The sequence below is a fragment of the Physella acuta genome, unplaced genomic scaffold (assembly GCF_028476545.2).
Source record: "Physella acuta isolate Inbredline_101_S28 unplaced genomic scaffold, ASM2847654v3 ptg001676l, whole genome shotgun sequence".
NCBI lineage: Eukaryota > Metazoa > Mollusca > Gastropoda > Physidae > Physella > Physella acuta.
This window is the reverse complement of record NW_026733189.1, coordinates 1-72,089: the sequence shown is the minus strand read 5'-3', so window position 1 is coordinate 72,089 and position 72,089 is coordinate 1. Positions and strand designations below refer to the sequence as shown.

Genomic DNA, 72,089 nt, shown 5'->3' with positions numbered 1-72,089 from the left:
TACCGGGGACAAACTTTCAAGTTTTCGATTTGCACCCCCCCCCCCCCCCTCAAGTTTTTCTCTCTATATTTTGCCATTTTTTGCCTTGATGTCACCCCCCTAAATGGTGTCACCCGGTGCGGTCCGCACCCCCCGCCCCCCCCCCCCCCCTCGCTACGCCCCTGCCTCCAATACTACAATTAACAAAGAAGAAGGGAGACTGAGTTTAATACATTACACATTACACTATCTGGCACATTACACATTACACTATCTGGCACATTACACATTACAATATCTGGCACATTACACTATCTGGCACATTACACATTACAATATCTTGCACATTACAATATCTGGCACATTACAATATCTGGCACATTACACATTACAATATCTGGTACATTACAATATCTGGCACATCACACATTACAATATCTGGCACATTACAATATCTGGCACATTACAATATCTGGTACATTACAATATCTGGCACATCACACATTACAATATCTGGCACATTACAATATCTGGCACATTACTCATTACAATATCTGGCACATTACAATATCTGGCACATTACAATATCTGGCACATCACACATTACAATATCTGGCACATCACAATATCTGGCACATTACAATATCTGGCACATCACACATTACAATATCTGGCACATCACACATTACAATATCTGGCACATTACAATATCTGGCACATCACACATTACAATATCTGGCACATTACTCATTACAATATCTGGCACATTACACATTACAATATCTGGCACATTACAATATCTGGCACATCACACATTACAATATCTGGCACATCACACATTACAATATCTGGCACATCACACATTACAATATCTGGCACATTACAATATCTGGCACATCACACATTACAATATCTGGCACATTACAATATCTGGCACATTACAATATCTGGCACATTACAATATCTGGCACATTACAATATCTGGCACATCACACATTAAAATATCTGGCACATTACAATATCTGGCACATTACAATATCTGGCACATTACTATATCTGGCACATTCCAATATCTGGCACATCACACATTAAAATATCTGGCACATTACAATATCTGGCACATCACACATTAAAATATCTGGCACATTACAATATCTGGCACATCACACATTACAATATCTGGTACATTACAATATCTGGCACCGTACGCATTACAATATCTGGCACATTACACATTAAAATATCTGGCACATTACAATATCTGGCACATTACTATATCTGGCACATTACAATATCTGGCACATCACACATTACAATATCTGGCACATCACACATTACAATATCTGGCACATTACAATATCTGGCACATTACAATATCTGGCACATTACTATATCTGGCACATTACAATATCTGGCACATCACACATTAAATATCTGGCACATTACAATATCTGGCACATCACACATTACAATATCTGGTACATTACAATATCTGGCACATTACGCATTACAATATCTGGCACATTACACATTACAATATCTGGCACATTACACATTGCAATATCTGGCTCATTACACATTACAATATCTGGCACATTACAATATCTGGCACATTACACATTACAATATCTGGGCACATTACAATATCTGGCACATCACACATTACAATATCTGGCACATTACACATTACAATATCTGGCATATTACACATTACAATATCTGGTACATTACAATATCTGGCACATTACAATATCTGGCACATTACAATATCTGGCACATTACAATATCTGGCACATTACAATATCTGGTACATTACAATATCTGGCACATTACAATATCTGGTACATTTACAATATCTGGCACATCACACATTACAATATCTGGTACATTACAATATCTGGCACATCACACATTACAATATCTGGTACATTACAATATCTGGCACATTACAATATCTGGCACATTACAATATCTGGCACATTACAATATCTGGTACATTACAATATCTGGCACATTATCTGGTACATTACAATATCTGGCACATTACAATATCTGGTACATTACAATATCTGGCACATCACACATTACAATATCTGGTACATTACAATATCTGGCACATCACACATTACAATATCTGGTACATTACAATATCTGGCACCGTACGCATTACAATATCTGGCACATTACACATTAAAATATCTGGCACATTACAATATCTGGCACATTACTATATCTGGCACATTACAATATCTGGCACATCACACATTACAATATCTGGCACATCACACATTACAATATCTGGCACTTACAATATCTGGCACATTACAATATCTGGCACATTACTATATCTGGCACATTACAATATCTGGCACATCACACATTAAAATATCTGGCACATTACAATATCTGGCACATCACACATTACAATATCTGGTACATTACAATATCTGGCACATTACGCATTACAATATCTGGCACATTACACATTACAATATCTGGCACATTACACATTGCAATATCTGGCTCATTACACATTACAATATCTGGCACATTACAATATCTGGCACATTACACATTACAATATCTGGCACATTACAATATCTGGCACATCACACATTACAATATCTGGCACATTACACATTACAATATCTGGCATATTACACATTACAATATCTGGTACATTACAATATCTGGCACATTACAATATCTGGCACATTACAATATCTGGCACATTACAATATCTGGCACATTACAATAATCTGGTACATTACAATATCTGGCACATTACAATATCTGGTACATTACAATATCTGGCACATCACACATTACAATATCTGGTACATTACAATATCTGGCACATCACACATTACAATATCTGGTACATTACAATATCTGGCACATTACAATATCTGGCACATTACAATATCTGGCACATTACAATATCTGGTACATTACAATATCTGGCACATTATCTGGTACATTACAATATCTGGCACATTACAATATCTGGTACATTACAATATCTGGCACATCACACATTACAATATCTGGTACATTACAATATCTGGCACATCACACATTACAATATCTGGTACATTACAATATCTGGCACATTACAATATCTGGCACATTACAATATCTGGCACATTACAATATCTGGTACATTACAATATCTGGCACATCACACATTACAATATCTGGCACATTACAATATCTGGCACATTACAATATCTGGTACATTACAATATCTGGCACATCACATATTACAATATCTGGCACATTACAATATCTGGTACATTACAATATCTGGTACATTACAATATCTGGCACATTACACATTACAATATCTGGTACATTACAATATCTGGCACATTACACATTACAATATCTGGCACATTACAATATCTGGCACATTACATATTACAATATCTTGCACATTACAATATCTGGCACATTACAATATCTGGCACATTACAATATCTGGCACATTACAATATCTGGCACATTACAATATCTGGCACATTACAATATCTGGTACATTACAATATCTGGTACATTACAATATCTGGTACATTACAATATCTGGCACATCACACATTACAATATCTGGCACATACAATATTTGGCACATTACAATATCTGGTACATTACAATATCTGGCACATTACAATATCTGGCACATTACAATATCTGGTACATTACAATATCTGGTACATTACAATATCTGGTACATTACAATATCTGGCACATCACACATTACAATATCTGGCACATTACACATTACAATATCTGGCACATCACACATTACAATATCTGGCACATTACACATTACAATATCTGGCACGTTACAATATCTGGCACATTACACATTACAATATCTGGCACATCACACATTACAATATCTGGCACATTACACATTACAATATCTGGCACATTACAATATCTGGCACATTACAATATCTGGCACATTACAATATCTGGTACATTACAATATCTGGTACATTACAATATCTGGCACATCACACATTACAATATCTGGCACATTACAATATTTGGCACATTACAATATCTGGTACATTACAATATCTGGTACATTACAATATCTGGCACATCACACATTACAATATCTGGCACATTACAATATTTGGCACATTACAATATCTGGTACATTACAATATCTGGCACATTACAATATCTGGCACATTACAATATCTGGTACATTACAATATCTGGTACATTACAATATCTGGTACATTACAATATCTGGCACATCACACATTACAATATCTGGCAGCATTACACATTACACATTACAATATCTGGCACATCACACATTACAATATCTGGCACATTACACATTACAATATCTGGCACATTACACATTACAATATCTGGCAACATGCAACACATCTCTTTCTAAATACGAACACACGTTTTAGTGCATTTTTAATTCAGTCAAATGGTTCATTTTATTGAACTAAAATATTCACGAAGATTACAGCATTTAAAAAAAAATAATTCTTCTAACTTTGATGTATTGAAAAATAAAATGTCGTAATTTGTTAAGTAAAATTAGTTTCATTGTTACATAAGGGGAATAATCGGGGGGAAAAGCTAGCATGGAAGATAACAAAAATATTTTAAAATAAAACAATGGTATATCTTAGCACAACAAGTGTGTGCAGTGCATAATTATGTACATGTGTGAGTACGAGTGTGTGTATTTGTGTTTGTGTGTGTGTACGTGTGTGTTTGTGTGTGTATACGTGTGTGTTTGTGCGTGTATACGTGTGTGTGTGTGTACGTGTGTGTTTGTGTGTGTATACGTGTGTATTTGTGTGTGTGTACGTGTGTGTTTTTGTGATAGAAATCCATAGTAAAACATTTAATATGTTACAAGCTGTTGGTAATTAGGCTGTTAATTCGCCAAAATGCATATGGGCAGGATATTTTAGAATCTAAAAATATAATGTTTATACCAGAAGGGGATGGGTACCCAGATCGGGTACTTAGGTCGGGTACTCAGGTCGGGTATAGTGGATAAGGTGGGGTGTGATAGCTGTGGGGTATGGTAGTTGAGGGGTGGGGGAGAGTTGAATGGTGTGATGTTAGAGGTGTAGTGAGTGGGATGGGCTAGTGGTGTGTGGTGGGGGGTAGTATTTGGGGAGAGATTGAACTGGGGTGAGGCGGTATTGCGAGGTAGTTGTGTTTAATTCACACATGTATATTCGTATTCGGAAAGGAGGGGGGGATTACTTGAAACTTCCGGGAATTGGGGGGTGGGGTGTAGTAAATATTGGTATATTATTGTTAGTCCTATATTTTTTTATTTCATATGGGAATGAGGAGTTAAGTGTACGCCGGGGGAGGGGGGAGCTGCAGTTTCCCGGATGCTCGAAAGAAACCCTACACAATACCACCATGAGATATGACCCCTAAAACAAAATGTAGATCTACCACAACTTATCCAACCCCCATATGTGTTCTGCTAAAAAAATGACCTCCCCCCACTCTCCTCCCCCAATATCAGTATTATCACACTAATCACACTTTACATGACCCCTAAACCCCGCGTCAAGATCCCGACCCTCACACGTGTGCAGTCCCCCACACGGTGAGCCTAATTACCCCCACATTCTATCTACGCACAAAGTGCACACACAACACACTGCAGCTAGTTGTTTGTGTGACTGTGATTTAATTGCTGCCCACAGCTTTTTCAAACACCTCAAACAACGGAAGTGACGTGTCCAGTCGCGGCCATTATTGGTCACGTGTTCTACTGACCTATCATGCCCCCGGGTCATCGTATACCGTTAAGTAGGTATTAGAACCCCTTGCGACCTCCCCCCCCCACCACACCAACTTTCCGACCCCCCCCCCCCCCCCCAAAGCTTACGTGATGATTTTAGGGCAAGCGTGAAGGGCATAGCGCTGGGGTGGGGGTGTGGTGGGGGGGGGGGTACGGCACGTCGGCGCCACCTAACACAGTCAAACACGAGGGAAGGGGAGGGGGAGGGGGGCGAGAGGGGAAGGTTAGTCTTGTCACTGTGACCCCCAGTTATTGTACTGATAGAGAGAAGGGGTTGGGGGGGGGTTGAGAGTCGACAAGTGTATGATGAGTGTGTGGGAAGGGGGAGGTAGAAAGAGCTGTGGTGTGATGGGGGGGGGGTTCATAGGAAGAAGTTTGACCTTTGAAGTGTGTTGTTTGAATTGACAAAAATGCGTATGTGATTGCGACAATCTATGCATGTTTTTTTTTTTAATTGCGACAAAATTATTGTCGTTAGGACAAATTATGTATTAAATTATGACAAAATGTGTAAATTAGACAAAAATCGTTCTAGTGTGACGTCATAAACCGTATTAAAAAACAAAACAAGCAACAACCTCCAACCCGACAACTGCGTCTGATATCATAATACTGTGCTGTCGGTACTGTTATATAACTTGAGGGTACAATTTCAGAGCAGAACCACCCCACCACCCCCGCCCCCACAGAAACACAATGGCCCTGTATATCTGTAACTGTTTATAGGAAGGTGTTAATATTAGTCTAACTTGTGTGTGTGTGGGGGGGGGGGGCAGCAATTATTCTCAAGGAATGTTGTGACTGGGTTGGCTATTATTAACGTCTTTAATTCTAGTTCAATGGGGATACGAAGGGGCGGAGGGGGGGGGGGTTCGAGGAAAGAGGAATCTCTTCACCACTCCACTTCCAGATTCAACAATCTCTTCCACCACTTCATATCCACCGTCCAACTTTGCCTCCACCATATACTTCCATAATACACCATACACCTCCACCATACACCTCTAACTTTACCTCCACCATACACCATACACCTCCACCATACACCTCCACCATACACCTCCACCATACACCTCCACCATACACCTCCACCATACACCTCCACCATACACCTCCACCATACACCTCCACCATACACCATACACCTCCATCCACACACCTCTACCATACACTTCCACCATACACCTCCACCATACACTTCCACCATACACCTCCACCATACACTTCCACCATACAACTCCACCATACACTTCCACCATACACCTCCACCATACACTTCCACCATACACCTCCACCATACACTTCCACCATACACCTCCACCATACACTTCCACCATACAACTCCACCATACACTTCCACCATACACCTCCACCATACACTTCCATCATACACTTCCACTTTCCACCTTCATAATTCACCCTACACTACTCCACCACCTCCACCATTCACCCCCCCCCCCCCACAACAACCATCCACCATCCACCTCCACCTTCACCACCCCCACCCCTGTCTCCACCACCGACCTCCACTCCACTTGCCTCACCCCACCACTCCCTCCCCACAGCAAACACCACCAACCCACACTGCACGCGGACACCCCCCGACCCCCACCCCTCTACAATAAAACATCTCCACCACACTTATGCACCGAATCACATCCACCTTGCACCACCCGCCCCAACTATAAACCTCTGCACCCCAACCCACCTATTCCCCATCACTACCACCCCTAACGCCCCCCTCCCTATACACGTTTAAAGATGTAGACCTTAGATCCACTACTGGGTAATGGGCTCAAGTTTTTTTTTCCACACAGGTTGTTTTTCATCCCATCACAAGCTCATGGTGATCCACTATATAACAATATATTTCAGTCCTGACTGGCCATTGGTCAGATGTGGTGAGCTTATCTGTTATATGTATATATAACATGGATGGGCCATATATAATATAGGGCTCATTTAACAGTGTAGGCCCGTGTAGTTGGATCTTCAATAACAACGGCCATCTCTAGCTTGGGACCTATGTAACAAGGGCCATCTCTAGCTTGGGACCTATGTAACAAGGGCCATATCTAGCTTGGGACCTATATAACAAGGGCCATCTCTAGCTTGGGACCTATATAACAAGGGCCATCTCTAGCTTGGGACCTATATAACAAGGGCCATCTCTAGCTTGGGACCTATATAACAAGGGCCATCTCTAGCTTGGGACCTATATAACAAGGGCCATCTCTAGCTTGGGACCTATATAACAAGGGCCATCTCTAGCTTGGGACCTATATAACAAGGGCCATCTCTAGCTTGGGACCTATATAACAAGGGCCATCTCTAGCTTGGGACCTATATAACAAGGGCCATCTCTAGCTTGGGACCTATATAAAAAGCGAACAAACCTGAATCCTATGTAACAAACATGAATCTAAACAAACATGAATCTAAACAAACATGAATCTAAACAAACATGAATCTAAACAAACATGAATCTAAACAAACATGAATCTAAACAAACATGAATCTAAACAAACATGAATCTAAACAAACATGAATCTAAACAAACATGAATCTAAACAAACATGAATCTAAACAAACATGAATCTAAACAAACATGAATCTAAACAAACATGAATCTCAACAATCATGAATCTAAACAAACATTAATCTTAACAAACATGAATCCTAAGGAAAAAACAAGAATCAGAAGGAAAAAACATTAATAATATGCCGCGAGTTCACAGAAACAGGTGAACTCTACTTCACCAGCCACGTGGGCCGCCAGGTCCGAAAGGGGAACTACTTTAGTTTTATGTGACAAATTTGTCACATGTAACATTGATTTTATGTAACACGGATTATATGTAATGTAACACGGATTATATATAACAAAAAAAAGAACCATTTTATCTACATAATCTCCACACTACAAAATTCAAAATTTTGGACTGCTTGTCTTGTGAACTCAAGTCCTTTAATGCCTGGCCATGGTTAGTCAAATATTACATAAGAAGTTGACCGCAAGTAGTGAGGTCACATACATTTGCGAGTATGTAACAACACCATCATTAGTTCCGCTTGAAAGCATGCTAATTAATTAACCTCGTATATTGCCACAAAAGTGAAAGTACAAAATGACCGGTGAACATTAAAACTTTATGGTCAAAAGATTTCACGGTTTAAAAATGAGGGCGAATTAAAAATGGTGTAGTTATTTACATTCAGCGAGTGACGTAGTACGCATGTATGTACACGCCCCTTCCACCTTTTTTACCCCTACCCCTGCTGATCTCTCGAGGGTTTTTTTTTCCCCCAGTACACAGACCAACTGTCTGAACGTCCTTCTCGCTGACCTCCCGACTAGCTCATGTCACAGCTGTGTCAGTGGTGTGTAGGGCGTGTGTTGCTGAGTCGTTCACCACTGGCGGGGGGGGGGGGGGGCATTGACAGACAAAATGTAAACAGTTTATTAATTTGTTGTTGTTTTTTTTAGTTGCAGATGTAGGGAGAGATATGGGGAGGGTGTGGTAGGGATTAGTGGGGATTGTTGACATGAGATTTGTGTGGGGGAAGGGGGGAAGGGGCTGGGATAAGGTGCGGGAAGGGTGTGGTGGTGGTAAGGGTTAAGTATGAAATATTTGGTATAGTGGGTGAGGGGATGGTGAGGTGGATTATGAGGGGGTGGGGTTTGATATGGTAGGATCGATGTGGTGTGTATGTGTAAAGAGGAAAGAGGGGTGGGGGAGATGGATAGGGTAGGGATGAGACTTAAAATGGTTGGATGTGTGGGGGTAGGGTTTTGATACGGTAGGGTGGGGGTGGATGGGTCTTAGGGTATGTAAGGTTGGGATAGATTGGTTTAGTTAGGATGGTTTAGTGGGGGTTAGGTGGGATGGTTTAGTGAGGGTTGGTTGTGGGGGTTATGTGGGATGGTTGTGGGGGTTAGGTGGGATGGTTGTGGGGGTTAGGTGGGATGGTTTAGTGAGGGTTGGTTGTGGGGGTAGTGAGGTGGTTGGTTGTGGGGGTTAGGTGGGATGGTTTAGTGAGGTTGGTTGTGGGGGTATGTGGGATGGTTGTGGGGGTTAGGTGGGATGGCTGTGGGGGTTAGGTGGGATGGTTTAGTGAGGGTTGGTTGTGGGGGTATGTGGGATGTTTGGTTGAGGGGGTAGTGAGGTGGTTGGTTGTGGGGGTTAGGTGGGATGTTTTAGTGAGGTTGGTTGTGGGGGTTAGGTGGGATGGTTGTGGGGGTTAGGTGGGATGGTTTAGTGAGGGTTGGTTGTGGGGGGTATGTGGGATATTTGGTTGAGGGGTAGTGTGGTGGTATATTCAAGGTTACTGAGGGATGGTTGGTTGTGTGGGATGGTTTCGTGATGGTAATGAGCCTCAATGATGTGATGGACTGAAAACACAATGGGTTGTGGTAGTATTAAGGACCCTAGTTCGTAGGTGTAGTGGGCTCGGAGTGGCGTTGGTGTGGCAGTTTGTAGGTCAAGTAAAGACGGTCTCATCGGTTAGAATGAGTTGTAGTCGAGAAGCTAATTAACTTTTAATTCTAATCCGTTTAAGAGTGCAACTCGAACTTAGCTCACACACACACACACACACACACACACATGAAAAAAGAACTGACCAGAAGACTAGGAGCCCGCGTGCTAATAATTAATAAAGGGAAAGGGACATAATTTCAAACCACCCCTACTTCTCTCCCCTCGCCATTTATGTTAGTGCGATATCCCGACCGACCTTTCCACCCTACCTCCCCCTGTCTGTGCTTGTGTGAAGAAGTGGGACGGGGGGGGGGGGGTGGAGTCTAGTATACCACACAAGTTGGCTGTGTGGGTTGTTCGGTGTGCCACGTTTGCTGAGGGTGTGTACCGGGGGAGGGGGAGATTAAAGACCCGGATGTGGGATAGGGGTAATTTGGGGGGGGGAGGGGGGAAGGCAGTGTGGTATGATAAAAGTGAGACAAGAGGGGTGGGGGGTGTACTGGTTGATTAGAGGAGCTGTCAATTTAAAAAAGTAACCCCCGATACTGCCAAATTGAAGACTTAAAATAACACAGGGACGACGGGGGGGGGGGGGGGGGAGTATGATGTTGGACCTTCAATGGATTCATAATGTCAAACCCAATGGGCGACCATATGACAACCATAAGAGGAACACCTTCATAAAGCGCCCTGTGGGTTGGGTGCACTGTTGGTCATAGCACATAACCCATGGGATAAAGTACTTATGGCCTCAAATGGATTGATATATTTTATTTTCTATGATATGCGCTGTACGTACACAACATATACATCGTACACAGGGCAACATATACTACACATGTATATGTATATATATATATATATATATATATATATATATATATATATATATATATATATATATATATATACATATATATATATATATATATATATATACATATATATATATATATATATATATATATATATATATATATATATATATATATATATATATATATACATATATATATATATATATATATATATATATATATATATATATGTGTGTGTGTGTGTGTGTGTGACACATGGACTTAAAACACTACACATATCGACTAATCAATTACATACGTAGGGTTTTATACACTATGTACAAATATATATATATATATATACAATACACAGATGGGCAAATACACTTCACACGCTGACATATACACCGCATGTGGACATATATACTACCCATTTATAAACTACACCCGTTGACATATACTCTAGACACACAAAGACATACAAAACACACGTACAACTACACACCATACAGATGAACACACGACATACCGTGGCCCACACCACGACACTCCCTCACTATGAAGTCCGTGCCCCACCCACCCTACAGGCCCAGCGGGTCTCACACTTTACCACTGGGACCCCTCACACACTCCCAAGGGCCTTGCTCCGCCTGTAAACAAATCTTCGCTAAGTTTTACTTTACATTATTTACCTCCCTTTAACCCGCTGTTCACTGCACAACAAGTAAACAAAAGAAAGACAACTCCGAAACACTGGTGATTTAACGTGCGACAACTCCGCTACCGCCGGTTATCTGCCCTTGTTTTGTGAAACGCCGTGATCGGAGAGTTGACACTTGAGGTCGACTAGACGCGTCATGCACCGGGGGAGCGGGTGTTGGGTGTGGGGCGACACTCCGGGCGTCAAGACATGGGGTGACTTGACACCACCTGCTTCTCATCTCATTAGCCGCGCACAAGCCTAATTAGCAGACAATTAATTACAGCTGATTTAGGTTTCAATGGCAAAGGAGATAAAAGGTAAATTAACATAAACGTAAACCTTAAGTAAATTGGCAATGTGATGAAAAGGTAAATTGACATAGGATTAAAATGTAATTCGGGTAATATGTTAAATTTTTAAACGGGAAATTGGCATGTGGTTAAAGGAACATTTTTACCTGGGAATAAAGGTAAATTTCGAGTAACTTTTTACGTGATTACCTTTATACAAGGTAGATCAAAAGGCATACTAAGAAAATGTGATAAATGATGAAAAGGTAAATTGGTATGCGGTAAAAGTGTAGATTACATTTGTGTAGGTAACAAAATGCAACTGTCAAAATGCAAGAGAGAAATAATTTATTTAAAAACCATTTCACAAATTCTTTGACTTGTCATGTTGATTAATCGATATACCCTCGATGCCCCTCAGGTCACCCCCACCCCCACCCCCACCACCCCCCCCCCCCCCTCGTTGTGCATTATCGACTTAGCTGTTCACCTGAGGTTGAATCGACTCGATGAAATTTTAATACCAAGTACAGGGGACTGGAAGGTGCGGGGCTGGGGGTGGAGGGAGGGAGGCGGCAGGTGGAAGAGGGGAGGGGTGTAGTAGTGTGAGAAGGGAGTGTCGAGAGTGTGTGAGGGAGGAGGTTGGGGTAAAAATAAATCAGAAGGGTGGGAGGGGGCTGAGGAGCAGATTGAAGGAGGAGAGTGTGGGAGGGGAGGGGAGGTTGTGGTGACAGATTGAAGGAGGAGGGTGGGGTGGAGGGAGGTTGTGGTGACAGATTGAAGGAGGAGGGTGGGGTGGGGGGAGGTTGTGGTGACAGATTGAATGAGGAGGGTAGGGTGGGGAGGGGAGGATGGGGTGGCAGATTTAATGAGTAGGGTAGGGAGGGGAGGGGAGGATGGGGTGATAGATTGAAAGAGGAGGGTAGAGTGGGGAGGATGGGGTGACAGATTGAAAGAGGAGGGTAGGGTGGGGGAGGGGAGGGGGAGGGGGGGGGGATGGGGTGATCGATTGAAAGAGGAGGGTAAGGTGGGGGAGGGGAGGGGGGAGTGGAGGATAGATTGAATGAGGAGGGTAGGGTGGGGAGGGGAGGATGGGGTGACAGATTGAAAGAGGGGGGTAGGGTGGGGAGGGGTGATATATTTAATGAGTGTGGGGTCGGGCGGAGGAGGTTGGGATAACAATTGAATCAGGAGGGTGTGGTGGGGAGGAGTGGGGAGGAGGCTGATGTAACAGGTTGAATGAAGAGGGTGGGGTGACAGATTGAAGGAGTATCGTGGGGCGGGGGAGGAGTGGGGTGATATATTGGAGGGTAGGGTGGGGCGGGGTAGGCAGAGGGTCGAAGGAGGATGATAGTGGTGGTCGCTAGGTGTTGTTAGAAGATGTGAAACTTCTAACCGGTAGAGGAGAGGGGGTAAGTTGGCGCATTGAGAGGTGATGGGGGGTGATTAGAGGGAGGGAGGTGCAGCGTGGAACAGGAGTAGGTGGGGGGGGGGGGGGGAGAAGCTCACATCATGAAGCAGAACTTGGCCAGGTACGTTTTTTCTGCAACAGGAAAAAAAAATCCTGCCTTGTCAGTTTTTTGTTGTCTTTTTTTCAGATTTAGATCAATATTGTATTTTGTATCAATAATAGAAGGGTGGGTGGAGGGAGAGGGGAGTTAGAGGGAGGTGGGGGTATACAGGGAGGTGGGGAGGGGTGGGGTCTTTGCACGCGCGTGGTTTATGATCCTAATTAATCAACAAAAGTTAGGAAGTGATAGAGTTAGGGGGTGGGGAGCGGGAGAGAGAGAGAGGGAGAGAGATAAAAGTTCAGGTCACCGAGACTTTGAGAGAGAAAAAAAACTTTGGTTATGAGAGTATTGATTGATCTAAAAATAGATTCTCCTGGGCAGGAACAAATTCAGGGTGGGGGTGGGGGAGGGAATGATGAGCGGGTTGGGGAGGTGGTGCGTGTGTGTGTGTGGGGGGGGGGGTGATTTGTTTACTCAGGCGAGCGGTCAATGCGGGTGTGGGGGTATGGGGGAGGGTGGGGTCGTTGTGGATTTGGGTGGGGTGGGTTTTTTTTGTTTTGTTTTGTTTTGTTTACACTTTAAGGCGTAAGGGAGGAAAAGTGGTCGAGCCAGCAGAGCTCAAGCTTTTGACCGATTCATCCACCCGACTGTACTGGTGGTGGGATGTGTCCAAAACACAGATTTCGCAGACGCTCATTAACTCTCTGATCCTAACGGGAAGTAGAGTCCATCTGTTACGTTGAGCTCGGCCTCCGAAGCGACCGCTTGTTTAACTGCCTTTACGATTCGGGTACCCATTAGTGCTGAACGAACTCAGAGACGCACTTATCAATTTTTAAATTGTTTTGTTTGGGCTGGGTGGTGGTCATTAGCTGTGTTAAATAAAAACTTGATTTTACTACCTGGTCCATCTTCCGTCTCGATGTTAAAGGACATTTTGTCTGTTATTACCAGAGTTTCTTCCAGGCATCTCTTCTACCACCCCCCCCCCCTCTCCCCACCGAACAAAATAGAATTTATATAGAAAACACATACTTTTACAAGTGTCCGCCCCCTCTTCCCCCCCCCCCCCCCTCGAAAATTTCAAGTGCCCCCGCCCCCCTTCCCGTAGAAAAAGTCTGGAAGAAACGCTGGTTATTACCCCGTAGTCTGAAGGATAATTTCTACATTTAACACAACCGAATGTTCAAGTTTTTACCCTAAAACACTCACATACACACCGTGCACGAATGTAGGTACACCCGCAAATATCCACACGACCGGCTGATGAGAAATAAATTGAAATAAAACAAGTATAAATAACCGTTATACCAACAAGCTTTTAAATGCACCGAAAATAAGAAAATAAAACTAATCTACTTTCTTTCATAAAAGCTTTGGTCGTTGATGAGATCGTTAACATATTTTTAGCAACCAAACCAAAAATACTAGTTTTATTTTCTACTTTTTAGTGATTCCTAATTTATGACGTCGACACGACAATAAATATTTCCTTTAAAACACCATCAGTAGCTTGCGTGAAAGCAGCCGTCCGTGATCATTTTTTACAGAAGACAGCAAGTTCCAAATCTTTTTACCTCCTCTTAATTTAGAATAGTTTAAAAACTTTATTATCTACCCCTAATTAGCCTTCACTAGATCGAACGGCTCACGATGGCAAACATTCTCGAGAACCACTGCTCAGCAGACTGTTATGGTGATCGCGTCTAGCTAGTTATCTCCCCTTCTGTTATTGAATATAGTAATCTATCGGGTGATTTAATTTGTTTATCTCCCCTTAGTTTCGAAACAGTTTAATTTATTTTTAATAACTAATTAAACATCTAATTAGATTAAAACTGACTTGTATTGTCATCGAAATTGAACATATCTGGAAAGTTTGAACGAAATCGTTGCATTAGAAGTGGGTCAAAATTGAGTTACAAGATTTGCCAGAAACCCACAAACAAACTACAAACAAACAAACGTTGCGAGCTAAATAAAAGCTTGTAAAAACATTGGTTCTGTCAGTGTTACGCTAAGTATGGTAACTTATAATTACGTCCCTTGTATTATATACAGAGTTTCTTCCAGGCATCTCATCGGGGATTAAAGTCTACCCGCTCCCCCCCCCCCCTAACGAAATGGAATTTGTATAAAAGTATATACTTTTTTTACCAATGCCCCCCCCCCCCCCCGGAGAAAAACGTCTGGAAGAAACACTCATTATATATACATGTTAGTGATGTCCCTTGCATGTGGAGCCTCTGTGTAGTGAGTAAGCTGTCACGTGATCATGTGATCAGATGTGTCAACAGAGATTGTTCGCTATAGGTCTAATCACGTGTGGGGTAAACTTGATGGCGGCTTAACTACTGTTGTGTAAGTACTACCAGTAGAGTAACACTGACAGAAATCTGCCAAAAAAATTAACAGTGAGCTGAAATAAAGTTAAAAATTATTGGGTGGAAAACTGTCATATGAAGTCATCAGGAGATGAGATTTTAGTTTTTTCTTATTATCATCGGTGTGGCCTAGCGGTGGAGCGCTAGACTGCTAACCCGATAGTATCGAGTTCGAATCAATGTTCTATTTAGTGGAACGTCCCTGAGTTCACCCAACTCTGATGATAGTGATGGGTACCTAATTCACGTTAGGGAAAGTAAAGGCGGCTGGGCATAGTGCTGACCACATTATCCCTTTATATGCCAAGGTCACAGAAACATATGAACTCCACGTCATCGTTAGGTCTACAGAGGAATCTTTTCTTATTATCATTTAATTTATACACGTCTTTGTGGTGAGGGTTTATTTCAAGTCACCAGTCTTAATTACTTTAAAATGTCTTTTATAAATAACGCTTGCAAGGTTTTTTGGGATTATATTTCAGTGATGGTGCCTCCACAGGGCAGATGAGGATTGTTAACCGGAAACAGGAGGTTGGTGTGGTCGAGTCAGTAAAGCTCATTGATGCTAAACCGAAAAGTCTCGAGTTCGAAGCCTCAGGCAGATGGGGCTCAATAGCTGGGGACAGCAATTCGTTTACAATAGACAACTCCAAAATCAAACAACTACTGCCTTGTAATTTGTTCTTGGTTGGGCAAAGGCTATGGAAGCAAATCCAAAAAGAAAAGCAGGCTGAAATCGGGGGCATTGGCCTATATGATATGGTGCATAACAAGTTGACACGTAACACTTCATTGTGTTGGAGGAAAACCCTTTCAACATTAGAATTAAGAACGAAGAACAAGAAAGACAGCGAAACTACTCACAAAAAGTCACGGAAAGAAAACCAAAATGATTTATTCTATTGTAGTCTCTCATTAAATCTAAAAGTTGATCAAAGCCAAATTTAAAGTACATATATCATCAGATATCTGACTCACGTCTTAACAGAGAGTGTAATATTTTCTACATCATCTAATTTTTGTCTCATTTTTTTAACAGACTGGGTAATATTTACTTCAGTGGAAGATCAATGAACGAAAGTGTCGGATTTAGGGGCGATCACTCCCTGCAACAAAAGCAGACGTTACCATAAAATACCGTCACTAATACAGTAATTAATATAAATAGTCACAATACATAGGGAACCAATTAGTGATGGGCTAAATAAGGCTGTCGACCTTATCTTATGTTTATAATACCGTCACAATACAAAAATGGACCAACAGAGATAGACCCAATAAGGGTGCGGTTCATGTGTCAGATATGTTTTTACCCCAACCAGAGGCTTAGCGACCCTTCCCGGCGCCCGGGGACAAACTTTTCGATTTGCACCCCCTCTCGAGATTTTGATTTCCACCCCCCCCCCCTCAAACTTTCGATTTGCACCCCCCCTTTGAGATTTTGATTTGCACCCCCCTCCCCTCAAACTTTCGATTTGCACCCCCCTCAACCTTTCTATTTACTTTTCCAACCCATTTTGGCGCCCCCTAAGGTCGGCGCCCGGGGACATATGTCCCCCCGCCCCCCCCCGCTACGCTACTGACCCCAACCCTATTGTTGCAGATTGACGCAAAAAAAAAAAATCAGACAAAAAAAAAATTAAAGAAAAATGCATTGTTGCGAAAAAAAATGGTTCAAATTTAATTGAATTCCACCTCATCAATCAACATCACAAATAACCTGCAAGAATGTGACGTCATTAAAACGTTGTCAAAAAAAACAACAGTTTAATCAATTCATATATACGGTTCAAATTAAGATAAATCATTGGCAGCGATATCAAATGTTTTTTAATCATTTTTTCCCGTTCATGCCCAAGACACACGGGGCAGATGAAGTAGAGTTCATCTGTTCAATGACCTCAGCATACAAGTGGATAATGTGGTCGGCACTATGCCCAGACGCCTTTGTTTTCCCTAACATGAATTAGGTGCCCATCAGAGCTTTTCTTTACTTCGGACCATGTCATTCCAGCATCCTTCGTTCCTTTCTCAACTGATCGTTTCCAGATCAATTATAGTCTTCCTTTTTAATAAATTTCTTTCTTTCTGGGTTTTACTCTAATGCCAGTGTTGTGTGGTTTTCTAAGACAGGGTCATCATGTGACAGATACTGGGCCATGTGACAGATACTAGGTCATGTGACAGGGATACTGGGTCATGTGACAGATACTGGGTCATGTGATAGGGATACTGGGTCATGTGACAGATACTGGGTCAATTGACAGATACTGGGTCATGTGACAGATACTGGGTCATGTGATAGGGATACTGGGTCATGTGACAGATACTGTGTCATGTGACAGATACTGGGTCATGTGACAGGGGTACTGGGTCATGTGATAGGGATACTGGGTCATGTGACAGATACTGTGTCATGTGACAGATACTGGGTCATGTGACAGATACTGGGTCATGTGACAGATACTGGGTCATGTGACAGATACTGGGTCATGTGACAGGGGTACTGGGTCATGTGACAGATACTGGGTCATGTGATAGGGATACTGGGTCATGTGACAGGGGTACTGGGTCATGTGACAGGGGTACTGGGTCATGTGACAGGGGTACTGGGTCATGTGACAGGGGTACTGGGTCATGTGACAGGGGTACTGGGTCATGTGACAGGGGTACTGGGTCATGTGACAGATACTGGGTCATGTGACAGATACTGGGTCATGTGACAGATACTGGGTCATGTGACAGATACTGGGTCATGTGACAGATACTGGGTCATGTGACAGATACTGGGTATTGTGACAGGGGTACTGGGTCATGTGACAGATACTGGGTCATGTGACAGATACTGGGTCATGTGACAGATACTGGATCATGTGATAAGGGTACTGGGTCATGTAATACAGAGATACTAGGTCATGTGACAGAGATACTGGGTCATGTGACAGCAATACTAAGTTAGGTGTCAGGGATACTGCATCATGTGACAAGGACTCAGTGCCATGTGACAGTGTCACGTGGCAGGAACACAGGGCCACATGCAGGGATATTGTGTTATTTGAGTGGGACATCCATAAAAGAACCTACCCCCTTCCCGAAAGGTGTCGCTATTGTAAACACATTTGATTTTTTTTAAAAATAGAGAATAGGCCTACATTGTTTATTCTTAAATATAAACTTACGGAGCACGTCATAAAGTAAGATGATGCATATTATTAACGAGAAAAATGGCCCGTTGAGGAAGGATACAACGGGCGCTAGGCTGATAGTGCTGACTCTTTTCTCTAAACTAAAACCACCAGACCCCACCCCCCCCACCCCCCACCCCCAAAAAAACATGTCTACCGTCCCATTCAACGAAATATAATTATATACTTTTTCCAGTGTCCGCCCCCTCCCCGAAAATTCTACCCCCGCCACCGAAAATTTCAAGTACCCCCACCCCTCTCCGGGGAGGAAAAAGTCTAAATTAAAACCACCACCCCCCCCCACTCACCCCCCCCCCCCCCACACACACACCACCCCCCCCCACCCACCCCCCTAAAAAAACATGTCTACCGTCCCATTCAACGAAATATAATTATATACTTTTTCCAGTGTCCGCCCCCTTCTACCCCCGCCACCGAAAATTTCAATTTTCGGGGAGGGGGCGGACACTGGAAAAAGTATATAATTATATTTCGTTGAATGGGACGGTAGACATGTTTTTTTTGGGGGGTGGGGGGGGGGAGTGGTGTGTGTGTGTTGGGGGGGGGTGGTGTGTGAGTGGGGGGGTGGGGTGGTTTTAGTTTAGATAAAAATAGACAGCACTATCAACCTAGCGCCCGGTGTATCCTTCCTCAACGGGCCATTTTTCGCCCCTACCCGAAGAATTGTATGAAAGAAACTCTTCACGCAAACCACTTAGATTAGACAAAGTTGCCTTTTTATTCAATGTTTACTCGATAATCAATGACGTCATATTACTGTGTGCACTCTCCGGCTTGACTCTGTGCTAAATGTGGCGACGTCATACTTCGTTTTTCGAATTACTATGCAGGTTTTTAATTTGCTTGTGTTTTCTCTAGAGCGTTCTTGTCAGATAGTTAGATACACAGACAGCGAATAGATACACAGACAGCGAAACTATTAGTATTAACGAGAAAAATGGCCCGTTGAGGAAGGATACAACGGGCGCTAGGCTGATAGTGCTGTCTCTTTTCTCTAAACTAAAACCACCCCACCTCCCCCACACACACCACCCCCCACCCCCACCTACCCCCCCCCCCCCCCCCCCATGTCTACCGTCCCATTCAACGAAATGTCCGCCCCCTCCCCGAAAATTCTACCCCCGCCCCCGAAAATTTCAAGTACCCCCCACCCCTCTCTGGGGAGGAAAAAGTCTGAAAGAAACACTGGTGTCGCGCTTAGCCACTACCCGAAGAATTGCATTAAAGAAATTGCGAGAAAACCACTTTTTAGATTAGACACATTAATTAGGCGGTAATTTTATTATAGAGTATCGATGAGGAAATTTCTTTTGAGTTGGGGAGGGGGGTGGGCTCAGACGTTCTTACGCGGGGATGGGGCTTCGCCCCTACCCAAAGAATTGTATGAAAGAAACTCTTTCACGCAAACCACTTACATTAGACCAAATTTCCTTTTTATTCAATGTTTACTCGAGAATCAATGACGTCATATTACTGTGTGTGATATTATTTTCTACTCTATGCTAAATGTGACGACGTCATACTTCGTTTTTCGAATTACTATGCATGTTTTTAATTTGCTTGTGTTTTCTCTAGAGCGTTCTTGTCAGATAGATAGATAGACAGCGAAACTATTAGTATTAATTATAGATAAAAAAAACCTATTGTTCCGCTGCTGTTGTATTTTCTATCGCTTTAACGAATCCGTGTATTCCACGATTTTAAAATCCCATCACGATAAACAACGTTGTTTGGGTTTCTTAATGTTAGATAAAAATCACAATGTTGATATTTGGTCTGTGCTTGTAAACATCCTTGTTTTGTGTGTTTCGCCTTTTTAAAGGAGCCTTACGTTTCATGTGTAGATGAGTTCAATGTGGCTTAGTAATCAGCTAACGTGGTTTTAGCAAAACTTTTTGATTATGTGTGTTAATTAGTTTGTTAGAGGCGGGGCATTACATAAGCATATATATATATATATATAAAATTGTGTGTGTGCATGTATGTATGGCTATGTATGTGTAGATTGATGGATGTTTCTATGTGTGTCTATGCACACAAACAGCTACAAAAAAAAATAGAAATATGTGATGTTTTACGTTTGTTGAAAAACAAAACACAAACAATTCTTTGATGTAACCAGATGTTTTAATAGCACACACACTCAGCAACTAGCCAGACATAAATATCTTTTAAAAACGTCATGTCTTCCTCCCAACCAAAGTCTGCATGGATGGGTACAGGAGGGAGGGGATCGCAAGCAGGGGGGGGGGGGGGGGTACCAGGCTCTACTCTTTCAACACCATACGAAAAGTGTACACTCACTTGTGGCCAGATTTCTCACACAGCTGAAGCCAATATTTTGATAAAGAATGAAAGCAGCACGGGTGTTCGACAAGCAACAGTAATGGACTAAATATCCAGAAATCACGTAAAACAGACAACAGTGGCAGGCTAAATAACTAAATCAAACAAAACAACTGGAACACATCCTACAAGTTTTTACAAATAATTTACACATATTTATATTTAAAAAAATAAATTCTAAATATAATTCAGACTAATTCCAAGCAGACTTGTTAGTCACAGCCTGTAGTTGAAGATAACAAAATTGTGACATAAAATCAAACACTACAATAACAAAACATTAAGATTAGCATGGTTACTTCTATCAGGTTAACTTTTTTTAAGCTGAAAAAAATAAAATGAAAGTGCTCGCTCTACACATCAGTTTTAAACTATCAACACAAGTCAACCACAGTACTTTGCTCCTAAGGGATTTCACAAGTAGGATAACTCAACTACAGCACTTTGCTCCTAAGGAACTTCACTCGTTAAGTCAGGAACCACAACTCAACATGACACCACTTCCATCTTTCAACCAGCAAGCTTCAAACATTAATCAAAGAGCCGACATCATATCCTACTCACATAAAAAGGATTTATATTTCATATACATTATAATTAAATGCCTAAATAAATTTCACCTTTTATTATATAAAATCCTTAATATAAGCTCATGTGAAAAATATATTCCTAGTTAGAATTGGTTACTGAATAGACATCACATAAAGTTTAACAGACATTCAGACAATTGTCTGCGGTCCAAGTCTAGATTCCAGCAACTTAGTTATATAATTAAAACACAGAATTTAGACCAGTGGTTCTTAACCTTGTTTTTCCAGACATTTTCAGGGATTCAGCTGAGGTCAAGACACACACCTGACTCATATGATAGTCAACTGAATTTAGTCAGTGCTGACGATAAAATTATGAAGAAGGGTTTGGAGAGTGCGCATATGAAACTGGTGGGGTTTGGTGTTTCCATAAAGGTTAAGAGCCACTGTTATCAAGTGGTGAAATTTTGATTTTCACAGATTTTTTATTATAGTTTTATAAATGCTGATTTTTTTTTACAAAATAACAGGCGAACACAGATTATGTTCTTTAAAAACTGCTTCAAAATTGGTGGGTTAAAGTCAACATGCAATGAAAATAAATTGTGTTTTTGTGAGCGTGGTTTACAATATAATAGATCACCATCTTAGTACTAACAGCTTCTATTTTATACGAAATTTTAGAAGCTGATCAAAAGGCCTTTACATCTAAAGGTTTATATAAAAGCTTTTGAAATTTAAAGTAGTGATAATTTTAAAAATCTGGCCACCTGCGCAGATCTTCAAAACCCCAGCACACAAAAATAGTTCCAGCATTATAACTCTAAACACACACCCATATCTACAGATACAGACAGCCTCGAGCCTTACACAACTAAACCATAACAAATTAACATGCCACAACTAAAATTCAGAAAACAAACCAAAAATTTCTACCTGCATCAAACACCTAGATTTACCTGTTAAGAAAACCTTTAAAAAAAGTAAACAATGGCTTTTCTTTCTAGGCACAACATAAGTATTTATAATTCAGTCAGGTCAGGCTGACATTATACAATAAAAAAAAATTAATTGCCTAGGCATGGATAATAATTTTTTATATTTTCTTTTGTAGCTTGGTTTTGAAAAAAAAATGTTAATAATAACAAAACAAAGTTCTACATTCAAGTTTGAAATAGAGTTGAAATATCTGGTTGAAATCTGTTTTTGAGTGTAGGTGTGTTGTGCAGGTGTGTTGTGTAGTAGGTGTGTGTGTGTTGTATATGTGTGTAGTAGGTGTGTTGTGTAGTAGGTGTGTGTGTTGGGTATGTGTGTAGTAGGTGTGTTGTGTAGGTGTGTTGCTTTGTTGATGTCCAGCACAACACTGGGCCATAGGGTAGCTACACATCTCACTGTCTTGGGCAGCAGAGTTTTTTTCAGGCAAGTTTTTTTTCAGAAAGGGGGGAGCACTGATGCTCAGAGCATGTCTACCTCCCTTCCCTTAGGCTAAATAAACAAAATATATAATTTACACCCCCCCCCCCCCAATTAAGTGCCCTCTGGAGAAAATTGTCTGAAAGAAACCAAGGCTCTTTTTCAAGTTCAATCCCACGCTAGCTATAAGAACTTAGCTAATTTAAATTCACTTCACACCTGATACATATATATATATATATATATATTTATATAAGGAGAATTTCACTTCACCACGTACTCTAGATAGTATTACATAAAAGTACATTGCTCTCTATGGCTACCATCATAACTGTTATGAGTGTAACAAGACTTTTATAAGTGCTGTTAATCTCTCAACACACCCTAAAGGCTTATAAAAACCTAAACCCTTAAGGTTTTTTATAAAACTGAAATCCTAGACAAAACAAAAAAAATTCAAGAAATCAACCTAGTGTCAAACAAATAGCTAAGTATCGGAGAAGCGGCTCCAATGTCTATCTAATTTCTCTAAATGATGCAAGCAAATCCCTACCTCTGGTTCAGAGGCTGTGTCTTAAGGGGAGAGAACTGGAATTATGCAGAAATTCTGGTAGTAGATAAAATAAGTTAAAACTTAACAAAAGATACATGTAAAAAGGTGACTAGCACACATTTAGTTGGTGTAAAATTTAAATAATAAATGCTGGGTCAGGGGTTCTAGTCATTGGGGTTCAGGGGGTCAAGTTTATTTGGATCAGGGGGTCAAGCAAGATTAAGTATTGATGGATATTGATTAAATTATACCATGTGGTAAATTTTAGCCACAAGGAACCATACAGGTCAGATAGCTGAGTACTTTGAGTAGGCCTAATCTTTATTGAGTTCTTTTACAGTTGATAGACACTTAATATAGGCCAACTCAAGACATGCAGTTCAGTGTTTTGTTTAAACTATCAGGGGGGTGGGGGTAGACTTAAAATTTAAAATGTATTTATTTTTATTTTTTTAGGGGGGAGGGGGAAGAGGCCTGAAAGAGGTTCTTGAAAGAAATTCTGATGCATTTACATGTTCCACATGGAACATTTTATAAGTTAACTAGTTATGTGGTAAACATAAGACACAGAACTATAGATCAGCTAGCTTTTCATGGAATCCAATATGTGAATACAGATCCTAGATTTAAAAAATCAGAACTACTGAAACTAAGGGGCAAGTAACTCTAATAACCTTAAGATCAACTGGCTTCTCATGGAATCCAATATGTGACTACAGATCCTAGATAGGATACCTAGACAGTAAGCTGTAACTACTGAAACTAAGGGGCAAGTAACTCTAATAACCTGTGATTCACATGAATGGTCAATGTAAAAATGAATCTACATATCATAAACACAACATATAATCGGATTATCATCAATTTGTTGTTTCTTGAGATCAGCAGACTGTCTATGCTGTTGTCTCCATGTAACAGAAATATTAAAATTAAATAATTAAATACTTTTTAAAATGACAAATCTGTTTCAAATCTTTTTAAACATTGCAATTTCTTGCCCTATTAAAAAAATATATAATCAGTTAACAATTTGATGAAAAGGGAAATTTAAATTCCAAAACTTTTTAAACTTCTATGATAACCTAGAAAACAAAAAGAAATTGATAAAAAAAAATTAATTCTAAAATTAAAAAGGTCTTTACCGTCTTGAACAAAGAAAAATAAACAGGTGGTTTGAATGAAAAGATTTCAATATTTAAAAAAGAAAGAAGAAAAAAAAAACATAAAAAAAAACAAAACATGCACCAAATTGTCACAGGCAAACCAGACACATTCCTCACATTATATGATCTGTATGTTCTTTACCAGTGATTCAACATACACGCATACAAAATGTTAAAGCAAAATTAATCCAACCCAAAAGATACAGAACTAAAGATTTATAAATTATGGATGAGATTTAACAATGAATTGATACATGAATAAAACAAATATCAAACTAATGATTCACATGCTGGTCTGTTTACCTTTTTTTTAAAATCTACAATTTCCTACTCGATTAAAATTTTGAATTACTTATACACATGAAAGAAAACAGGCCCACCTGTTGAATAAAAATATCTTTAAAATATTATAATCACTTCATTGCAACTACAAGCTTCATTGAAAAAAAAATAAAGAAAAAAGAACTATCAAAATTCTTATTGAGATCTACTTTTTAGTTAATTTAACAAAACATAGACACTTTTTGTAATTGTTTATAAATTAAAAAACTGATGAGCTATTTGTTTAGTAAATTAACTTTGTGGATAGATTATGACCTCATTAATTGATTGTGACCTAAGGTTGAAATCAACTGATTAAATTAAATAATACCTGATGAACATAACAAAATTTTCTTCTATTCAAGTTTTTCAAAATCAATATTTTGTCTATGCAAACTTTAATTAATTAGCAATTAATAATGAGAATGAAATTATCTGTTGAATTATTAATGTAGTAACAGATTTATATTTATATTAGATTTATATTGTAATAGAGAACAAAGCACTACTGACCAATCATGACACAGCTTATTATAATAATGCCTAAACAAAACATTTAGTTGAAAGGTTGAGCACACATTTTAAGTTATGAGCTATACAAGGTTGTGATCAGCAACACATTAGAAGTCTTAGATGCAATGTTACAAAAACCTTAATGAGTTAATAACATTATAAGACAGATTTTTACACTGTTGTAAAATTTACAACCTTAGATAAAAACACAAAGACAGACTTAGATTACTACAAAGTTGGTAGTACATAACAATCAATTTAAGAAAACAATGAGGTTTTAAAAAAGTGTAAATGCATCACTAACTTTTAATGGAACAAAATATTTTAACATGAGTTTAACACCTTAATTGGGATCAAGAACAATATCAACTTACAGCTTGAATTTTTAAAAGTATTTTATTTTTTAATTCCCTTTTTTTAGTTTGCTATAGATTTTTTTACTGAAACTTTGATTTTTTAAAAGTTTTTTCAATTCTCACATTTTGATAATATTAACAACTTTTTTTTAAATACATGACAGATTCCAAAATTAATTTGTTTAGAAGTAGGCATAGTATAATAATTTTTGTAACACTTCATCAAGAACTTGCTTACAATATGAAAACTTGAGGTAGAGCCAAGAGTTTTCTAATTGTCGCACTCAAACAAACCAAAATAAAGTTACACAGACAATTTTTAAAGAATCGATGACAAACAATTTTTCTTATCAAACAACTAAATGTTGTGACAACTTGAGTTGTAACCACAGTATGTTTTTTTAATAGCTCAAACAATAACACAAAAAGTAGTCAACACCTTGCTACAAGTGCGTAATGCAGGTGCATTAGAGTAACATTCACACTGATGACATAAAACAGTAATTGTTAATGTGAATTTAGCTAGAATGACATACTGCACAATAAGCAAACGTTTAAAAAAAAAAGATCTGGTATTTTACAATAAAAAATTAGCAGCTAACTAAAAGGTTTAACAAAACAATAAATCCCTAGATAACTAACATAATCTTAGTCTTAGACTAGTGTTGCATGCACAGTTTTAAAATTTACAGCTACACAATATTCATGCATCAAATGTTTCCAAATATAAATATTTAAAACACACAACAAAAATTCACCACAAGCGGAACAATGGAAATAACTTCAAGATGGAATGGATAATACTTGGATCAGATGTGTATAATGACCTAAATCTAATAGTAACAGCACCAACAAATTCAACAAGAAGAGGTTTGTAGAGCTAACAAAGCTGTATGGTTGTACAGCTTACAGAAGCTGTTTAGTTGTACAGCTTACAGAAGCTGTATAGTTGTACAGCTTACAGAAGCTGTTTAGTTGTACAGCTTACAGAAGCTGTTTGGTTGTACAGCTAACAAAGCTGTTTGGTTGTACAGCTAACAGAAGCTGTTTAGTACAACTATAGATTAGACAGCTGTTCACTAGAACAAAGCTTAATGGTGATACTATTTTAGTAGTAAAGTTAAGTTCAGTCTAGTATAGCTTACTGATACAGCTATAGTTTAGCTTCATTGAGCAGGTATAATAGTAGGAAGTGATTAGCTGTTTAATAAAACACCACAAAAAACAGCTGTGATTGTATATACCTTAATGAAACTGCACAAATACTAAATTGAGCATTGAATTATTAATAAAAACAAAATTATTTCAAATTAAAAATATCCTTAATCTCAATGGTTAATAAGTGTTTACCTCTAAAAGTTGTATAATTTGCAGCACCCCCTCTGAATGAATTTTTAATATTAGCTAATTAGTTATCTTACTTAAAACTATTTCTTTAAAGTCAATAGATACATTACATTTTCAAAACAGGTAAAGTTATTAATAATCTTTAAGTCTAATCTAACCACAAACTGAGCAAAGGATTTCTGTTTTGAGTGTCTACTAAATGAATAAAATAGAATAAACAGTATGTAAATATGTATTTGTATAAGCTGCATAATAAGGCTCATTGTTTATACGATTTCATATGTTCTAGACAACAGATCTGCTAGAGTTTTATTTTAAGTTTTAGCTGCTTGAAAGTTTTTTTTACTGCCAGAAGAATATTGGGACAAACATGTCAAGGCAGAAAATGTACCTAGATGGAAGAGGAAGCTAAAAAGTTGAACTCATGCGAAAAAAACAAAACAATATAAAACCAATTAAATAAAATTATAACAATAAACTGGCAAACTAAAAGGCACAGGAAAAACATTGTTACTTTGGTGTTCTGATAAAGAAAAAATGAGAGAAGGTAAGTATGTAAAACGGCTATAATATAAACAACGAAATAGGATATATATATATATATATATATATATATATATATATATAAATAAACCAAGATAAATTAATTTGAAGATTGACTAAGTGACTAATTATTGGTGAGCAAAGACATTTCTATTTTGAAGAACTTAAAGAATACATTCTTATAATCTCAATGTCAATGAATAAAATTCCAAAACTAACTATTAAATGAAGAGCTTTAACAGAACAAATGATCAAATACAAAATATACAAACAACAACAAGGACTAGAATATCAACATGAAATGAATGTCATGTGTTTTAGTTTATAGGTAACATTTTTGTAATGCGTTAAAACAAATAGAAAAGCATTAAACCAACTTAAATGTAAAGGGTGTTAAATCAGATATATTTTATAGTCTAAAGACATTGTTACATACTCCTAAATGGATGCTAATAGGTGCCTTAGAGCCACTGAACTTGCATTTTAAAAAGAAAAGATTGTTCCTTCTACAAGTGCCTATTAAAAAGTGGCACAACTTAACTTTAATCAATTTTAAAATAAAATGAAAACAATGAATTATCAGTATTTAAAATTCAGTTGTGAAGCCAAATAATATCCAAAGAGAATAACCATGGGGAAAATTATATATATATATATATTTTTTAAACTGGTCCTAAATCTTAACAGCTACTGCAACATATTTTATCAATATCAAGTTTAAAGGGAAATAACTGTGGCAAGTGGTTTTTTTTTTTTTAAATTTATTTACATTCACTACCAGTGAAAACAAAAAATCTACAATGGTTGATCTCTTTAGTTTTTTGTCCTTAATTTATTGAATAAAAAAAATTCAAATCTGAACTTATTTTAAATATCTGAAGTGGTTTCTGTTATTTAGATTTTTAACTCAACGTCAAAAAAGGTCTGGTAAACTGGTTGAATAAAAACAAAATTAAGTTAATTAACATGTTTAAAAACCAACTTATACTTTAAGAGAAATAAATACAGTGAGTAGTAGTTTTATTGAACAAATTTTACCATAATAAAACATTAGATTAGAAATAAATAGTGCTTTAAATTTACATGCAGCATAACAGGTAGAAAAGTTGAACAGAGATGATAGCTCGATCGAAGAAATCTTTAAAATCTAACCTGCTGGGGTACCTAAACTAAATTAACATTAGGATACAGAGGACCCTTGGTCATCAGGTGGTAGAGTCTCTACCTGTGATGTTGTATCGGCTGTGCTGTCAGTCATCTGCGACGTACTCTCAGTCACTTCACTGGTGCTGGGGGTGACATCAGTCTCAGCATCCCCCTTCTCCTCAAAAGCGTTACTACTGCAGTCCAGGTTCCTGGGTTTCATATTCGACGCTGGGAGAGAGAAAAAATCATGCTTGTCGAAATCTGGGATCTCTCTAAATCCTGTCGCGGATTTGATAGCGGCATTTGTTTTTCTTCCAGTAGGCACAGGAGGCTTCTTGTACATCTCAGCTGCTGCCGTGGCAAATGTGTCGGACGATACAGATTCAATTTCATGGTTCTGGTTTGTGGACAAAGCTTCATCAGCGCTGACTGGTTTACCGTTGGGGGGCGGACCTCGTGCGCTGGCAGGTGGAGATGTAGCATCAGTAAAGCTGTCCACATCACACCATTGGCTAGACTGTGAAGATTGGGGGTCTGGTCTCCCAGGAGAAACAGGTGCATCCTGGGAGGCAGCTGACTGGGAAGGATCTGTATCTTCGTCACTGGTCTCTTCCTCTTCACTTTCTTCATTGGCTTCTGGAAATTACGAAATTTTTTATTCTTTAGTTTTTACAGTGTAAAGAATATTCATAACAGTTTTACTTTCCAAAGTTAGATAAGAAAGCTCAGATAAATATCTTCTACAGATATTTTTAAAACTGCTTTTAACAAGGATCTTTGCACCCCACTAACTTTCCAAAGTTAGATAAGGAAACTAAAAAAATTATCTTCCTCGAGAGATTTTTTCAAACTGCTGTTAACAAGGGTCTTTGTACCTGGTCTTCTTTCAGCCCCCAGGGGTGCAAAAAATTCAAGTCTTGGTGCCAGTGGCCGCTGCTTCCTAGCAGGGTTAACATGGTAACAGTAACAGCAACGAAAAGCTGAGGAGATGGAATACATCTATGTCATTCAACTTTAAATGTAAACCATAGGTCTAACCTTTATAACAAACTACAACAATATAGAAAAAAATTTGTTTTCAAATATTAAATAACATATGGAATGTATGCGGATTATTGACTAAGGAAATATACACGGATTTTACATTAAACTAGACAAGATTTATCAAAATAGTGAATTAGTCGTAAGTTAAAATAAAATCATGTGTTATTATGTTAATCTTATGTATTTTTAAGCAATTAACATCATACTTTGTTATAATTAGAAGTTTCAGTAAAGAACACCATGTTTTGTTAAATAGATGTTTCAGACATTAACGTCACATTGCGTTACTTAGAATTTCCCTTACTTAGGTATTCAAACTCTTCTTTGAGAGCCATCCCATTGTGTGAGTAGCACTGGTGACAGACAAGGGCATAACGGTTCTCTGGGCCATCCCCCACCAGGTAGTCCATCAGACGGTCCATGGTGCCCCGCTCCCTGGGCAGGACTGTCCTTGGCATTGGTGGACCAGGTGGCGCAACTAGAGTAGAATAATATTATTTATTAGAGTTTCAGATTAATTTTAAGTGTACCCAACTATAAAACATAAATAGAAAAGGAACTATTCTAATCAAACATATAAAACAATAAAAGTTTGTCTTTTATTTTAAGGAAGTCAATAGTTTTGATGCAAGTAATATGTATAATTTAGTTAATAATTTTCAGAAGAAAATGGATAATTTAGTTAATAATTTTAATAATTTTCAGAAGAAAATGGCTCTAAAGGAACAGCCTAGTGCTCAAAATCCTGGAGTTTTGGTGAAAATCAAACTAAACATTGGTTATTACCTATCTAATTTGACTTTATCTCATGTAAACCTATTAATGTTGAAGTATTTACTGAAGTTCCTCTTTCAAACAACAATATAAAATAAAAAGTAACATTACTTTATGGCTTTTTAAAAGAACTTTTGACACTAAATTTAATCTTCATATTACATCTAAATTTGTAGCTAAAAATTACTCTAAAAATAAATTCCTCTAATAGTAGAGAAGTTTTATTACAACATAAATCACCCTAATGGTGATGTTTAATTTAAATACAATAATTGAGGTTTTTTAAAATTATTTTTAAGAAAAATGACATACATTAATCAATTAATTAATAGAAATCCATAGTTCACCTTATTTTAATAACACTTGTTGGAAAAAGGCCACAAAAGACTTAATGAATCCTGTATCCCTCTGCCATGGCCATAGGGGTTTTAGCAGTTAATACACTCATGTAAAAAGGCCACAAAAGACTTACTGTATCCTCCTGCCATTGGGGTTCTATCAGTTAAAACACATGTAAAAAGGCCACAAAAGACTTACTGTATCCCCCTCCCATGGGCATTGGGGCTCTAGGTGTAGACATACTCATGCGAGGTCGCATCCCCGGGGCGCTCTGGTTCTGCATGTTGAGTGGGGTAGCTTGGGTGGCCACCATTCTAGGAGAGGGCATTTGTTGGCGCATGCTTGGGACGCCCCTTGCTTGATGGGTGGTGCTTGCTACTCTCTGGTGAATCACTGCACAGGTGGGGGGAGATAAAATTTGTAAAGCACATGTAGATCAGTTGGTGGACAAATTTGATGACCCATGGTCAGGTCATTACAAACTAAATAAAAAAACGGACAGAATTCTCATGGTATGAAAAAAGGGTGTTTGACAAGTACCAGTAAATGATATTAAAAACTTGATTTAAGAATGTCTACCAGAAAAATGATTTTAAAAACTTGATTTAAGATAAATACCAGTATTAAGTATATTAAAAAATTGATTTAAGATGAGAACTGGTTTTTACAACTAGGGAAGCGAGACTAAAATATCTAATGGTTGTTTTTGTAAGTGACACCTAGAAACACAAATATGAATTAATTTTATTAAGAGAAATCAATGAATGATTAGTGAACAGGGTTGAAGCTGTGTTCTAAAATGATGGATATACGTGAACAGGGTTGATGAAATATTTTATTTTCTGAATATTTTTTTAAACCATACAAGCAAAACAGTTTACAAATGTATTTTATGTTATTTAAAAAATTTCTACACAACTAAATGTATGTGTTTTCTGCATTATTGTTTTTATGGTCAGTGTAGGATTATTATTAGGATACAGACTAGGATAAGAGTTATAGAAGCAACACTAGCATCTAAAATGTTTTTCCTAGGTACCATGTTTTGAATGACATAAATCTACATTAAGATGACGGTCAAGAAATTATATAACTGAATGTCTAGTGTAAAATATGAATGAACAATTTGAAAAAAAATAATGACCTGTGCCAGCTGTAGGGGTTTGCGGCCGAGCGTTTGCCTCTGCGTTGCCCTGTAATGAAGGGAAAAATTTCAAATTTAATTTTTATAAAACTTCACATTTAAACAAAATTCAATGACAATATTTTCTTTCTCGTAAATGATGAGCATTCATAGACTAATACTAATCAGATGTGTTACATGTTAGACAGTAAAAACTCACCTCTAACTGTCGTAACCTAGAGGGATCAAACTTTTCTAAAATCTCTCTTGCTTTCTTGTAGGTTTCAGTTTCCATGACATCTTCCAGCTAAAATGTTAGTCAAAATATCTGATTATTGATAATTTTCTTCAACAAACCAGGACTCTTAATAACTTGATGCAAAATAAATTAGGAAAAAAAAGCTATTTTTATTCCTTTCTTATAATTTTTTCAAGTTATTACTTTTGTAACACTAGTGTATAATGGTGATTAAAAACAATGAAAACTAACTTAACCAAACAAACTAAATTAAAGACTAAGTCTCCAAAAACACAAAGATTATGGAAAGACAAAGTTAAATGCAGTTAAAACTTACAATTTGTTTTTTTCTTTCTCGCAGACCTTGTAATGCAACATCTAAAATTTTAAACAATCAACAATTAAAAGTATTTTAGTGAAATTCATTGTAAAAGTTAAATAGACTTTAAATAAAGTTATTTTCAAGGCAAATCTTTTAAAAAAGTTTTTTTTTTTTTGTAAATTAAATTTGTCTGCGCATAAAAGTTCACTATACACACCATTAGATGAAATTCGTTTCACAAAATACCAATTCAACAGCTTTTTCATACCCCATATTCTGGAAAACAAAACACTTCTCAATGAAACACAGCGTATTGAAAATTAAATTAGTACAACAAAAAATGAGTGGGATGGAGTGGTCTAGCGGTAGAGAGCTGGACTGCTAACCCGCAAATCTCGAGTTTGAATCCGGGTACAAGTCAGTAGACCGTCCCTGAGTCCACCCAACTCTGATGGGTACCTAACTCACGTTAGGGAAAGTAAAGGCGGCTGGGCATAGTGCTGACCACACTATCTCTTCATATGCCGAGGTCACAGAAACAAGTGAACTCTACTTCACTTGCCCTATAGAACGTCAGGTTTGAAAAGGGAACTTTACTTTACAACAAAAAATGAGGATTTTAGTTATTTTTAATTTTCACTTAATTTATACACGTCTTCTGAATGGAGCTATTTAGTCTCAAGTAACAGTGATTCTCAAACAGTTTTTCTTTGGAATGGAGCTATTTAGTCTCAAGTAACAGTGATTCTCAAACAGTTTTTCTTTGGAATGGAGCTATTTAGTCTGCAGTAACAGTGATTCTCAAACAGTTTTCATGACTTCAGCAGCAAGGTCAACAGATTCGAACAATAAAAAAATCCTGATCCACAAAAACTAGACTGTACTTACAAGAATGGGAACACCAGCAAGGGGAGAGAATACAGCAGCCTCAGCTCCCATGTGTCGGGGAAATATAACAAGAAAAACAAAATGGCCACCACAACATAAACAAAGATGGAGTATATAAGCAGCCGTGTAACAAATTTCTTTCGCTTGTCCTGGTTCTCTTTACGGTTTCTCTGAAGTCTGGTAATTTCCTGGTGAGTACAATAGCATTTTCTTCTTATCAATCATAACAATAAATTTAAAAAAAAACCCATTAAATTGTAGAAAACTTTTAGCATAGATTTTTAAATGTCAGACTTTACAGCACACTATATGGCATATACAGTATATTATTTTTGTGGTTTATGATCTATATTCTGCACTAACCAATCAATATTATAAAACATACATTTTGTAAAGCCTATTCCACCATATAATCCATGGAAAATTCCTTCTCATTAAATCATTACTTCTGCTGCAGCATTACTCGCTAAACTTTACAGTAAATTTTATTCCAATATCTTGCTGTTGCTCCAACATTGAAATTTAATTATTTTGCAGATTTAGCTCACGCAACTCTCAGCATTGATCATGACCAACCTACCTTTTCTATTCCTTCCAACACTTCAATTGTGGTTTGCTGTCGCTATAAAATAAAAATGTAAACGTCAAATTTATTAATTTTTTATCAATAAAAACATTAGGCCTATATAAAGTAATGGGGTGATTTGTAAGTTGTGAGACAGCTAAACCTGTTTTATTATTTTATAGGTGGGCTACAATATACTAGCAAAGTTGAATGATTATAGATACCGGTGTCCGATAATGGAATCTTCTTTAGGGGTGTTGGGTTGTTAGTAGTATTGTAATCTCGACTAATTTTATGGTTAGAAATTAGGGTTAGGCGTATGGTAGGACGAGGATTGGGGTTAGGGACAGGGTTAGCATTGACATTAGCTAGCCATGTGTGTATTTAGTTAACTTTTTTTAAAGAAGATTCCAATATCGGACACCGGTGTAAACATTCCCTGCAAAGTCAAATAGTAACTTTTGGTCTAAAAACAAACTAACGAATCTAGCTTAGATCAGTACTAGATCTAGATTATCTAGATCTATTCTAGACTAGATCTACTACTGATTCTGTAGATATAGGCTGTATTATTCTATAATGTATAGATCTAGCCTAATTATAGATCTAATACTAATACTATAGAGTTAGACTATAGTACTATAGTTATAGTAACTTATAGACGTATAAGCAGGCAATTTTGGTAATCTATCGTTTTAGGTAAGTAAAATCGCCCGCGCCTAGTAATGTACGAAAAAGTTACCTCATTGTCAAGGCTTTAATAGAAGTATATTGTGATAAATTTGTGTCAAATATTATAGATAAACGAATAATAAACCTAAATCAATGGCTAAATATATCAATATTGAATATAGGCAAGAAATTAACTTTAAACAGAAGTGTTTGCAGGCAGGATTTGCTATATAAAAAGCGACCATCTGTAAGTTAAAGTGGCTTCCCCTGAATCTTGCGCTATAAGTTTATAAAAAAAAACTTCAACAAGATGGCTGCTATAGTAGCTGTAGTAAATGAGCAATGTATGTTGCATCTATTGGAAACATCGCTAATTAGTAATTTTCATTTATCCTACTGAAAAGTTTTAAGTAAATTGTTTAGGAGTTTAGGCCTAACAGGTAGGCCTACAAAAAAGGCTACAACTACATAAATGAAACAGGGAAACATTTTTGGGTAATCTATCGTTTTGGGTACGTAAAATCGCCCGCGACTAGTAATGTGAAAAACAGGTGACTCCTTACATTTTAATAATTATTTCACATTTTGAGGAGGATTTATGTTTTGAAAAATACAAAAATGTTTCCATGTATCATTTATGTACCTGTTTTTAAACAATTTAATTAAAACTTTTCAGTAATAAATGAACACCAGCGATGTTTCCAACAGATGCAACCATGCTCATTTACTATAGCAGCCATCTTGTCAAAGTTTTATTTTTATAGACTGATAGCGCGAGATTCAGGCGGAAGTCACTCTATTTTACAAATGGCTGCTGTTTATATAGCAAATCTTGCTTGCAGACACTGCTGTTTAAAGTTAATTTCTGGCCTATATATATTGATATATTTAACCATTGATTTAGGTTTATTATTCATTTATCTATAATATTTGACACAAACATATTACAATATACTTCTATTACAGTTTTTTTTACAGCCTTTGACAATGAGATAACGTTTTCGTACATTAATAGCCGCGGGCGATTTTACGTAGGCCTACCCAAAACGGTAATCTATCGTTTTGGGTACGTAAAATCGCCCGCGGCTATTAATGTACGAAAACGTTACATCATTGTCAAGGCTGTAATAGAAGTATATTGTGATATGTTTGTGTCAAATAAAACTAGATAAATGAATAATAAACCTAAATCAATGGCTAAATATATCAATATAGGCCAGAAATTAACTTTAAACAGCAGTGTCTACAAGCAAGGTTTGCTATATAAACAGCAGCCATTTGTAAAATAGAGTGACTTCCGCCTGAATCTTGCGCTTTAAGTCTATAAAAATAAAACTTTAACAAGATGGCTGCTATAGTAAATGAGCATGGTTGCATCTGTTGGAAACATCGCTAGTCTTCATTTATTACTGAAAAGTTTTAATTCAATTGTTTAAAAACAGGTACATAAATGAAACAAGGAAACATTTTTGTATTTTTAAAACATAAATCCTCCTCAAAATGTGAAATAATTATTAAAATGTAAGGAGTCACCTGTTTTTCACATTACTAGTCGCGGGCGATTTTACGTACCCAAAACGATAGATTACCCCCAAAACGATAGATTACCCATTTTTGTATTTTTCAAAACATAATTTAAAATTAATCCTCCTCAAAACGTGAAATAATTATTAAAATTTAAGGAGTCACCTGTTTTTCACATTTTTTTAGTCGCTGGCGATTTTACGTACCTAAAACGATAGAATAGATTACCGCATTTTTTTAGATTCTCTTTCTAGAAGCTAGATTCTAAGTCTAGAAAGTAGAAAGATAGATTTTAGTTTTTATTCAATTTTATTGTAAAATAATAAACCTTGAATCTAGATATTAGAGCTCCCATGATAGTCTAGATTCTAATACAATAGGTACTACAAGGACTGGGCGAAAAAGTAGACCAGTTTAGATCATCAAATTGTTATCATCCATCCGTCCGTTTAGAGATGAGTGGGAATTTGTGTATGTGTACCGTGTTGTTGTTTTTTAAAACATCAGACGGTCATACTAGCTAACGAACAACAACAAAATTCTCACACGAACATTTTCGACCATTTTGTTTTCTTGCAAAATAAATAAATAAATAATATTAATAAGGGGGTGTGTAGTGACACGACATTTTATTTTTTAACAAAATTTATAATAGACAAATCAATTTCTATTGTTTCAAGTAAACATCTAAAAGTTAATACTGATTTTTGATTAAGTAATGAGTCCACCCTAATTAATTAAGAATATTTATCTTTTTCATACTTTATTATACTAATTACAAATAATCATAATGATAATAATGAATAATATTTTTATACTCTATTTACTATTTATTTTATATGATAGATGCACATAATTTATATAATATACAAGTACTTACAATTAATGGCATGTTAAAATAGAAATTTTGCATGAGCTAAAAAATGGTGTAAAATTAATCAGTAATCAGTATTATTCAAGAGTACAAGAGTCATAAATTTCAAAAATATTTGAAGATAAAGTATGCAAAAGAGTCACATATTAATTATTCTACATAATATATTACTAATCATTAAAAAAGGTGTAAACATTTAATTTTTTACCTTCATATTTTTCCTAAGATTTTTTTCTCTATGATTTTTCTAAATAAATTGCACATTATATAGACAAAAAGTATTCATTACTATTATTAGTATGTTAATATTAATACATTTTAAAATGTGCCTACATTTTTTAACAAAAGAATAATAAAAAATGACAAGGCAATTAGTGTGGAGGAAGGTTTATTATTTATGGACTTTGATTTATAGAGAAACAATTTAAATTTATACTCAAAGTAACAACATTATAAAATTCCTAAATAAAATCAAAATTGTTTAGAAAATGACAAATCCATGATATATAAGTTAATTTGCCAATAATAATAAAAGCTGAAACTCCCAAATACTTGTCATTATTTTGTTGTAAAATATAATAATATTTATGAAAAACTGATTCAGAAACAAAAACCTTTATTTTAATGTACAATAAAAATTTCTTTTGATTTAACTTTAAACAAATCTTATGTGTAGAGTACAAAAAAATATATTTACAATTAATATCTTTTAAAACCTTTAATATAATGTTGCAAATTTATGGAGCAAGAATTTTAACAACTACCACTAAAAGATAATTAATTTTTACAGATATAAGTGTGGAGACAGAAAATATTTGCACCAGTATAACATATACCTAAAAAATAATTAATAACAGTATGGTAGGTAAATATATATACATATATAAAAAAAGAATTCGGATTTAAATTTAAAAAAAACAAACAATATATTTACAGAATAATCAAAAAATCAATAGGGTTTAGAAAATTGTAAATAAAACTGCCTGACAAAATATTTATTTTTAAAATCCACAAACCCAGAATATTAGTTCAGAAAGTTTAGATGTAGTTTAAGCTATTAAACTTATTGAAATAAACATTTTGCAATCAAGCTTCCTTTTTTTTGTATAGGCTAGAATTATTATCTTCAAAAATATTGCATTTAAAACCATTGAATATCAGACTGGTTGATTGTTTTTGACCATAAGAAGAAAATCATAAGAATAGCTTATTGTTACTGCACTCTATCCAAGCTTTACATGTAGCAGCTGAATAGTTATAATGGATAACAATATACAGAATGTTTGTGTTCTCCATATAATTTAAATAATACTTACACCCCCAGTAAATCATCAGTTTTTTTTTCTCAATAACATAATAATGGGAAAAGTCTATTTAAAATTGTTTAAAATTTTAAACTTTGGTCAAATCAGTTTTAGTTCTCAGTAACATAAATGTGGCAAAAACATATTTTTAAATGGCTTAAAATTTTAAACATTGTATTAACTGTCAGATATAAATTAAAAACAAAATAGAAAATGTTTTTATGATTTTTACAATATGAGCATGAAAGGGTTTAAATTTGTATTTAAACTTATAACAAAATGAATCTTTCATTTTAAGCCACTTGCTTGAGATTATGCAAATATTTTAGGGTGTGGTTTATAATTTTGTCATATTATTACACACTGCTTTTGTGCTGTATATTATAAATAGAACACTGCCTTTGTTTTCTTAATTCTTTTTTTTATTAACAAGTGTTGCCTTATTTATGGAATGGTTGGATGGAAAGGTTCACACCGCTAGCTTTATTCCTTTTGAGGTAACAAGTATTTCTTTATAAAATGGTTTCTATAATGTTTGTTAATAAAAAAAGTTTTTATAGTACCTAACCGTTATGTGGATTGGTGGTCTCAGGAAATAAATAATTTTATATTGAACAGGGGGAAGGGAATGTACAAAAATGTAAAAAAAAAATGTGTTAATGTGATTCATCAATTTAAATGATTTTGCATACTGTAAACTAGTCATTATTATTTTTTTTCATCAGATATAATATCTTCAGATGATGAATTTTCTTTCCAGAAGTACCAAACACAGCTGATGTTGAGTCCAGTTTTTTTATCGTATCCACTATGTGGAGCATAACCAGAGAACAGACCATCTCTGCCAGGTACCCACACCGGTGCCCCTGAACTACCTGGGCATGTGGCAGCAGTGAAGGCATATTTATACCAACCCTGATCACCAGACCCTTTTCCCCAATTTCTTTCACAACATTTTCCAATGCTCATTTGCTTTTCACGCCCATGGGGGTGGGAAACTACAAAAGAGATGTCTTTCCCATACAAAAAATCTTTCACCTCTGGCCACAGATGGGCCCAGGTTTTTCTTATACTGTCTAATTTCTGGCATAACTGAACATCATGAGTGACACAATCCATCACACAGTAATCTCCGTCCACGTCACTTTTAACAACTTTAACGCCCCTCGCAGTGATTACTGTAGACCTGTCATCAGGTTTATCATAAAAGAAATCGATAGTCGTTGCCTGGGCTTCAATATCATCAAAAACAACATGCATTGCTGTGTGCACTCTAAGGTAACCATGAACAAAGTGCGGCCCATCTATCACTGTACAGTCCTCAAATGGACATGGTATGTCAGTCTTAATCTTATCTACATAAACAGACCAAATTCTGCCACTTCCATACCTAAACATTCTTTTTCCTCTGTAATTATAAAAAGTGTAGCCAGCAGGCCTGGCTTCGCTGGTCCTGTTACATACAATTCTGACTGTTTCCATTGACTTGGAGATGAGAAAGTCTACAACGCTTTGTTTCTTTACAACATCTGGAAGGGTTTCTAGCGTCATGTCAAACACAGGCATATAGTTGGTGTGACTGGGATTCTTTTCACACATTATAAAAGCAGACTGTAGATCAGCCTCGCCATTAAAACTAACTTCTGTTTCATGGTCACCTATGCAAATATAAAACATATTTTGTTGAAGAATAGTATCGACCATTAGTATACTTTATGAGTAAAATTAATAAATGTAAAGTATAATCTATATTGCATTCGATGAAAACTGAAATAGCGTTTCAGTTGTGCTTTTAAAATTGAAATACAAAGCAAACAAAAATATTCAGTAATTGAGGAAAAGTTTCCTAACTTACATAGCTTATAATCTATATATATATATATATATATATATATATATATATATATATATATATAATTCTCTTCATGGAGACCATAGAAAACACCACGCAGCTTAGCCACCACCCTCATCCCCACCTGTCAGATGAGCTATGGTTCACCCCCAAATGTTTACAATAGTAGAGCAGGTTCAAATAAGTGACAGCTATTAGGGGTAGATAATTTAGTTTTTAAACAATTTGAAACTAAGGGGAGATAATAAGTTCTGCCTGATATTTTCATTGTCGTCTGAAAACGCCTGCTTTCACTGGGCAGGGTGGGGGAGGCAGGGGGTGGGGTAGTGTCGAATTCACAAATTATGAATTGTTGATAAGTAGAAAATAAAACAACTAGATAGCGGCGTATACTACGTCGCAGGTCTGCTCGTATATATATATATATATATATATATATATATATATATATATATATATATATATATATATATATATATATATATATAACTTCCAACCTTGATCTTTTCTGGCAAGTTTGGCCATCAGAATTGTATCTTCAGAAATTGGGATATGTCTTTCATCCATCTCCACTAGACTAGTAGCCTACAAAAATAATGTACATTTATCTATATAATATATACTATTATATACACCTCAGATAAGTGAACTTATCAAAGTTATATAGTAAAAAATATATACTTTTAATGTATAAAAAGTTACACATTTTTGCGTACTGAAGTTAATCCTAGACATGCCTAGGTTCAAGACTGATGATACTAAATACTATTGCTAAGTTATGATGATAGACTGATAGTATTAGTAAATCTCTAGATCTCTAGGCTAGCTGTTACTTTATGGTACATAGGTTATGTAATATGTAATATTCTTTTTTTTTTGTATGTGTAGTAGTAGGCTCTAAGTCTATTGTCTATAATATTTCTAGGTCATTTCTGTCTTTATTACTTAAATTAAACACACAGGTATTATAAAGTAAAACGTTCCTTTTCTATTTTTATGAACTTTTAACAAGTTTTTAAATTTGTTTTAGCTTTAAATTTTATAATAAGATCTATATAGATCTAGGACCTGTAAGAGTAAGTGTATGAGTATGGCGAATTTAATTTATTTAAATAATATTAAAATATTAGACCTAACAACAAGAACCAAAAATATAATAATTAGACTAATAATATTTATTTAATTTTAACCATTAGTTATTAGGGCCGAAAAAAAATATGTTTATTTCAAATCCATCAAATAATCAATCAATCAATCAATGTTCAATAAATAATAAATAGTTTAAAATAGGCCTATAGAAAATTGGTTTATCTGGGTGATTGGCGTCGTACATTTTGCAAAAACAGTACGGCCACGGGCGCAACAAAATTAAATTTGGTTGAGAATTTTTATTTATTTATGAATAGAAATATTGTTGAAATGAGAAAAAAACGATTACACAGTGATAAGGTAGATTTAGATTCTAATCTAGATCCCAAGTACTGTAGTAGTAAGCCTAAAAAATGGTTGACCAAATATTAGATCTATAAGTTTACAGTGTAAACAAAAAGTTGCCCTGGCAAAAATTTAGGGGAAACACCACCATCATTAACTGGAATTTCCCAAGCTAAAAATAGCCAAACTGTTGTTAGACTACTACTACTAGACTTAGTAGGTCATAAAAGATTTTCGTTTCTAAAGTTTGGGATCTAGATTTAACTATTGGCAAATAATGCATAACTTGTCTTTACCGGCAGTTTACCAATTGTAGCTATAGTATTTTAATATATTTTTTTTTAACCTTGTAAAATAGTTCCTATGCAATAATTTTATTAATATTAATAATAAGAAGAAATGAACTTGCAATCAAAAAATGAATTTATATTGTAAAGGATAAATTACATTAGTCAACAAATAACGAACTCAATAGATCTTCAGTGTGAATCCGGGTTCTAGTCTGTAAATTTCCCTGAGTCCACCCAGCTATGATGGGTACCTAACTCAGGTTAGGAAAAGTAAAGGCGGCTGGGCATAGTGCTGGACACACGATCCCTTCATATGCCAAAGGTACAGAAACAGGTAAACTCTACTTCACCTGCCACAAGGACCGGTTTGAAAGGGAACCTTACTGTAACAGTGAAACCTGAAAACACAAACCATCCAATTAACTTGATACGAGCCGACCCGCAGCGTATCATACGCTGCTATTTAGTTGTTTTATTTTCTACTTTTCAGTAATTCATAATTTGTGAATTCGAGAGTACTAATGCTGCCACTGAAAATATTTGCTTTAAAACACTAACCCCCCCCCCCCTTTTCCCCTAACCCCGACCCTACACCCCCCCCCCCCCCCGTGAAAGCAGCCTCCTCTTAGTTATTTCTTAGTTACCTCCTGTAAGTTTAAAATAGAACTAAATTACCTGCCCCTAATAGAAACCCGGCTCTACGATTTGTAAACATTTAGCTTTGTAAACATTTAGAGTGAACACCGCTCACCAGACAATGTGGGGGTGGGGTGGGGGTGGTAGTGATAGTGATAGAGAGAAAGAGAAGGGACTGCAAGGAGGCGCTTGCAGCTTGTTTTCTAACGGCTCCCAGAAGAAAATTATATATATATAGATAGATGCTGCATTCTTTCCCATCAAACCAGGCAATTACTAACCTGTAGAAAAGATTAATTCAGGCTAAGTTGCTCGGGTCTCATACCACTGAAATGAATAAGCTATGTGAATTTGACTATTTTTCTTTTTTTTTTTTTGAGGATTTATTGAGTACAGAAAAGAGAGCATGGATGTACTGCAGACAAATTGGCACATCAGTTGTGTCTTGATCAGAGTCTACTGCCCCCCCCCCCCTCCCCCGAACGAGATGGATTTATATAGTAAACATACACTTTTACAAGTGTCTGCCCCCGAAAAATGTTGACCACTCCCCCCTATCAAGTGCCCCCCCCCTGGAGAAAAAAGTCTGGAAGAAACACTGGTCTTGATTTGTTTAAAAGCCATCCTTCCTGATATAAATATAAAAATTACTTGTAAGTTTGAGCTGGTTAAAAAAAGAAGAAGACACACTTTACCATTTCTATTCAAGTTGCTTAATTAGAAAAATCTTAACAATAACAAGTCGTTAGGCCTACATAAGCCTAAATAATAATTTTTCATTACCGGTGTGATTTTTGTCAACAGTTTCACTGTAAAATATGCTTCAGTATTCAAAAAATTATTACATTAAAAAAAATTATGTTGATAATTGTAAAAACAAAATACAAGATACAACATTATCAACATATGTATGTATTGTCATGATATTTACAATATACAAATTTCATAACTGTTTTGTATGATTTTCATAAATGTACAAAAACCATTAAAATACAATTGCATTTTATTTATCCCAATACTTTTCATAATATTATTTAACATGTGCCACAAGAAACACAATATCTTATAAACCATCTAGGATATTTCTTAGAGAAGTGCCATGCTCTTTTGACAATCTTGTTATTTGTATGCACATGTTTCTGAGGATGCATTATGTGCACTTGCACGGATCATTAAAAAATGGCAGCATTTTTTTTTATATGATGATGTTGTCATTTATAGAAAAATCCTTATAATATATTTATAATTCCCCAAACTCAAATAGTATTAAAAAGTTGAATAAAAATTAATATCTAAAATGAACAATTAGATTATAATTTAGCATAAATGAATACATCTGTTATATAATATCTTGGCTTATGAGTATGCTGTTGTTATAGGATCAAATATGTAATTTATTTGTTAGAACATAAAACCAATGTTAGTTGTTGATTGACTTTCTTTCTAGATTATGGAAATAATTTTTTTTTGTATAGGAAAAAATGTGTAATTCATTAACAGAGTGTGGCTTAAATTATTAAATGTAGTCACATCTTTGAGATGGGAGTACTGGTATTAAATCAACTTGACTTACCAGCCATTATACTGGTAATGAATTAAAGATGTGTTTTTAAAACTAATTAAATCTCTTGTCTGTAAACTTTAAATAAAATAATAATAATATTAAAATTATAAGAATGAGTACAATATACAATAATATAGTATTTATAAGACAATTTGTTAAAGGCACCAAACTTATAATGCAGTTAAAAATGCATGTAATATTTGAATTGATAAAATTAATTATAAATCAACTCAAAGTCAGTCTAAGTTTTGTATCCAATACAGAAACCTAAGCAGTGAAATACAGTATTTTGCTAAGAACATTTTGTAATATCTCCTGTGCTTAAATGAAAACAATTCTAATTAGGAATGCCAATAAAAATGGAAATAATAAATATCTTGATGTTTAAACATACATTTTTGTAGATTTGTAGCAAAAATATTTAGCAGAAAATAAATTGTGAATCTGGTAATTAGTATATTTTACATAAATAACATTACATAAGTAAGCCATAAACAAACTTTCATTAGAAGTTTAACAACCAATAATTATACGTAAAAAACCTAGGTAATTAATTAACCGCTTAGTGCAGGTTAAGAAAAATATCTGACACATACACTAGCTCTATGCAGCAGTAAATACATAGTGTCTCCTTGAGTGGACTATAAATATAAAAAATTAAACTACAGAAAATGTTGGGAGCTATATTTACCTCAAACCCAAACAAGTAATACAGTAATTCCAAACATGCAAAGTTAATAACTTAACTACATTACAAAAATAGTGTCATGTAAGTTTTTAAAAATAAGCTAGTTTTGTTAATAATCATTACTTATTCATTATTCTAACACATTATAAAAAATAGATTATAAGATTTACATAAAAATGTGTTGTTCATAATTTAAAAGATTATTTCAGAGTTGGTCAAATATGATGCTGATTAGTTTACAGAGAAAAAAGATTCTTTAAAATTTTAATACATAATAATTTAATGAGCTCAAATGCTAAAAAGATATTGCTAGATTTCTTTTTAAAGAAATAAGATTAATAACTGTGGTATGTACAATAATATCAAACTGAATATCATTAATTTAAGTAAATTCTAAAAAAAAAATCTGCAAAAAAGGTAATGTTGACAAGCTGTATTTTTAAAACTCAATCAATCACATCCAAAGAACTCAGTCATTGAAATCCATACAACTCAATGATATCTGTGCAACTCAATGACATCTGTACAGCTCAGTCAATGACATCTGTACAACTCAATCACATCCATACAACTCAATCAACGACAGACTATTACAGGTGGTTGTAAATGAGTGGCCCCCAGAGACCAGTTGGTCCAGTAGCCTTGAAGTAATCAGGGATTCTGTGGTCCTTTACCAAACACTGGTCAAACACCCCTGCATAACTGTTCACTCAGGCACCTAGTGGCCTGTGCTAGTCTACAGAGTGACAGGGGATTACTTTTGTTAATTGTATTTTAAGTGTGATTTAAAAAACAAAATGTGCATCTGATGTATGCAGTGACTAAAATGACTGATTATGATTCATCAATACACACACTAGAAAAAATGAAATTGCATAGAACAGATAGTTAAAAACTATATGCAAAATTATGAACTAAATTATTCACAGTGAGCTAAATTATTTTTACCCACAATGTGAAAGCTAAATTTGTAATATATTAAAGTGTACTAAAATATTTGCAATGAAAATTAGATATAAATAAAAATATTAAGAGGATACACAATTTTTAAAATTTTCATTTTGAATGGCTAAACAATGATAAAAATTGTTTATTCATTTTTCTTGTTCATGCTAATAGGTCTATTCCAATACTTTATTTTACACCCACCTGTAAATTAGTAGAGTCAATAAATTATAGCCTATTTTCAAATGTGGTGTCTACTATACAGAGTATACAGAGTATGTTGGAGATGGCTTTGATTAGACCAAAATTATCCCTAATTTGTTTTGGAACTTCGTTTCACAAGTCATAATTACATATTTTATTCCAGAATTTAAAAAATAATTATCACAGTAGAACTTCAAGAACACTACAAGTTATATCAAAGCAATGTTTTGCTTGTATCACAAACATAACCATAAACCATGCTGACATACTAGCAGAAAAAATGTAATAGTAAATTGCCCTTTAGACATTCCAAATAGTAAGCAAAAGTTAATGTTTTCCTTTGTAAAATATTTTTCAACTGCCATTAATAACAGTTGTATTGTTTCTTTTTAAAATTGCAGTAAAACATCATTATAACATGGTAAATATTAGTTCTATTACATGATAATGAAACACAAACAATAACAAATGCATGATAAAATATTTTAAACTATAATGCTATTTGTAAAATGACCTGAGTATTAAAGTGATTGATAGACTATTCTAAGACTATGTTACTTGAAGACTAGTTATTCAATGTAAGTTAGATACATTGTAATCACATTACAGCATTTCTGTAAAAAAAAAAAAATAACAGCACAGAAGTTCCATTAAGTTTTCACTGATTTCAACAAAGAAGCTTTTTCGTAATCGTCATTCAATTCTGCTGTAGTACGGGACTCCTCTTCATCAGGCACATCCACTTCAATATCATCAATATCTGCACGGCCAAACGACGTTTTGATGAAAAACAGCAGGGGGACAGCCATGGTGACTGACCCAAAGAAGCACCAGTTCATCCATTGTTTTCCTGGTATAGGGGAAACAGGAAGTGAGTTATTTACTTTTTCAAACCTGAGTGTAGAGTTCACCTATTTCAGAGACCTTGGAATATGACGGGTGAGCACTTTGCCCAGCTGGCTTTATTTTTGCTGACCTGAGTCAGGAACCTATCAGTTGGGTAGACTCAGGGAGATGTAATGGATTCGAACCCAGGATCCAAACTTGAGTTTCAGGTATGCAGTGCATCAGATCATGCAATTGCTTAACAGGACGTGAGGTTGCCATCATTTATAATTACGCTATTTACAGATATTTTAAATCAGGGGTCTCCAAACTTTTCAGTCCGAGGGCCGCATTAACTATCAATTTTCAGTTCGGGGGCCAGTTTCTTCCAGGCATGTCTTTGATTTTTCTGGGTAAAGTTCCTCAGCCATCAACAACAAACGTTTTTGTCCGTGGACAAAAAGATCTCCGCGGGCCGGATGAGAGGACCTCGCGGGCCGCATCCGGCCCGCGGGCCGTAGTTTGGAGACCCCTGTTTTAAATAATAAAGTTGGAATGGCATGGTCTGACAATAGAGAAAACTACTGCCAATCTGAAAGTTGAGTTTGGATCCATGACTTGAGTCTGTAGGACACCATTGAGTCCACACGGTTTTTATGGGTACCCGACTTACATTGAGGAAAACAAAGGCAGCTGGGCATAAAACTGACCACGCTGCCCATTTATAGATAAAATAGGTAAACTGCTCTACACTTGTCCTAAACTAAAAGAATAATTATCACAATGAGTTTTACAAAACCAGATTTTGAAATGACCTTGACCTACCTATTGACTCGACCTCAAGCAGACTGAGGAAGACAATGCCAGAGAGAGAGCACATCATCTGTAGCAAGCCAGAGGTCACGCCCTCCCCCACAGGGTAGGAGACTTCAATGACTAGCTCAAAGAACAACGGGGCCCCACCATCAAGGAAAACTCCTCCAATGACTATTGCTGCATAAATGCTGACTGTAATAAAGATATAAATAATATAAATGATATTTGCGAAAATAAAATAATAAAATACTTTTTAATGTAGTTAATATATGGGGTAAATAGTAACAACGGAAATGTTTAAAATCAGCATTTAATCATACCTACTACTGATCTACAACTGATATATTACAACATATAAATGCGTACCTACAGCTTATATTTTCTCTTATACTATCAAATTTCAATTAATTCCCCTTTCCCCACCCAAAATAATTTCATAATTCATAATTTCTCCTGACAGTTGCAATCAGAACAATTAATATTAATTAATTAATTAACCCTTTTAACCTAATTGAAAAACTTTCTAACAAAATATCACATAACTTACACATTTTAATTTAATTCAATTTATAACTAAATAACATGAGTAGAACAGTAAGTAGTACAAGATGATTGGTTCAAATCCATTTTAAAAAAAAAAGCCCAACAACTTTAATATAACTAAATCTGAGTATCTTGCAAACTATTCATATACCAAAAAGTATACTTTGTGCTATTTAAATTTAGTAAAAGGTTGTTTTTTTTAAAATAAAATAAAATATTTCATAAACAGATTTTTAATTATTTTAAACAGTGTAATGTTAAATGTCAACTAACCGAGATCAAACGGCAAGATGTCTAAAAATACAAGAGTGCACCACAAAATGGCCACAGCTGAGAAGAAGTAAAACACAACCAGAAATAATCGAATCTGGCGTGTAAATATGTCCGCAAACCTGGAACAGAAATAATTATTTTATGTTAAATTGGTATAATAAGTTTAACATAGACAACTGTGCAAAATAAATTAAATTTTTTAAATTAAACTTAGTAACTTTACATTATTTAAAATAGACAGATAATCAAGATGATGCAACTTTTTAAAATTAAAATAATTTAGCTAACATTTTTTTTAGTAGTTAAATAAGGAACTAAAATGTTTACCATAAAAATGTAATGATATAAATACATAAATCAATATATACACACATAAGATTTAGGTAGCCTACATACCTACAGACAAGCATCCCAGAAACACATCCACCTATAGTGGCATAAAAATCCATCCAACCAGCCTCTTCCTAAAATATTTATCAAAACAAAAACAATTAGTACAAAGTGACCCAAACTGGATCAAACAAATTTAACATACTAAAAACAAATTTGAAGTGGCTTGTTCTTAATTAAATTGAAATAAATTTAATGAAAGTATGAATTGTGGAAAAAGTAATTAAACTACAGTACAAAAAAAACAACAGTTGGCACCAGTTATAAATAAACTGAAATAAATTGTATAACCCAATTTACATATGACCTATGCTAGTAGTGTACTGTTTTTTTTTTACCTGTGTGACCCTTGACTCCAGGTTGACATCTAACACAACTTGCCACACCTCATACACACCTATAGGTACACTGTAGGCTATAGCAGTCAGCCAAAACTGTTTGTTTCTGTAAAATGTTCAAGATTTTAAACTACAATAAATACAATTAACTATAGGTACACTGTAGTCTATTGCAATCAGCCAAAACTCTTTGTTTCTGTAAAATTTTCAAGATTTTAAACTACAATAAATACAATTAACTGTATATACACTGTAGGCTCTAGTTGGAATCCAGGTTTAAGTCAGTATAACGTCCTTGGGTTTGGGTCCACTCAACTCTGATGGGTACCTAACTCACATTAAGGAAAGTAAAGCTGGATAGGCATAGTGCTGACCACACTATCCCTTCACATGCAGAGATCATAGGAACAGGTGAACTCTACATCCCATACTGTGTGGACTATAAGGTCCGAAAAGGGAATTTTACTGTTTGTTTTTAGAACATTTTCAAGAGTTTAAATAACTATAACTACAACTGATAAACATACAAACACTTCATAGAATCATATCAATGATATATATATATATAAAAATATTTGCTCCAAATTATCAGATAACATGTGTGTGAGCCATCTTCTAAATAGGAACTTTATGAATCCATCGTTTTAATAAGTTAAGTTAAAGTTAATTAAACAAATGGCCTTTAGGTCAAAGCAAGGAGCTGGACATATTACTACTAATTTCACACTTTTAGAAAAATATATAATTTAATAATTTAAATTAGCCAAAGTAGCTCATTTGTTTAAATGTGTTGTTAAAAGCAGATAAAGAAAATATATTTTTTTTAAATTGTCATTAGCTAGGTAGGCAAATATCCAAAACAAATGTAAACAGAAGTAGAATTTTTTTTTTAAATAAATGAAATGTTTACCTAGCAAGCATCTTCAGTCCTGGCAAATACTTTTCTCTAGGGATGGAGGCAGATATGCTTGGTGGAAGTGGAGGCTTGGAGGGGAAGTAGATGGCCACTAGCAGGAACAGTAGACCAGCAGCTCCACACTCTGTGTTAATCCAGGGGATAAAATAGGATGGTATTAACATACAGGGTTAAAATATGTAACATGGGACATAAAAGGTTAAAATATGTAACAATACATATTCAGGGTTAGATTATGTAGCAAAGTAGGTCTACAAATTCAGGCCTAACTTAGTATCAAGACATGAATTATGTAGTATACATCTAGGTTAATATATGTAATAATGTACCCATTCTGGGTTAAAATTAGTGACCTGATACATAAAAGATACATGTCATAGTATTATCAAGGTTAAAATGTGTAACAACGGTGATCCACGGTTGAAATGGAATTAACTTCATATTCTTCTAAACTTAAAGAAATAGTTTATTTTTAAATTGCATTTATTCAAGTTAAGAAATAATACATCTTTGCGTTATAATATATAACAGAAAAAAACATTCATTAGATTACTTACCAAAGTACATTATCGTCATGATTCCATCTTTTTGGGCTGAATAATCTAAAAAGAGAAATATTAAATCATTGCTTTGAAACAGCAAAAAAAAATAAAATAAAAAATAAAGTGATATCATTCATAACATTAAGCCAATTAAAACTAAATTTTAAAATATTTGCACATCTTTTCCACTCACCTGTGCCATTAGTTCCATTTGTAGCATACAAGTCAAATGTGCTGAGAAAAACAAAATACATATTTTAGCATTATTTAAGTTTTATTTCCTATCTGACATGCTGGTTTTAGCCCTCAAGTGAATCTGTGGTTCTTTATTTTTTTATGTTGATGTGGTTGTTGAACAGTTTTACATTCAAGTGCTCAGCATAGTAATTTTAGTAACAATTGTTAATTAAAGTTTGGTTCTCTAGGATAGTTTTCCTTTAGGAATTGTGAGGGAATAAAATGCTTAGTAAAAACTAAATTTAAATAATTTAAGTTAATCTTTAAATAACCAAGTTAAACTTATGAAAAGTAGTATTTAAAAAAAAATATTTTTGACTTACTTTAGCATTGAGTCATTATCTGGTGGTGTAGGGGGTAGAGGATCATCTGGTGGGGTTGGTACTAACATTGGACCTGAAAACAAAAGCCAGCAGTTTAAAATTTGAGCACAGAAATGTTTTCTTTTTAGGAGATGGGACAGTCAAAACAACTAAGAAAAAATGCAATTTTCTTGGGGAAATAAACTAACACTGTCATAAAAATTATGCCATCTAGAATATATGATTTTAAAAATAAATGTTTACCCCAATGCTGATAAATGATATAAGAAGTAAAGTTCCCTTTTCAAACCTGATGGTCTATAGGGCAAGTGAAGTAGAGTTCACTTGTTTTTGTGACCTCGGCTTATGAAGAGATAGTGTGGTCAGCACTAAGCCCAGCCGTCTTTATTTTCCCTAACATGAGTTAGGAACACATCAGAATTGATTGGACTCAGGGACGGTCTACTGAATTGAACCCAGATTCGAACTCGAGACTTACAAGTTAGCAGTCCAGCTCTCTACCACTAGACCACTCAGTCCTATGTTATGTAGTCTACAAATTGAATTAACAGCGTTGTCAAACGTGTCAATTCTTTCAATAGAGTCCAGGACAACAAAAAGTCTGGATGGACAGCCCTGACTTAGAACTTTAAGCACAACGATTGCAGTAGACTTACCAACGATGAAAGAGACACAAGCGCCCAGGTACCCCAGGACTGTGGACAGCGCTGTGGCCGTGGCCCGCTGATTGGGTGGGAACCACAGGCCTGAGAGCAGGGCTGGGCCACTGATGGGGACCGTCCCTGCGATCCCATTTATAAACTGGCCAGCGTTAATCAACCTACAAAAACAAAAAAAACTGAATTAGTTAAATCATGACCAAAAAAACTTGGATTGTTAAAATTATGTCATCATGTTAAAAAAAATTTGGACTACTTTATTGCGTATAAAAAAGTTATGTTGTTTATAAACTGGCTAGAATTAATAAAATTAGCTTTATTTTCCTAAATCCTATTTTACACATTACCAAGCCCAAAATTAACATTTTGAGCTTGAATATACCCAATACTGGGTGGCATAAACCACAGAATGGTCATACACTGAAGGAGTTATATTATATATATGTGGTTGGCAAATGCAAATTGCTCAAATGCAAAGTTTTTACACAGTATTTTTACACACTGTCAGCACAAAACACGGTGGCAGTGGCGTAGCGAGGTCGGGTGTCACCCGGTGCGGCACTTAATGGTGCCACCCCCCAGAGGTGTAGCGACCCTTCACGGGGACAAACTTTCAAATTTTTGAGTTGCACCCCCCCTCAAGTTTTTCTCTATATATTTTGCCTTGGTGTCACCCCCCTAAATGGTGTCACCAGGTGCAGTCCGCACCCCCGCCCCCCCCCCTCGCTTCGCCTCTGCACAGTGGATTATTTAAGAGAAAAATAACTCTGTATTTTACACTGTTTGTCCTCTGGTGGCATTTATTGATATCCTTTACTAGTGACCCATTTTTTCCTATATCATGATAGTTAGCTTTCTCTATCCTGCACACAACACATTTAATGATATCCCAAACAGCCAAACTGAATAAAACAATGCTAATTAACTTAATCAAAACTTGTGTAATTACCATTTTGCTGTCTTAACATCACAGGGGATACATCTTAAGCCAGTGCCCAGGAACATTAGGCCACAACAAAGCACCATTGGGAACCTTAGTCCTAGGAACATACAAATATAGGAACATAAAATTGTAGGAATATATAAATATTGGAACATAAAAATGTAGGAATATACAAATGTAGGAACAAATTTTCCAGTTGGTGTACAAGTACATGTTCACAACCAGACAGTAACAGCTAAATGTACACATTATTATAAAACACTATATAAATTCATAATAAATGTACACCTATACATAATATATACAAGTTTACAAAGAAGGGAAAATACATTATAGATGTAGAAAAGCTTAAAACGAAGTACTATGTTGGGTTTGTAAAAATATAAAAACACTCATCATTTTTTCACTACTTTTTTTATGGGATGGTTAATAGTTCGACAAAAAAAAGTGCCTAACTATGTAATAGTCTGAATAAAAAATAAGACAATTTGATCTAATAAATGTAAAATATTTTTACCTTTAACATCCATCAGGTAGGCTATGGGGAACATGGTGACCAGGAAAGGGACATTACCCAGCCAGGTAAACATGGCGATGTCTCCATCATCCCACCCAAACACCAGCTCCGCAGCCTCAGCGATGGGCCCCCAGGTCGACCAGACCGCGTTCCAGATGAGGGCAGCGAAGGAAAACAAGGCCAGCAGGTACCAGCGCCTGTGGTACACCTCCGTCCTCGTCTCCACCTTGTTCCTCTCTGGCGCTGTCTTGTCCTCTTCCTCCCCGGATCTTTCACTCACACGATCCTCATCTGATGAATTCTTCTCCTCACACGAAGCTTCAACCAATCCATGATGAGAATTATCTAAGTTTCTAGAAAAATCATGTTCTCTAGGTACAACACGGCTTGATGCGTTTGAAGAAACTGGTCTCGAATGATCTTCTCTTCGAAACGGACTATTTGAAATTCGAAAAAATCCTTTATTGCTAAATTCCTGAGCTGATTTATTATTTAATCCTGATATATCATCTGCATGATAAGACTGAACATTAGAGTGATGTGAATCATTTGATATAGGATGAAAACCTGGTTGACTAGAAGTGTTTTCTAACATGCCGAGACTACCATACCGGTTAGACGGTGATGTTTTGTGGACCAGATATCCGTTCCCCAAGACCAAAGAGTTCAGTTTGCTGCTTCCTTCAATGCCGGCAGACTGCGGTCTGCGGAACTTCTCCTGCCGTAGCAGGTGGACAGAGTCCTTGACCAGGAGCGTGCGCTCACTATCAGCACTCGCAGACACATGTGTGAACTCACCCTGAATGGGGGAGTTCCTAACGGCAGACTGACCAGTGAATCCACGTCTGCTGAACACCAGGCTGGTCGGAGAGCCGTATCTTCGTGGCGACGTACCACTGATGGGAGAGCCATATCTCCGTGGCGACGTACCACTGATGGTGTAATCCTCTTCTGAGTTCGCTACAGGACTTTGTAGTTTCCTTGCCCTGGGTGAGAGAATTCTGGTGCCTTGACTCAAAGGGCTGTGGCTGAGTGGACTATTTCTTCCTACAGGGGACCTTGACAATGCTGAAAATCCATCACTTTTAATCTCTCTATAACTATCTATAGTTTGTATTTCTTCTGAAGGATTTACTGTTTTAGTATTTTTCACTTTAAAATTTGAAATTTTAAACATTGGTCTATCAACTTCATCGTAACCCGTCTCGTCAGGGAATAGATTTTGGTCCTGTTGATTTCTGCTGACTGACGTGTTGTTGACTTCAACATTGCTGAAGTCAGCTCCGTTATGTATGCGAGGTCTGGACTTGTCTTTGGGCAGTCCCAGACTCTCTAGCGTGGAGATCAAACCCAACTCAGAACTACAGCTGGCAGCCTCACCTGAGACAGCAGCTTTATCCCTGGGAGGTGTGGACGAGCTGTGAGGCTCAAAGTCCCCCCAGCCTGCACTGTCAGCTTCAAAGGATTTCAGACCATCCTGAGAAAGGTCTAGAACTCCTGAATGCATCTCGTTTGGAAACACTGTAGTGTACGGCCTTGACCCGGCCTGACCTTTCCTGTTAGCATCCATTTTAGAAGTTAATCAAAAAGTTAAACTTGCATTTTGGTATATAAGAAACGAAACTGGTCTATTTGTTGCAGATGTGAGATCTCCTATCTGCGACATGGCGAGATAACTCTGACACACAATTTCCGTTGTTCGTCTGACCCCTTGCCTAGGTATACAGCGCTGTGTTGACCACAAGCGCTGCTGGGTATTGGGCGGTACAGCTGGTGGTGATGACCGTGGGTACAGCTTGACCATTGCAGTATAAAATTACTTGATGCTATCAATATGACAGTGTTAAAATACAGTCTCTCAGAGTAAACACGCACACATTTTTTTCAATACGGCGTTGAAAGGGAGGTTACCCTATGCAGTCTGTAGTGTCCATGGTTATCCCTGTGGAAAAACAACACAACAAGTTATTAAACGGCATCATTTAGAATCTTTTCAATGGTCTTTTAAACGTGGAGATTTCTCCACATATTAAATACGTTAAAAAGCCTTTAAATTTACATTGAATCTTACAGTTTTAACGTGAAAAATACGCACACATTTTTAAAAAGTTAAAAACGTAAGTCTCCGATACAAGTTCAAAAGCCCTATCACAGGGGTCGGCAACCTTTTGAAACTGAAGAGCCAAAAGTTACAATCTACAAAATTTCCCAGACTTTAATGAGTCACTAACATTTGTATGTGCACTTCGGTAGTGGAAGGCTTGGAACCATTGCCACAGAGCTGGTCACAGCATAGTTGTGGGGCTGGGCCTAATGCCCTAGGCCAGGGGTCTCCAAACTTTTCAGTCCGAGGGCCGCATTAACTATCAAATTTCAGTTCGGGGGCCAGTTCCTTCCAGGCCTGTCTTTGATTTTTCTGGACAAAGTTCCTCAGCCATCACCAACACACGTTTTTCTGTGAACAAAAAGATCTCGACGGGCCGGATGAGAGGACATCGCGGGCCGCATCCGGCCCGCGGGCCGTAGTTTGGAGACCCCTGCCCTAGGCTGTCAACTGTCCATATACACTCTACTCCACCTATTCTCATTGTTTTTTAATTTCGTTTAAAGTTATTGTTTTTACAGTATAATTTTTTTTTAGTTTCTATAATAAAAGAATATAATTATGATAGAACTAGAGAGCCGCATATTGACATCAAAAGAACCGCATGCAACTCGCGAGCCGCAGGTTGCCGACCACTGCGTGCGAGTAATTTGGTTACCACAAGAAATCTTGTATAAATATTTAGAGAAAATGATTTGAGCCATAGTGACAGTGATTAAAAATAAGAAATTCATTGTATTAAAGCGAAGTTATCTTACATAATTACAAGTTTCGTAATTTAATTAGGGGTATTTTTTCTATTAATATTAATAAAATTTTAAAGGCAGACAAAATTAGTACATAAATTTTATTAATACTTATAGAAAAGAAATAAAAATCAACAAGGATTTACATAATTATTATATTTCCACTGGGGTATTGGTATTTTTTGTCAATTTGATAACATAATTTTAGTTGTTTCCCTTATTTGTATAAACTAGTATATGGGAAGTAACAAAAAAACCCAACCCATATAATACATATCTATCAAGTTGCAACATTGCTGTGTCTTATAGAACATTATAGAACAGGGGTTGGCAACCTTTTGAGACAGAAGATCCAAAAGTCACAATTTACAAAATTCCCCACCTTTTAAAGATCCACTAACATTTTAATTTCAATATTACTATTACGATCTTTGAATAGGATAAGATATAGGTATTGACACTTTTTATCCGATCGTCATGAAACTTTGTGGAGTTGATGAGAACACTCCAGGAGAGGTTTCTGCAAAAAAAAAATTGTTATGGGCAGCGCCTGGGAGGGTGCGATTTCCGTCAATACACTTTTTGGCGCCCATAGTTCCAGAGCGGATATGTTAGCACTTGGCATCCTTTAATCGGGCCTCCTACATAGTGGGTAAGGGGTATTACTATATTCAGCGGCAAAACTGCAACAGGCGCAGCCGCCGGCACCTCGTCGATAGCGCGACTTAATCAGTGTTTTCCTGTGTTATGACTATGTTAAATGCGTCGGATTTTTAGCTAATTAGTTATTTCTTTGCTTTGTCACTAATATCGTTCAGCGTGTAGTAAAGCACATTGCGTTTTGACCAATGACTATTTCATAAATTATTTTCTTAAACAAGTACATTTTAAAATATATAGGCCTATAATTCACGTGAAACGGGTACCGATGGCTAGTTCTAATAGAATAGCGAGTCTTTATTGTTTAAATTTATTATTATCTGATTCATTACCGAGTGTTGCAGACCAATAATTTTATGAGTTTTAAAATAAAATAAAATAATTATTAATATTTGTGCATGGAGCTGAAGAGCCGCACCTTGACATCAATAGAGCCGCATGCGGCTCGCGAGCCGACCCGTGCCCTATCCTATTAAAACTGAAACGATTCCCACTGAACAAATGTGAAAACAAACTCCGTATAAAATAGCCAGTAATCGCTGAGCCAGCGGTACAAATCATCACTGCTATCAGCGAGAGATTACTCCCGTACAGGCGTATGATATCACCCGATAGCGGAGATTGTTTTTTAAATGACGCTAATCTAATTGATATTCAATTATCGACTACGTCTGACTGTATGGTAGATAAATCAAATTTTAATACAATTTTCAACCCGGCGTATGTCTTCTTTCTCCTTCGTTCTTTATTTTAATGTTGGATGGTATTCCCTCCAACACAAATTAAGTATTACGTGTCAACTTGTTATGCGCCATATAGCACGTTGGCTCCAATTTCAGCCTGCTTTACTTTTTGGATTTGCTTCATAGCCTTTGCAGAATTTCTTCCAGGCATCTCTTCGGGAGGGGGGGGGGGGGCAGAGGAGTCTACCGCCCCCCCCTCCCCCGAACGAGATGGAATTTATATAGTAAACATGCACTTTTACTAGTGTCCGCCGTCCGCCCCCCCCCCGAAAATATCAAGTGCCCCCCCCCCCCCCCGGAAAAAAAAAGTCTGGGAGAAAAAAGTATGGAAGAAACACTGAGCCTTTGTCCAACCAAGAACAGGTTACAACTTCGAAGGCAGCAGTTGTTTGATTTTGGAATTTTATATCCTAGACGGGTTGTTGTCCCCGGGCTATCGAGTCCCATCTACATGTGGGTTCGAACCCTCGGGCAGATGAGGCTCGTTAGCTGGGGACAGCCACTCTTCTAGGAGAGACAACTCCAAAATTAAACAACTGCTGCCTTGTAGTTTGTTCTTGGTTGGGCAAAGGCTATAGAAGCAAATCCAAAAAGAAAAGCAGGCTGAAATCGGAGTCAATGGCCTCAATGGCGCATAACCAGTTGACACGTAACGCTTAATTGTGTTGGAGGCGTGGTCGAGTCGGCAAAAAGCTCATGGCTGGTAAATTCGAAAAAAAAAAAACTCGAGGTCAAACCCACTGGCAGATAAATCTCGATCCCCCTCAACACTAATAATTAAGAACGAAGAAGAAAAGAAGAAAGACTTAACATAAAAGTCTCGAGCTCGGAAGCGTCAAGTATATTTAATATAGGGTTATCTGGTACGTCTAATCTACGATAGTCAGTTAAAAACGTGATGCGAATGGAATGCCGATAGATAACTAGAGGTTCTTTGTCCTCCAAACGATGCTTATTATCTGCTCTTGAAACATCACTTCAACAGGCGTATATTTACCATGATTGCTATGGCAACCAGGCGAACGAATGTAGTGTTTAAAAAATTATAAGAAAGTGTTTTCCGGTATGCTAATACGATAAAAATGTCACCTATGTTGAAGCAGAATCCAATTAAAATGTTAAGATTAGATCTTTAAAAAAAGATAAACCTGATCACGTGACGCCTCACAAGGTAATCACATAGAACTCTCCTATCTTGGTGGTAATAGAAATCATTGTTGACACCGAGGGAATGTAGGGCACTATAGAATAGGTCAACTGGGTGAGGAGTTACACTATGATCCATGACTAATACCCGTTTTTTGCAACTTCTTGGTCATACATTCAACATAAGTGATTCGCTTTCTAAGAAGTAGAAAAGCACAACTTTTGTATTAGACGGCCCATAAAGTAGAGTGCAACTCGGTGTATGAAGGGGTGGTGTGGTCAGCACTATAACTATCCATATTTACTTGCGCTACTATCAGGTACTCAGTGTGGACTCAGTGATGTCCAAGGTCAGGTACCCAACAGAGCTGAGTGGACTCGTGGACTCAGTGATGTCCAAGGTTAGGTACCCAACAGAGCCGAGTGGACTCATTGATGTCCAAGGTCATGTACCCAACAGAGCTGAGTGGACTCAGTGATGTCCAAGGTTAGGTACCCAACAGAGCTGAGTGGACTCAGTGATGTCCAAGGTTAGGTACCCAACAGAGCTGAGTGAACTCAGTGATGTCCAAGGTCAAGGTACCCAATAGAGCTGAGTGGACTCGTGGACTCAGTGATGTCCACAAGAGCAGAGGAGACCCGGGCAAGTCATATGGATGAGCCCTTGAGCCAAGCCCCAGACAAGTGGTAGTGATGGAACGACCACGCCTATACGATTACCTAACTTTACGTGTCGCAATCAAAGTGATCGAATGACCAATACGATTTCCTAACTGTCCGTGTTGTAATCAAACCTATGTCGTCAGGAACATTTTAATCCTAACCGGCACACACATATGGCTCAATTTTGCAATGGATTTACCTTTGCCTGTATAGTCCAAGCAATGCAAAGCTGTAGAATGGTTGCTTCATTAAGAAAAATAACGAAAGAGTACTTGTAAGGATGATCAAATTCACCACCAACAACAAACTAAAACAGGCAGAAACTTTAAGTCCAGAAACAATTAAATGTAAAATACAATGCAAACACTTAAAGTTTTCTTAAATCATATTCAGATTCGATAAATAATTAACTTACTTGTAGATAAAAACAAATTGAGATCTAATTCCAGATTACAAAATTAACACTTGAATCAACATATTATTTCTCTATCACCAAGGGACATGACTGGTGTATCAAGGCACGGTACTCTATCATGTAAGTGTCCGTTTTTATGTAGCGCTGGTTATCGTCGTATGACGTCACGTGACGGGTGACTGGCCTAGTTGGGCTATTTTTAAACAACAACACGAGACAAGTGTACTCGTTGAGAACTACTGAAGAGATGGGCGCTATGTCGAGTGTACAGGAACAATAGTGACTCTAGCACTTCTGAGTAGAATAGAACATTGGTGATACACGCACTTCTGAGTGTACTAGTACAATGGTGATACATGCACTTCTGTGTGTACTAGAGCAATGGTGATACAGGCACTTCCGCGTGAACTAGAACAATGGTGATACAGGCACTTCTGTGTGTACTAGAGCAATGGTGATACATGCACTTCTTGGTGTACTAGAACAATAGTGATACATGCACTTCTGTGTAGAATAGAACATTGGTGATACATGCACTTCTGTGTGCACTAGAGCAATGGTGATACATGCACTTCTTCGTGTACTAGAACAATAGTGATACATGCACTTCTGTGTAGAATAGAACATTGGTGATACATGCACTTCTGGGTGTACTAGAACAATGGTGATACAGGCACTTCTGGGTAGAATAGAATAATGGTGATACAAGCACTTCTAGGTAGAATAGAACAATGGTGATACAAGCACTTTTGGGTAGAATAGAATAATGGTGATACATGCACTTCTGGGTGTACTAGAACAATGGTGATACAGGCACTTCTGGGTAGAATAGGGCAATGTTGATACAAGTACTTTTAGATGTACTAGAACAATGGTGATACAAGCACTTCTGGGTAGAATAGAATAATAGTGATACATGCACTTCTGGGTGTACTAGAACAATGGTGATACAGGCACTTCTGGGTAGAATAGGGCAATGTTGATACAAGTACTTTTAGATGTACTAGAACAATGGTGATGCAGGCACTTCTGTGTGTACTAGAGCAATTGTTAAAAAAAAATACAAAGTTCGCTACATCAATGGTATCTGTGTACTAGACACACTAGTTACACAGTTCTAAGACTTATCGCAATGAGCTTTAGTTCATTAGGACATCAGGAGACCTCAGAATTAACAGCAGCACATTTTTTTTGTATCTCTTCATTTCGCCTATCTCACGGGATGAGACGTCACCCTAACATGACGTCACATACCCCCCCCCCCCTATAAACTATAATGTCACATTTACGAGTGGTCAGAAAGCTGCAATAAATTAACAAACAATAGATACCAGAAGAGGTTTTGTAGTTAAAATAATGTACCGTTAATTTGAATTCACAAGAAAAAATCGTACTGCTAATTAAAATCTTCAAATTTATTTTAATAAAGTATGAGTCGCATTTCGGGTGGTATAGAACGGCGGGGGGTGGGGAGAATTTTACAGATATAAATTTATGGCCGTATTACCGAAAATTTGCTGCATTATAAAAGGTGTTCCTAAGCTAAAGGAATTGAAATAGTACTCAAGTTATAGGCTTTTGAAAAATTCAAAGTAGAAAAAGTACCACTTCCGGTTATCGGAAATCGCTCAAAAGTTGATACGGATCTACGATTTTGATAAAATAGTTATATATGAAATTCCATCAACTTAGCTGTAACGGTACTCAAGTTATTGTGTTTACACACGGACAGACAGACAGACACACAGACATACGGACAGAATTGCAAAGCCCAGTTTTTCAGACTGGATTACGCATAAAACCTCTTAATTTTGATAAATCTGGATTGATAATTTTTGCCCGATTAAAATAAGTCCTCTATACTTCGGATGTGATGAAGGACTGAGGTGTAATACGGTGAAAATTGTTAAAATTTCAAGTGATTTTTGTGCACGATTACAATACTTTCTCTATACTTCGTATATACGAGAAAGTAAAAAGTGTACAACCAGCTTTTAATTAACAAATAAACAAGGGAAATAACCCAACAATGTCTACAAAACGAACTAAGTTCCTTCCCCTGTGTTGTTATTAACCTCACTTGAGTTTTAAACAAACACAAATGAATGATTAATTTCGTTAGGGTGGGATAAAATTGTGACATCATTTTATGGTGGAGTTTCTTTATGTCTTTGATCGTATTGAACTTTGAGACCAAATCATTATTTGTATGAGGTAATATCGCAAAACTCAGGAATTCGTCATACGGGGCGGGGGGGGGGGGGGGGGAGTGCAAATGTTACCATATATATATATATATATATATATATATATATATATATATATATATATATATATATATATATATATATATATATATATATATTATAACATCATACAACTGCTGCGCTTATGATATTAACCCATATTATCCCAAGGTCTCAAATTTTTATAATTTTTTGATATGGTTTAGCTTTTGGGCACTAAATGAAGGAATGACTATTGATTTTTTTTTAAAATCAATACTTTTTAAAATATCGATTTTTTAAAAAACGTCCCATAAATGGGACGCTAGCAACGAACGGCCCCATGTACATTTATTGAAAATTAAAATCATTTATCACGAAATATGGCTAATCACGCGAAAATTAAGCTGTATACTGCTTTTGTATTGTTAGACCAATGATTACATTGTTTAGGACAGCTAAAAATACTGATAATGATCAATTGGGTTAGCCATACCATGGTCTAAAATGCAGAAATTATGTTAAAAAGTCTAGTTTTCTTTCAGTCTAGCATCCATCAAAGTGAATAACACTTGGAAATAAGTAAAGCTGTGACTAGTACATCTAATTATACACACATGATCACAAATATTGCTATTATTCATCGAAACTGTAATATAATTAAATATAAATAATTGATTTTTTGGGGGGCGTACTTGAAATTTTCAGGGGTGGGCACTTAAATTTCAGGGGAACGGTGGACATTGGTAAAAGTATATTTTGTATATGAATTCCATTTTGTTCTGGGGACAGAGCCCCCCCCCCCCCCTTCCTCCGAAATGATGCCTGAAAGAAACTCTGCCCACAGTGAATTTGCAAAAGATGATCCGGTCCAGTCCCAGATGTCATCCAGCCATCTTCTCTTTTGTTACCCTCGCTATTCCCCCCCCCCCCCCCACCCCTTCCCTCACAGGCGTAAGGCGTACATTAGGACATCAGACATCTTATTTCTAGGGCACGGATCCGTCTCTGGGGGCTTGTATTGAGTGTTCATGGCTCTCATCCATGTATGCACCTCACTATGCGAACAGCTCCCAATCTAACACCAGGAATCTCCTTATAAAGTTAACAAAGTAAAACTGGTATCGGGAACCTTTGGAGGTGAATATTATTGGGCATAAAGAACTGTACACAGGTAATTCACATTTCTGCTATAAAAAAAAAAAATGCGAAAATTATTTATCTATTTGCTTTAGTTTTATAAATTACAATGCAAATGAGACAGACTCATTAGTGAGTTGCCAGTCTGAAGGTAACGTTCAAACTCTCATGAAATTACAGCTCAAGGCTAGAACTATATTAGATGAATGTATTTTGAGACTTGATTCCGTGAATTCAGTATAATTTCATCTTCTCACCAGTAAAGAGATATTTGTTTAGTCTACCAAATTTGAAGATACAAATTAAAAGTAATAATAACTGATAGGTATCGAAATACTACTACTCACAAAATGAAATCACAATAACCGGCGGTACTGAAATCTTAATAAAACCAAGTTGTTTTTAATACGAATCATCATAATCATCTTTTCCATTCTGAGTAATATAATGTTTTACCATGCAATTTATTTTTCAAATATTTTTTAAACAGCTTCTGTAGTAAAGTACTAGCAAAAGAACATCCTCTACTCCAGCCTGTGCAAGTTGTTAAAGTGCTCTATAACGTGCTTTCAGCTTAGTACAGATCCATTACTAATACAATTTGGACGTTTCGTTTTTTTTTTTCGTAGCTTTGTAAGATGGAGATTTGCAGTTTCTTTCAGGGTTCTGTAAAGAACGTCAATCACCATAAAACCTTCATGCTAGCAGTCTTACTTTCTACCATTTGACCACGCCGTTTCCCTTACACAGGTAATTCACATTTCTGCTATATGTAGCTTGAGCTCACTGATATGATGAAGAGTTAACCAACCCCCATGACTGAATCATTTCACCTAAATTGTGGCCATTGTTATTATTCTGGTTTGTTATAATTTTAATATCACGCGCTAGTAAATTTACAGCAATACTAAATTAGTTTGTATTCAATGGTATTAAATACTTCAGTAAGTGTAATTCTGAAAACTTAAAAATAAAATGTGTTTTTTAATATTTGCAATTTTTTAATACAATAATATATAAGAAAATATAGCTCAAGGTCATAATTAAATATCTATAAATACTACTTAACACCCCAAAGTCAACAGTTAACAAAGTCAACAATTGTTTCACCATAAATAACCATTTAACATATACATTTGCGTCTGTATTTCTCGCTAGTGTCCAATAAATGTGATGTTTGTGTAACAATCTGCATAAATATAGGTCAAGGTCATAATTAAATATTTATAAATACTACTTAACACCCCAAAGTCAGCAGTTAACAAAGTCAACAACTGTTTCACCATAAATAACCATTTAACATATACATTTGCATCTGTGTTTCTCGCTAGTGTCCAATAAATGTGACGTTTGTGTAACAATCTACATGGGGCCATTCGTTGCTAGCGTCCCACTTATGGGACGCTTGTTGTACACTTGATATAACGAAGTAGTAAAAAAAAATTGTTATTCTTAAAATTTTATCAGATAGAAATATGGTACTGCTACAAGTTTCAAATGTATTTTGCACTTAAAATGTTAATATTTTAGAAGATATGTATTTTCCTGTGCGCATGTTTTCTTTTTTCCGCCATTTTGACAAGTCCTGCAAATCCGGCACTATAACATTTTTCTAAATTAATTTTTTTCACAAAACACACACAAATTCAATAGTCTAGCCATTTTCAAATAGAATGAAACATAATTTGTGTTTTAACTACTTTTTAATAAATTTTAGCAATTTTTTTACAAGCGTCCCATAAGTGGGACGCTAGCAGAATATGGGTTAACACTTGTAAGACATAAACCCATCACAAATAGCTGTAGCAACAATACAAACATACCACTGAATATGAAATCAGTAAAGCAACACATAGGCGCCCTAATACTCCGGCCCCCCCCCCCCCCTCTTGAATATGCCATGGTCTACACCAAAACCTTATCCAATGTGGCCAGATCAAATGACCTACTATGGCCAGATGGATATGACCCAATGTGACTAGATCAGCATGACATACTGTGGCCAGATCAAAATGACCTACTGTGGCCAAATCAAAAACTTGATTACTTTGGTCACACATCCTTTTTTTTAAAATTATTTCTCAACAACTAGTCAAGTTATGACTAAGTTTGGGGTGAGCATAGAGGTTTAGGTAAAATGTTATCACATTTACAATGGTTAGGTTTATGGCTTAGATGAAATACCTATGAGAATTTTCATGTATAGATGGTGATATACTTTAGTCTATTTGGTTACAGCTGCTATAAAAAAAATTAAAAGACAGGCTGTTTTTTTTCTAGTACCACCACCTCAACCTTAAAGTGCTCCTGCACATTCTAACCATGACTGGGTTAGCCTACTGTACGTGTATTATCCAACCAGTGATATTTAAAGTAGGTACTTGTTTTTATTCAAGCTTATCAATGACTGGTAGATAGGGATGGGGGAACACAGCCTTAGATTTTGACAAGAAAAAGAAAGCACAATTTTTAACAATGAAGACAGAGATATCTTTAGTTGAAATGCAATGCAGCTAAACCATAATATTGAGTCAATAAAAACATGTCCCCAAATTTTATTCCATTTTAAAAGATTACAAAAAAAATTTTGTATTTTTTAAAATGGCAATTTACTCATAACTATTAAATGACAACTGATTGAGAATTAAAGAAAATGAATTATCAGACTAATAACAATTAAAATGGCCCTAAATATGCCATCGTCAAATTAAAGTCAATATTTTATAAAGATTTGTCGACATAATTATCCAAATACAAAATAAATGTATCATGACAGATTAATTTATAGTGTTAACTTATTTATAAGTTATAATACTTCTTTAACTTAAAATGTATAGACATGTATATCTAGTGATACAAAATTGTCTTTAAAGTTTAATAAAAAAATATCTAGATCTATATATATAATATATATATATACCTCTCTTATATTAATGGAAGTTCAAGTGACTAGGCTGTATTATGTGACTACACATATTATCTGTTTAATAAAAGTAGGCCTACAGACTTAATTATATTACTAATAACTAATAGGCTTACATAATATTTAATAATAATAATGTTAATATTATTAATATTAATACTTTAACTAGTAAAGTAGTAGATCTAGTATTCTTGATCAATTAATAATATTTATGATTAGGCTTAAGTTTCAAGTAGTTCAGCTACCTCTTATTTTAACAAATGTCAACTTAGGATTTTGTCCACTAGAATCTATATTAATTAAGTAACCTCAAGGCCTAGAGAGAAATCTATACCTAGACTAGATCTAGGCAATAAGGCATACCGGCTGCTAAAAATTTGTTACATTTTTGCTTCACGTGACTGTCTTAAAATCTTAAAAAAAAGAAAAAGACGAGTCGACTCAAGTGTGCATGCCAAGCAAGAGAGAGATGGGTAAAAGATGTACAGGGAGAAGGAAACATTTTTCGATTTATCGAATATAAACTTATATTTACTAGACTAGTAAATGTATTAATCTTTATTTACATACATTCTTTGGTCTGCAGATCAAATCTAGATCTAGATCTAGATTCTAGCTCTAGAAAGAATGTTAACCAAATTCGTTTCATAGTTTTGTTTACTATAGCACTCTTCTGCTTTAGGAGTTGATAAATTCTCAGTCTTTTACGGGTTTGGAGGGGGAAGTAATATAAAATCTGGACGTAAAATAATTACAGTGTTTGCTTCCCTTGACATACTGAAAACGAATGGATACATTTTGTTGATTTGGTTAATTAATTTGAAGCATCAGATGTTGTTTTTGGTAGACAACAATTAAAAAAAAAGTTTAGTGAGGTAACCAGGGCTAGACATCAATTAACACTGTCGCCGCTTGTTTATCTGGTTCTCTAGTTCAGTTTATTTCAATCATTTTCTTTCGGGGAGGCCGAGACCACCCCCCCCCCACCTGAACGAAATAGAATTTATATAGGAAATATAAGCTTTGACCGGTGTCCGCTTATCCCCCCCCCCCAGCCCCGGAAATTTCCAGTGCCAGCCCCCCCCCCCCCCCCCGAGAAAAAAATGTTGTCTACATGACAGATAAAGTAGAGTTAAACTCAAATTGGGATAGAGATCCGAACAGTGTTTCTTCCAGACTTTTTTCTCCGGGGGGGGGGGGGGGTGGGGGCACTTGAAATTTTCGGGGGGGGGGGGGGGGCGGTAGACTTTCTTCGGGGGGGGGGGGGCGGGGGGTGGACACTGTTAAAAGTATATATTTTCTATATATTTCGTTCGGGGGACGGGTAGACTTTCTTCGGTTCTGACCCCCCCCCCCCCCCCCGAAGAGATGCCTGGAAGAAACTCTGGATCCCAACTCGACAGAGTTAGCTATCGAGTGCTCTGCCACGTGACCACGCCATTCCGTGATCTGGACCGATGCCCAGGGTAATTCTTCTTTCCAACGTACTCGAACCCAGACTCAAGGTTCGTAGTGTTAGCACTCATCCAGTGTTTCTTCCAGACTTTTTTCTCCGGGGGAGGGGGGGGGGGGCGGTCCTCATTTTCCGGGGGGGGGGGGCAATAGTAAAAATATATGGTTACTATATAAATTCCATCTCGTACGGGAGGGGGGGGGGGTAGACTTTCTTCGGGGGGGGGGGGGGGGGCGGTAGACTTTCTTCGTGGGGGGGGGGGGGGTGCGGCGGTAGACTTTCTTCGGGGGGGGGGCGGTAGACTTTCTTCGTGGGGGGGGGGGGCGGCGGTAGACTTTCTTCGGGGGGGGGGCGGTAGACTTTCTTCGGGGGGTGGGGGCGGTAGACTTTCTTCGCCCCCCCCCCCCCCCCCCCGAAGAGATGCCTGGAAGAAACTCTGCACTCATCTTCTCTACTCAGTTACACCGTCCTACTTGGGTCAAATCAACGTAAACAAAACAAGGCAGAAGAAGAAAGAAGAAGAAAAGACACATTTACGTATGTCAGACGTTAAATCATCATATTAAATGATTGAATTTGGTTGCAGTCGATCTTTATAGTTGTAAAAAATTCTGTATACAAAAAATGGGAGTACACAAAAATATCTTCAATGCAGACTGGTGTGCTATTTAAAACCGTCAGGACTCAGAGTGTGCAAATTCTCAAACTGTTTAAATCATCATATTCCCAGACAGTTCTGTGGGCGGTAATTGAAAAAAAAAAAGCTCACCCCCCTACACTGGGTGAAGGTTTTCATTTAACAGCTTCAACTGTGCATCTTCTTCATCTTCTTCGTTCTTAATTTTTAGTGTTGGTAGGGATCGAGCCTTATCTGCCAGAGGGTTTGAACTCGAGACTTTTTTCGAATTTACAAACCATGAGCTTTGCGGACTCGACCATACTTCCATCACAATTAAGGATTACGTGTCAACTGGTTATGCGCCATTGAGGCCATTGACTCCGATTTCAGCCTACAAGGCAGCAGTTGTTTGATTTTGGAGTTGTCTCTCCTAGAAGAGTGGCTGTCCCCAGCTAAGGAGCCTCATCTGCCCGAGGGTTCGAACTCGAGACTTTTCGGTTTGGAAAACCATGAGCTTTACCGACTCAACCACGCCGACCCCTCAACTATTCATGAAAGGTAACGTACTTCGGGATCGTCCACAAATGACGTCACACTCGTAGGGGGGGGGGGGGGGAGTGAAGTACGTAATTTTGTGACGCTGTGTGATGAAGGGGGGGGGGGGTGGTTCAGATGGTTTGCCGCCAACTTTTGCATTATAAAAAGCAATGTTAGAAAATGAATTTTAGCCGTTATTTCGCGTTTTAGCAAACTGTTTTAATAAATTGCAATGGAATTGATTGAAATACTCTATGTTGACAGAGTTCAGACAAGATTTGGGAAAATATCGTATTTTAATAAAAAATTTACTGCAATTTTGAGGGAGGGGGGGGTTGTAGGCTGAGGTGTGACGTCATTTTAGGGTGGTTGGGAGGGGGTCTGGCTTTTTGTGACGTGTGTGATGGAGGGGAGAGGGGAAGGTAAAAATCGTCAAAAAAAAGCGCGACATCATTTCCCAAACTAAGATGCTTTATAGCTAATTTCCCACGTGTAGCGGGTATAATTTATCTACACGTACTTTAATTCAGCTCCCGTTTTTAAACTGCTAGTGTTATCTACCCCCGTCTATTTACCTTTCTTTCGTTTGCATTTCGGAATCTTAAATTAGTGTGATGCTTGTAATGTTAAGTGACCATGTCGCAACGACCGCTGATTTCTATGCTTATGTGAACTCAACATGACCTAATACATGTTTGATGGTGCTTCGTTTGAGGAGAAAATAAATAAAATACTTAAAAAAAAACTTTTTAAAAAACCACGTTTTTCTTGTGGACTAAAAAGTAGAAAATAAATTTTTCTTCCGACCCTAGGGGATCTACCAATGACTGCTCGTAGATTTTGTGCTTCCTCGAGCTGTGCAGGTTCTTGTGATGACTGTTCATACATTTGATGACAAAAAACGTGGGTACGTTCACCATCAAATTCCAAAATTCGTGTGTTGTGTGCTTTTCGCTTTAATCATAAATCTGCCCGACCCACGTTCGTTCGTGCTTTTTTTTTTTTTGTTGCCTACTGATTTTTGAGAATATGTAAACTCACAGTGAACTGTCGTTCGTTTTTTCTTTGTTTAGAAGAGGGGGGGATACATTTATGTTATTGTTGATTTATATTTATACAGCGTGTAAACATTGACATCGTGCGTAAGGTACACGGTGCAGGGGAAGTAGAGTTCATCTGTTCCAGCAGCTTGGTATAGGAAAGGATTAGAGTGGTCACTACTTTGTTTAGCCGCCTTTATTTTCCCTAACGTGAGGCAGGTACCTATCAGAGCTGGGTGAACTCCAAAGTATTCATACAAACTTCTGTATGAAAAGTGGAATTTTTTTTTAATAAATAAAGGTCATGTTAGTTATCAGGTTACTGTGGAGAAATAGTTATCTTTAAGTGACCTTAAGTCAACGTCTATTGTCAAAATAAGTTCTGTAAAGCAAGCTCGTCTAGCCGGTATAGAGTTATTGAAATGATGGCTATTATGTATTGTTTGATAGCTCAGTAACAATAATCTAAGTTTTATATTGTAAAACATCCATGTTTATTCAGAAAAAAAAGACACGGGGAAAAGAAAACTATTTAGAAGCGAAAATTTCTGAATTAAAAAATAATTTTATTGTTACCTGATTATTATGACTTTAATTAGGAGAGAAATGTCGTGGGCGCATAAAAAACAGCTGCAAAATTATGGCGAGACTAGTAAAACAATTTTTAAAACATCTCCGTTTACTATGTTGTATTAGAACCTATATTGTTGTGATCTGTGTTGTGATATATTGTGACATTTGCTGGCCTAAATCTAACACCAACGTTCTTCCCTAATAACCTTAACGTTTTGATGACATATGATAATATTTTAAAACTGCATAAAAACGTTTTAATAAAAAGCTTTAATGTAATAAAAGGAGAATATAAACGATATTCTTTAAATATATAATAATTAATTACTATTTAAATAACTAAAAAAGAAAAAGCACGGGTCGCCCTATTAGGTAGTGAGTATCTTTTAAATTCAAGAAGCGACCCACGCTTTTTTAGAAGTGATAGAAATTTCGCACGCAAGTTTCGATCCATACAGCAGACAGACAGACATAACGATGAAGCAAGTTTTAAAAAAAATTGTAAAAAGGCAAGTTAAATAAAAGCTTGTAAAAACTCTTACCCTCTTAGAGTAGAAAGTTACACACATGGACTTAATGTTGTTAACACAGCTATAGCACACTGAATGGTTGTTAATTTATTCGTCAATCACAAGAAGCCTAGGATGTTTGATGTTGTCCAATTGCATCAATCCTTTGATGTTGGACTGGTAAAGAAAGCGTTACTACTTCAACTTAGTTTTGGGGTTTGCGTCAGAAAGCTGTAATAATAAAAATTGTGTTTGTTTGTTGGCTGTGATTGATGTGTTACTGGTTTACTAGTGGCATTGGTATACATGTGCGTCAAGAGGGAACATTATATATATATAAAATATAAATATATATATATATATATATATATATATATATATATATATATATATATATTATATATTATATATATATATATATATATATATATATATATATATATATATATATATAATATATATATATAATATATATATATTATATATTATATATATATATATATAATGTATATATATATATATATATATATATATATATATATATATATATATATATATATATACTATATTTATTTATAAATACACACACACATA

General features: G+C 36.4%; 3 protein-coding genes across 6 annotated transcripts; all 3 read right to left on the bottom strand.

The window, feature by feature from the left end:
* Nucleotides 1-29,053: 29,053 nt before the first annotated feature.
* On the bottom strand, nucleotides 29,054-37,382 carry LOC131929796 (endoplasmic reticulum junction formation protein lunapark-B-like). The gene is made up of 11 exons (XM_059286183.1): nucleotides 37,215-37,382; nucleotides 34,706-34,747; nucleotides 34,126-34,313; nucleotides 33,455-33,513; nucleotides 33,253-33,293; nucleotides 32,898-32,984; nucleotides 32,699-32,747; nucleotides 31,753-31,947; nucleotides 30,746-30,919; nucleotides 30,273-30,377; nucleotides 29,054-30,033 (listed from the first exon to the last, which is right to left on the bottom strand). Exons 1-11 carry the CDS (start codon nucleotides 37,239-37,241, stop codon nucleotides 29,432-29,434), a joined length of 1,569 nt encoding a protein of 522 aa, XP_059142166.1. The 5' UTR covers nucleotides 37,242-37,382; the 3' UTR covers nucleotides 29,054-29,431.
* A 699-nt stretch (nucleotides 37,383-38,081) lies between these two features.
* Nucleotides 38,082-43,632, bottom strand: LOC131929795 (uncharacterized). Of its 4 annotated transcripts, none has more exons than XM_059286181.1 (3): nucleotides 43,558-43,632; nucleotides 41,414-41,501; nucleotides 38,082-40,722 (listed from the first exon to the last, which is right to left on the bottom strand). In XM_059286181.1, the coding sequence occupies exons 2-3, from the start codon at nucleotides 41,481-41,483 to the stop codon at nucleotides 39,773-39,775; spliced, it is 1,020 nt and encodes a 339-aa protein (XP_059142164.1). In that variant the 5' UTR covers nucleotides 41,484-41,501; nucleotides 43,558-43,632; the 3' UTR covers nucleotides 38,082-39,772. The 4 variants fall into 4 exon arrangements, with proteins under 4 accessions (XP_059142164.1, XP_059142163.1, XP_059142162.1 ...); XM_059286180.1 differs by lacking the exon at nucleotides 43,558-43,632 and adding an exon at nucleotides 42,355-42,424; XM_059286179.1 differs by lacking the exon at nucleotides 43,558-43,632 and adding an exon at nucleotides 42,248-42,347.
* Nucleotides 43,633-47,240: 3,608 nt separating this feature from the next.
* Nucleotides 47,241-55,100, bottom strand: LOC131929798 (solute carrier family 49 member 4 homolog). The gene is made up of 12 exons (XM_059286184.1): nucleotides 54,000-55,100; nucleotides 53,489-53,579; nucleotides 52,537-52,700; nucleotides 51,881-51,953; nucleotides 51,514-51,554; nucleotides 51,336-51,380; nucleotides 50,773-50,902; nucleotides 49,863-49,968; nucleotides 49,531-49,598; nucleotides 49,135-49,253; nucleotides 48,328-48,510; nucleotides 47,241-47,527 (listed from the first exon to the last, which is right to left on the bottom strand). Exons 1-12 carry the CDS (start codon nucleotides 54,592-54,594, stop codon nucleotides 47,328-47,330), a joined length of 1,815 nt encoding a protein of 604 aa, XP_059142167.1. The 5' UTR covers nucleotides 54,595-55,100; the 3' UTR covers nucleotides 47,241-47,327.
* Between the last annotated feature and the right edge of the window lie 16,989 nt (nucleotides 55,101-72,089).

Coding starts and splice junctions, on each gene's coding strand:
- LOC131929796 (XM_059286183.1), bottom strand. CDS start 37,241: ATGGGAGCTCTAATATCTAGATTCAAG. Junction 30,378..30,745: donor AGAAGAGTTTGAATACCTAA/GTAAGGGAAATT, acceptor CCATCTCCTCAG/CTTTTCGTTGCTGTTACTGT. Junction 30,034..30,272: donor GGGGGCTGAAAGAAGACCAG/GTACAAAGACCC, acceptor CGTAATTTCCAG/AAGCCAATGAAGAAAGTGAA.
- LOC131929795 (XM_059286181.1), bottom strand. CDS start 41,483: ATGGATGAAAGACATATCCCAATTTCTGAAGATACAATTCTGATGGCC. Junction 40,723..41,413: donor ACTTGCCAGAAAAGATCAAG/GTTGGAAGTTAT, acceptor ATATTTGCATAG/GTGACCATGAAACAGAAGTT.
- LOC131929798 (XM_059286184.1), bottom strand. CDS start 54,594: ATGTTAGAAAACACTTCTAGTCAACCAGGTTTTCATCCTATATCAAAT. Junction 49,599..49,862: donor TGGAGTCAAGGGTCACACAG/GTAAAAAAAAAA, acceptor TAAATATTTTAG/GAAGAGGCTGGTTGGATGGA. Junction 49,254..49,530: donor TCTGGGATGCTTGTCTGTAG/GTATGTAGGCTA, acceptor TTTCTGTTCCAG/GTTTGCGGACATATTTACAC.